Genomic DNA, 72,089 nt, shown 5'->3' on the forward strand with positions numbered 1-72,089 from the left:
AAATTTGCAAACTTACAAGGAAATCCTCACAAGGTAGATTGTTTGCACAATTCTTATAACAAAGAAAAGAACACTCAAGAATGAATACAATTGAGCACAATAAGTGTTCTTGAAAGCAAAATGAATATTGAATGAAAAATAGGCTTGAAATGCTCAAACTTGAGGTTTGATGCTTTCTCTTTGATTCTCTCTTGATTCTAGTTGCTTGATGTTTCTTGTTTTTAATCAATGGCTTCTAAGCTTGCTTAAATACACCTTGAATCACTTCTAAACGTTGGGGATGATTAGTGAAGATAATATAGTTGTTTTAGTGTGAAATCAATTAATAAAACAACTTGGAGCGTGGGGGGAATCGGTACCCCTTAAGGGGAATCGGTTCCCCTTAAGGGGAATCGGTTCCCTAAGTGTAAAATTCAAATATTTCGACCGTTGAACAGTAGGGGGAATCAGTACCCCCTGGGAGGAATCGGTTCCCTCCGAGCATACTGAAATTCTCGGAGCCAAACCATTCAAGGAGGAATCGGTACCCCCTTGGGGGGAATCGATTCCTTCTGAGCAATCTGGAATTTTTGGCTTTGAAATGGTTCAAAATATTTTGTAAAATCGTTTTGAAATTATTTTATGATTAAAACTTAATTTTACACTTGAGTAAGGATTTAAAATGAACTTTGAAATACTTTGAGTAATATTTTGATATTCAATTTAATATATCGAATATGATCTTTTTCAAAATTAAAATTCTTTTAATTTAATTTGCTATATCGAAACATCAAAATGTTTTCAACAATCTCCCCCTTTTTGATATAACAAAACATTTTAAGATTTTCTAATTTCAAAATGAATTTTGATTTTGAAAATACTACTCCCCCTTACTTTAACACTTCCTCTTCAAAAAAAAACTCCCCTTTTAATTTAATAACATTTCTCCCCCTTTTTGTTAAATCAAAAAGATTTGTAAAAGAATTTAAACAAGGTTTTGAAATCATATAGCCAATTGATTATATATAGTTTAAGCTGCTAAGATCACAATCAAGAGAAACATTAGCCATTAGTTTCATGATCAATATTCATAAACAATGTGACATGGCAAAATTGGTCATATATCTAACATGATGTAAATGATGCAAGAATGAAGAAATTTAACCACACAAAATATATAAGTTCAAACATCCATAATCCATCAAATAAGTTCAAATATCCAACTACAAAAGGAAAACAATCCAAAAACATTCATAATGTTTAAACAATAAGCTTTAAGTTCAAAGTACTAAAGCAAAACACAGAATCAAGCATCCGTAGGAGGATCGGGAGGAGGAAAACGAGCTCGTATAGCGGCCATTTCATGAGTGAGTTCATTAATACGAGCGTTGGTTACTTAATTGTTTGCACGCATCTCCTGGAGAATTTCCAATTGTTGAGCTCCCATTGTGGATAAATATGACTCTATAGAAGTAAAGCGCGAATCTATGGTAGCATATCGGAAATCGAATGTCTCCATAAAAGATTAAAAATATGGAGGCATTTGATTCGTTTGTTGTGCTTGCTCATCGGGCTGCTCAGGCTCATCTTCGGCTTCATCGATATCTCGCATTAATTGTTCAAGCTCGGGATCATCATCACCTTCTGGTGGAGCTCGTGAAGAATTAGCTCCCGGAGTATTTTCAGAAGATCGAACCCATTCACCGGTTTCCTTATCCTTTATCCATCCCGCTCTCATTAAGGAAAGAAGATTAATTTGTTTCTTTAAAGGAAAGACGACATCTAGACCTACTCTAAGCCCGGCTTTAGAAAATAGATTACTTAGAATGCAACCATAAACTAGAGAGGAACAAAGTTTCTTATTTGGCACTAAGTTTATGGTTTCAACGATTTCAGCAAAAAAAATCTCAGGAAGATTTATTTTAATACTGTTTTGGAAACAATGTAACCACCAAAGATCTAAAGCACGAAGAGTAGAGTAACAACCTCCGGATGGTCGTAACCACCAAGAAATCATTAGATGAAGAAAACGATCATGAAGGTCTAAGAAACTCGCACTATCTCTTCTTTTATAACGAGAACCTAAAACCTGTTTTTCATTTGATAAACCATCATTATCTAATCCTAATGCTTTGGCTATGTAAGCCAAGTTAATATGTAAGAATTGTCCTAGGAGGTAGGAACGAACTTCTATGGTCTCAGTTTGAGCTCTGTTTTTGACACAAACGGCATTAGAATAAAAGATGCGAACAAGTTGATGGTAAACTATAGGTTCAAGGTCACAAAGTTTATCAAATTTCCACTCTTGTAAAAGAGGAAGATATTTAAAATTGATATCTATCATAGTTTGACGAGAAGGGATACGTTCTTCTCTAATTTTGGAAGAGTCAAATTATTGTTAATACCAAAAACGATGATTTCTAGGACCAGGATGATTGAAGCACGAGTTTTGGATAATCATATTAGGATCAATGGGATTAGGATTAGGAATTGGAATTTCAAGAATAGGAGGTGGATTTGGTTGACAGTGTGAGCGACTAGATGATGACCTAGCACGTTTAGGATTGGACATGGTTTAGGAAGTCGAAATAGAATGGATAACATGCAATTTAGAAAACACATGTATGCAATTCAATCAATCCCAAAACTCAATTGAGTCCTCAATATTTCAAGGTTCTCTAAACCAATCCTAATGGGAAAAGTTTTTGAAAACTATTGAAAAATAAGATTTTGAAAAAACAATATATGTATAGTTTTCATAACAACAACATAATTCAATTAAAACACAATAATTTGAAAAACAAATTTATTTATTTTTTTCGAAAAATTCAAATTTTTTGGAAAAATTCTTGTGTTTTTTTGATGAAATCAGTTGTAATATCTAGTTTCTAATCACTAAACAATCAATGCCCGATCATTATTTCTATCTAGAACTAATTAAAACTAGTCTTATGTTCAAAATCAATGAAAAATAGAGAGTTTAGAAAAATTTACCTTGAAATATGAGATTGAGTGAATTTTGATATTGTTTGCACGATTTTAATGATGCTAGCAGGTTTAGAAGATGGTATTTGAAGTGAATTCCGATTAAAAACGTTGATTTGAGGTAAGAATGGAGATAGGGAGAGTAGAGAGGGGAAACGACGGCAAGGAAGAAGAAGAGGGTTTAGGATTTTTTGGTGTTCTGCCCGTGTTAAAATCCAGAACCCCAGGGGGTATCGATTCCCCTAGGGGAAATCGGTTCCCCTTCAAAGGGGGAATCGGTTCCCTCATGGGGGTATCAATTCCCTCTGCACCAAAATGCTAAAATCCGATTTTAAACACACAAAATGCTAAATTAATTTTCTCTAGTGGTATTGGCAACACATATATTGAAAATTAATCACGTTCAAATAATTAAATTAATCTTTAAACTATATTTGAACATAAAGTTAATTTTCATCAAGAATCATAAACTCCCCTTAACTAATAGCAATGAATGCAATAAAAAATTACTATTCTAAGCATTTTTTATTTAGTCTTAAAAGTGCTAAAATTATTTTAAACACTAAGTGAAGATAGGTTGGTCAAACCTAATTCTCTCCTAAGTGTCCAAAATTTTTCCTTGTCTAAAGGTTTTGTAAAGATATCCGCTAATTGGTGTAAAGTATCAACAAATTCTAGAACTACATCTTCCTTTGTGACATGTTCTCTAATGAAGTGATGTCTTATTTCAATGTGCTTAGTTCTATAGTGTTGGATGGGATTTTTAGTAAGACAAATAGCACTAGTATTGTCACACTTGATAGGAATGGTACCTACTTCAATTCCATAATCAAAAAGTTGTTGTTTCATCCATAAAATTTGTGCACAACAACTACAAGCTGAAATGTATTCGGCTTCAGTAGTAGATAATGCAACACAATTTTGTTTCTTTAAAAACCAAGAAATCAGCATATTTCCAAGGAATTGGCAAGTACCGGAGGTGCTTTTCCTATCTAATTTGCATCCTCCATAATCCGCATCAGAAAATGCATGCAAGCTAAAGCTAGAGTCTCTAGGATACCAAAGTCCTAAACTAGGAGTGGCCTTAAGGTATCTAAAGATTCTCTTAACAACTAGTAAATGTGATTCCTTAGGACATGATTAAAATCTAGCACATAAGCAAACACTAAACATAATGTCCGGTCTACTTGCAGTTAGATAAAGCAAAGAGCCAATCATTAACCTATATAATTTAACATCTACACATTTACCTCCTTCATCTAAGTCAAGCTTTGTTGAAGAGCTCATTGGAGTGTCATGAGGTTTTTCATTTTCTAGTCCAAACTTCTTGAGCATATATTTGACGTACTTAGCTTGATTGATGAAGATGCCATCTTTTCTTTGCATGATTTGGAGTCCCAAGGAAAATGAGAGCTCCCCATCATGCTCATCTCAAACTCACTTTGCATTAGCTTAGAAAATTCTTGGCAAAGAACATCATTAGTAGAACCAAATATTATATCATCAACTTAAATTTGAACTACTAATAAATCTTTACCTTTATGCTTTAAAAACAATGTAGTGTCAAACTTTCCTTTTGAAAAACCTTTTTCAATTAAAAAGTTTGACAATCTTTTATACCAAGCTCTAGGAGCTTGTTTTAAACCATAAAGCGCTTTTGTCAATTTAAGAACATGGTCCGGAAATTTTGAATCTTCAAAACCTGGAGGTTGTTCCACATACACTTATTCCTTTATAAAACCATTTAAAAATGCACTTTTAACATCCATTTGATATAATTTAAATTCATGAAAACATGCAAATGCTAATAACATTCTAATTGCTTCCATCCTAGCTACGGGAGCGTATGTTTCATCATAGTCTATGCCCTCTTCTTGAGTATACCCTTGAGCAACAAGTCTATCCTTGTTTCTCATTATATTACCACTCTCATCAAGCTTATTCTTAAATACCCATGTAGTACCTACAGTAGATTTATTACTAGGCCTTTTAACTAATGTTCATACTTTACTTCTCTCAAATTGATTTAATTCTTCTTTCATAGCCATAATCCAATGTTCATCCTTTAATGCTTCTTTAATATTCTTAGGCTCTATGCATGAAATAAATTCAACATAATTACAAATATTTCTAAGAGAAGATCGAGTTGTTACCCTTTTGGATGGATCACCTATAATCTCACAATCCTTGACATAGTTGTACTCTCTTAGATAAGATACTTCTCTTTCTTCAATTGTTGGATTCTCAAGAGGATCATGAGTTACCTCATCTTTTGTTTCTTCCTTTGATGATGGTTCTTCAACGTCATGTCTAACTTCATTTTTATTTATAATACCTACATCATCATTCACACAAGAATCCTTCCTCGGAAGGGGATTATCATCGAAAACAACGTGTATAGATTCTTCTACAACTAAAGTTCTTTTATTAAATACTCGATAAGCTTTAGAATTTAAGGAATAACCCAGAAAAATTCCTTCATCACTTTTAGCATCAAATTTGCCAAGGTTTTCTTTACCGTTGTTCAAAACAAAACATTTATATCCAAAAGGATGAAAATAGCTAATGTTAGGCTTTTTATTTTTGAAAATTTCTTATGGAGTTTTCTTTAAAATTGGCCTAATCATTACTCGATTTACAACATAACAAGCGGTATTTGTGGCTTCCGCCTAAAAATATTTTGGCAAATTATTTTCACAAAACATGGTTCTAGCCATTTCTTTTAAAGTTCGATTTTTCCTCTCAACAACTCCATTTTGTTGAGGGGTTCTAGGTGTTGAAAAATTATGGCTAATACCATTAGAATTACAAAACTCATTAAATCCAAGATTTTCAAATTCAGTGCCATGATCACTTCTAACACTAGTGATAGAGTAACCTTTTTCGTTTTGGATTACTTTTGAAAATGTGATGAAATTTTCTAATGCTTCATCTTTAGTACTTAAGAATAGAACCCAAGTATATCTAGAATAGTCATCTACCAAGACAAATGCATATTGTTTTCCACACAAGCTAGTAGTCCTAGTTGGCCCAAAAAAATCCATATGGATCAATTGTAATACTCTACTAGTTGATACGTCATTAATGGATTTAAAAGAAACTCGCTTTTGTTTTCCTTTAGCACAAGCATCACATATTTTATCATTATCAAATTTAAGCTTAGGCAACCCTCGAACTAAATCACCTTGAATTAGCCATTGCAAAACACTCATACTAGTATGTCCTAGTCTCCTATGCCATAACCAACTATCATGTTCATCCTTAGCAACTAGGCACAAATTAGTCATATCAATAGAATCTAAATGCACCATGTATATGTTTCCTATTCTATGACCAACAAACATAATCTGATTAGATGCAATGTCAATGACTTTACAACCATTAATATCAAACATGACATTGAATCCTTTATCACAAAATTGACTAATACTCAATAGATTATGCTTTAATCCATTCACATATAAAACATTCTTAATTTGTATGGAAGAGGTATTACCAATAGTACCAATACCTTCAATGTGACCTTTTGAATCATCACCAAAAGTTACTTCTCCTCCATTTTTGGCGTTAAGCTCAATGAACCGGTTTTTTTCTCCGGTCATGTGTCTTGAGCATCCACTATCAAGGTACCATGAATTTGGATTTGTTTCCCGTGCCTTGTAGCAATGCTCCTTTTCCTACAAACATAGATTAATTTCTAATTTTTGGTACCCAAATTCTTTTGGGTCCATATTCATTAGTTTCCAAAATCCTAGTCCCCTTAGGTATCCATTTGTGTAGGATATCCTTATCTTTAGTAGTAATGAGCTCTTTAGGAACTCATATACTTCTAACGATTTTTCCATTAGAGGTTCTTTGGGGACCTCTATGATTGTAGTTTTTAAAACTTTTTCTAACAAAGTTGGATTTTGAATTTTCTCCATTTTCAAAACGTTTTGTTCCAACTTTATCAAAAGAAGCTTTTAAGACCATCAATTTTCTTTTGATGATCATCATTGACCTTTGAAAGTAAATTTTGCAAATCCAAAATTTTCTTTTCAAACTCTTCAAGTTTGATTTGCAAATCTTTGATTTTGCTTTCAAGATCGTTGTTGGTTTTGGATATGAGATTATTTTCATTTTTCAGTTTTGAAACATCATTTTTATATTTTAAAAACAATTTCTCATAATCCGAAGCCAACCCATTATATTTCTCTAATAGCTCATCATAGGATATATCATCAAAATCAGATGAGTTAGAGGTTACCTTAGAATCTTCCCCAAATGCCATCAAGCACAAGTTTGCTACTTCTTGTTCTTCTTCATCGAAACTTTCTTCATCGCTCCATGTAGCCACATGAGCCTTGTGATTAATTTTTTGATTGACCCTTTCTTTTCAATTGTGGGCAATCATATTTGATATGTCCCGGCTTTTTGCATTCATAGCAAATGATTGGGTCATTCTCTTTTGGTTCATTTTTGAGGCCTTCATTTCGTTTGAATTTTCTTCCTCGGTAAGGTCTCATCATTTTTCTGAACCGTTTGGCAAACAATGCCATTTCCTCGTCATCGTCATCTTCATCCGAATCACTCTCATATTTTTTGGATTTGAGAGCAACTCCAATATTTTTTCTTATTCTCATTCTCCTTTGGTGTTTCTTCAATCTTATCGAGGTCCACCTCATCTTCAAGCATCATTTCATGAGTGAAGAGTGAACCAATTAGCTCTTCAAGAGTTAAGGACGTTAAATCCTTAGACTCGATGATTGTCATCTTCTTTGATTGCCTCGATTTTGGAAGGGGAGTAAACTAGCTTCCTCACAAGCTTTTCATTTGAAATGATCTCTCCATATGATTTGAGACCATTGACAATCGTTGAGAATCTATCCGTCATAGCTTTAATATCTTCATTTGGTTTCATCCTGAAATTTTCATAGCTATGCGTTAGAATACTAATTTTAGATTTCTTTACCTCATCGGTACCTTCATGAGTGACTTGAAGTTTGTCCCATATTTCTTTGGCGATTGTACAAGATGAAACTCTTCCGTACTCATCTGGTCCAAGAGCACAAAATATAATATGGATGGCTTTGGAGTTGAGCTGGAACATTTTTGTCTCTCCTGCACTCCATAATCTTGGATGAGTGAGAGGCTTGAAGTATCCTTCTTCTACGACATTCCATGCTCCCATGTCACTTGCTTGAATGAAGTACATCATTCTATTTTTCCAATAGGCATAGTTAGCCCCATTGAAGAAAGGAGGCTTGTTGACAGGCATCGAATCGAGACCGGAGTCGAAGTTTGAAGTAGAGGCCATTGATGACTTTGATTATCGATGTAACTCTTCCCGAATCGACTCAAGAGGTGATTAAACCTTCAAATGAGTTAGACTCTAATGCCAATTGTTGAGTTAATCGATTGACGAATATGGCCAAGAGGGGGTGAATTGGTAATTAAAATTTTGGTGGAAGCTTTTGCAGAAAATTGAAAGAAATTTGCATAGCGATTTAGAGTGATTCGACTTTCTCAACCAAAGTCTACGTCCACTACCTTAGCTATCCACACTAAGGATTTTCCACAAATTCATTAATTTGTCTTTCTTTTGAGGACAAAGAGTAACCTTATAAACCCTCAAGAATTATACCCCCAAATTCTTGAGAACACTCTCTCCCAAAGAGAACAATATAAATTTGCAAACTTACAAAGAAATCCTCACAAGGTAGATTATTTGCACAATTCTTAGAACAAAGAAAAGAACACTCAACAATGAATACAATTGAGCACAATAAGTGTTCATGAAAACAAAATGAATATTGAATGAAAAATAGGCTTGAAATTCTCAAACTTGAGGTTTGATGCTTTCTCTTTGATTCTCTCTTGATTCTAGTTGCTTGATGTTTCTTGTTTTTTTATCAATGGCTTCTAAGCTTGCTTAAATACACCTTGAATCACTTCTGAACGTTGGGGATGATTAGTGAAGATAATATAGTCGTTTTAGTGTGAAATCAATTAATAAAACAGCTTGGAGCGTGGGGGGAATCGGTACCCCTTAAGGGGAATCGATTCCCTAAGTGTAAAATTCAAATATTTTGATCGTTGAACAGTGGGGGGAATCGGTTCCCTCCGAGCATACTGGAATTCTCGGAGCCAAACCATTCAGGGAGGAATCGGTACCCCCTTGGGGGGGAATCGGTTCCCTCTGAGCAATATGGAATTTTTGGCTTTGAAATGGTTCGAAATATTTTGTAAAATCGTTTTGAAATTATTTTAAGATTAAAACTTAATTTTACACTTGAGTAAGGATTTAAAATGAACTTTGAAATACTTTGAGTAATATTTTGATATTCGATTTAATATATCGAATATGCTTAGAAAAAATCTTTTTCAAAATTAAAATTCTTTTAATTTAATTTGTTATATCGAAACATCAAAGTGTTTTCAACAAAACTCCTACTATCAGACACATTCACAACCTTCTTGTATGTTCTGTCATCTCTCACACTTCTTAGTTTCTCCAAATCAACCTGTTGTCTACCATTAGCCTCTCTCTATCTGACTTAAATCCTTCCAACTGAGTTCTTTTTACCTCTGCTTGTAACACCCCCAACCCGTACCCGACCCAGGTACGAGTCCGAGGTGTCACATTGACTTTTCAAACTTTGACTCTTGACAAAATTCAAAGAAAATTTAAAGCTTTCATTTAACTCATCTATTTTCTGATCTGAAATCTTGTAAGGGAGATGCTGACCTGTCACTCAAAATCATTAATCAATCAAATTCCTTATCAATCTTTAATTACCTTGCAGTAATAACTAACCTTTATTCCATCATCGCTTAATTACTTCTTAAACTTCCTTAATATATATAAATTATTCTTTATTCCTCTGACTAAATCTGCTTGACCAAGAAACATAACCTTTATTTATTCAAAATCAAAATCTCCTTATACATAAATCATATTTTCTTTCATGCTCACATACTCTTTTCCTCACTTGTGCTCATCTCGGATTACTAATCTTTATCATCTCTTCACCACTTTGATAATCAACAGTCCTTGCAGATACCTTATTCTTCGTAAAGTTCTTATTCAAATCATAATACACATATACTTGACTTTCTTCAAACATATTAATCCTTTACTCTTTCAAGTCGAAACAAACTCAACATTAATTTATTTGACTCATTCAACTCACATTCTTACTCATTCACAATGCAATTTTCCTGGGTTCAAACTCAGGCATTACAATTTCCTTTATCTTATAAATCAATCATCAATGCACCTATTCTTAAACCCTTGCAAAATAGTACCTATATCACTTGATCCTTTTAAAATAATTTTGCTTTACCTATTTTCTAGCAGAACTTTTAATCAAATCCATTACTTTCCCTTCTAACTTAACTTCATATTCATTCTTAACTCCTTATTTAATCTTCCAGTACCAGACTCTACTATTCAAGCGTATCTGTCTTTCATCAAGTTTTGATCATTTGCTATGGAATACAACTAATTCAAATCGAGTCTGTAATTGACAATCATAATCTCTGTCTCTCTTCGATAATGTCGATTTTTAAGAGATACGAATTCTCTTAATTCTTCTGAGATCTCTCTAGATATTTAATACAATTCATCACTTCTTGAAATGAACAATTTTTAACATCAATAATATTCTTTTCGTCTAGGTACAAACCCTCTATACCTCACTTACATACATCATTTTTCCTTCAAATAACTTAACAACAATTTCTTCGACTTATCAAACTATATTCATATCCCTACACGTTACGATTCCTTTGTTTTCAAAATCAAGCATTCTAACTTTCTCTGTCTTATAAATTGATTGTTGATATATTGATTCTTAAACTTTTCTATTACTTTATAACTTTCCTTAACCATATGAATCCTTATCTCCTTCACTACATCATATTTACATGGTCGAGATACACAACTATATCCATATTCGTTTCATATTCGGTTAACTTATCCTAATAATATCTTCAAATCCTTTAATCTCAATACACTTTTCGTCACATAAACTGGTTAGCCAACGCTAACTCTTTTCATCTAGAATGCAAACCCTTATAATATCCACATTTTTCTTATACACAATACTATCTCTTTGTTTCAAATTCATCACACTGATTGCATTTATCTTATAAACTGGTCACTGATTCACTTATTCTTGAACTCTTCTACAATTCTAGCCACATCCTTAGATCTTTTAACTTTCTTATGGTGACACTTGTTCACCATATTCAATCGTATCCATGAAATAATAAGAATACTTCATATCACTTTTTCGATTCAGACATGTGAAAACTTTCTATCACTATTCTAATATGATTTCAACTTTCTTAAATCAGTCTTTGATCTTATGAGGCATTTCCTGAGGTGTCCGCTCTTCATCCTGCCTGGCCAGGGCAGGTGAATAGCTATCATAGTCAGGAATATCACCTTCACTTACTTCGAAATTATCACGATCGAATTTCTACTATATTAAACTATTCTTATTCTATTAGCAAGACAACATACTTCTTACACTATCAGATCAGAAATTTTTCACCTTAGTTGACATGTACACATTTTATGACACTTTGGACTTCGGTTTATGCCGAGAATCGGCTAAACCTTAGCTCAGATACCATTAAATGTAACACCCCTAACCCGTACCCGACCCAGATACGAGTCCCGAGTGTCACATTGACTTTTCAAACTTTGACTCTTGACAAAATTCAAAGAAAATTTAAAGCTTTCATTAAAGTAAAAGCAGTTTAGTTACATAATTTGACCACAATAATCAAAATCGATCAGAGCATATTTAACTCAATCAATTAGTACATGCCAACTATATTCAAAATAACAAAAATCATTTAACTCATCTATTTTCTGATCTGAAATCTTGTAAGGGAGATGCTGACCTGTATTGCTCCTCACAGCTTCTATATTCACTTTCTGTAACCTGCGTGTGAAACACTCACACGCTAAGTCGATGACTTAGTGAGGCATAAAGAAAAACACATCTAATGGAATTCATACCCACTAATCATGCATGATTGTTTTATGTTATCAAATTATACAACTAATACATCAACATATCATGTATATATGTAACAGATATCATAACCCCTATCACACATATCATATCATGCAATTCATATCACATCATATATATCACATACATTGTTCTCATATCACCAACTGTTTATCCTTACTAATTCCCTTGTCATTACTTCAATTCCGTCATATGAGCATATAATATAAACATATTATATATAGCCACATACATTACTAATTTCTATTATCATATAATAAACGCATGCATCTCATATCACCATGACATATATGCACTTCTACCATGTCATGAGAAATACACATATCATTATATCAAATTATGTTCTCTTTTCAAAGCCCATGTACACATGTGAGAACTATAGATATGTGAGTCTATAGAGGTTGTGCACTATGCTGTCACTATAGCTCGTATAATTGCACCGAAGTGCCACATATAATTGCACCGGAGTGCCACGTAGAATTGCACCGGAGTGCCGCGTAGAATTGCACCATAGTGCCATATAATAATGTCCATAAGGATCACATCATTCCTTAAATCATATACATATACTAGGGATCAAGTATGTGTCTCACCAGACTTCACACATGTTCCAAAGAATACATATATGTCCCGAAGGACCACATATCATTCCTTAAGAATCATATACATGTGCCAAGGATCAAGTATGTGTCTCACCAGACTTCACACATGTTCCAAAGAATACATATATGTCTTGAAGGACCGCGTAGACCCTCTACTCTTGGCATGCCAACTATACCCCTAGCTCTCATGACACATAACATGAGCATTAATATTTATGTTAACATACATTCACATACACATAGTCATGTAGTTCTTTCACATAGCTCATCGTCATAAATCACATATCCCATATACATATGAACCCATGTTTCACTTACGCGTAGAACATTTCCATATAATCGATAGTCAATATTTCATACATATATTTTCTCTTCATATATCTCATATCATGTATCATATCTTGTGATCATATAATCATGTTACCTATAATCACATAACTTACTCATAGAGTTCAACATTAAACTTAGTTCCCTTTTTCATATTATCATACATTATATATTCTTATATGTCTTATCAATAACCTATAAACTTACTCATATTCTCATATATCATATTTTAATATAATTTGTATAGTAATACTCTATAATTGTATCATATAATGATTTTACCCAAGTACTCATTTATAAAGTTATTACAGGTTCAATTAGTCTCATTCTATATTATAAAATTTCCACTTATTTAATATCATTTTCCTTTTCCACTCACATAAACCATCTATTTATTTAGTTCAATTTCTCATGACTTCCATAATACTCTTTAATAAAACTTGTAGCTCTTCACTATAATACATAAACCATAGTTTCCTTTAATTATCAATCTTCCCTATATAACTTATGTATCCATATTTATGCCCTCGAATTTGATTATTCTCTTAGAGTCTAACATTTATCGTATAATCACTTATACCATATTATATGACTTATACTTGATATCTTATTCTCTCGTGTTCATTTCATTTCTTGACTCTATCATATATAACTTATTCCATGTTTTTCCATTATTATAATAAAGTTTACATAAATCATATAGCATATACAAAGCATATCATTATCTTTAGTCATGCATACATAAAATCAATGTAATACAGATAATCACATATAATTATAACAACACATAATCATGTCCATGATTTCATGCATATTACTCTAGGAAATAGACTCATCGCAAGTCTTATTTCCATTAAACTACATATCCTAGTATGCACTCACCTTGGCCTCACTAGTCAATTCTAATCTTATCTTTCCCTTGATCGATCTTACTTGCCAAATGTTCCGGAATTGCTTTACGCGCAGAATCTACATAAATGTACATTTTGAGGCAATCATTAGATACCTACACCTTGTAATTGGATACTAGCAACTTAAACGAACTTATTAAACCAATATTCACTTTTTTCCTTTAGGGGGAATCGATTCCCTCCTATGGGGGAATCGGTTCCCCTATGAGATTCTAGAATTTCTGGTTCGCTTGAGGGGTATCGATTTCCCATTGAATGGGTAACGATTCCCTTGAATGGGTACCGATTCCCCTTGCCCAGAAATCTTATTTTCAGCACGAAATTTACTTCATTTCATCTTAAACACTTCATATTTCAACATCTCCTATATACTAAACTCAAACACACATACTTAAGCCCTTTTGTACTCATTTAATCCATCTTAATTCTATAAATCCTCTCCTCTTAATGAAATTCAAGAATTATACTCAATTTTCAACATGTTCTAAATTCCTTTCTATCACTCCAAATCTCTTAATTCAACTATTGACAAGTCAAATTCAACTTATCAACTTTATTTCAAGATTCATTCAAAAACTCAAAATCTTTATACCTTTCATCTTGTTGTTTTATAACCAATTAAGCTTTCCTTAAGCTTAATTAATATCCAATGAACAACACCCAACCTTTAGTTGAACAAATAATCAACTAATGAAGAACCTACCTTTGCCCTTGAGCTCTTACGGGAGGAGAAAGAAGAAAGGAAGAAGAGATGAAATGTTTTCATCTTCCACGTTTCAATCTCCTATTAAAGGGGATAAAAATATCTTATGTCAAATGACTATTTTGCCCTTAAACTTTGGATAATTACTAAAAACTTCCAGGGGATCTCCACATAAATCATTGAACTTTCCAACTTTTCCACTTTAATCACCAAATTCTGAAATTTTACAATTTAGTCACTAACCTATAATTTGGGATGTTACAGTATTGCTCCTCACAGCTTCTATATTCACTTTCTGTAACCTGCGTGTGAAACACTCACACGCTAAGTCGATGACTTAGTGAGGCATAAAGAAAACACATATAATGGAATTCATACCCACTAATCATGCATGACTGGTTTATGCTATCAAATTATACAACTCATTTATATATACATCAACATATTCATGATATTAGTAACAGATACCATAACCCCTATCACACATATATCATATCATGCAATTCATATCACACATCATATACATATATCACATACATTGTTCTCATATCACCAACCTGTTTATCCTTACTAATTCCTTTGTCATTTCTTCAATTCCGTCATATGAGCATATAATGAATATAAACATATTATATATATTTTAATATGCCACAATACATTACTAATTTCTAATCATATAATACATAAACGCATAGCATCTCATATCACCATGACATATATGCATTTCACCATGTCACGAGAAATACACATATCATTATATCAATTATGTTCTTTTCAAAGCCCATGTACACATCTGAGAACTATAGATATGTGAGTCTATAGAGGTTGTGCACTATGTGTCACCACAACTCGTATAATTGCACCGAAGTGCCACGTAGAATTGCACCGGAATGCCGCGTAGAATTGCACCAGAGCGCCGCGTAGAATTGCACCGTAGTGCCATATAATAATGTCCATAAGGACCACATATCATTCCTTAAGAATCATATACATATACTAGGGATCAAGTATGTGTCTCACCAGACTTTACACATGTTCCAAAGAATACATATGTCCCGAAGGACCATATCATTCCTTAAGAATCATATACATATGCCAAGGATCAAGTATGTGTCTCACCAGACTTCACACATGTTCCAAAGAATACATATAGTCCCGAAAGACGCGTAGACTCGACTCTTGGCATGCCAACTATACCCCTAGCTCTCATGAACATAAGATAGGCATTAATATTATGTTAACATACATTCACATATACACATAGTCATGTAGTTCTTTCACATAGCTCATCGTCATATAAAACATATCCCATATACATATAAAAACATGGTTCACTTACACGCAGAACATTTTCATATAATCGCATAGTCATATAATATTCATATACCATATATTTTCTCTTTCATATATCTCATATGTATCATTGTGATCATATAATCATGTTACTTATAATCACAAAACTTCTACTCATAGGGTTCAACATCATTAAAACTTAGTTCACTTTTTCATATTATCATACATTTATACTTTTATATGTCCTATCAATAACCTATAAACTTACTCATATTCTCATATACACTATTTTAATATAATTTTATAGTAATATTCTATAATTGATATATATGATTACCCAAGTACTCCTTTATAAAGTTTATATTACAGGTTCAATTAGTATCATTCTATCTATAAATAATTTCCACTTATTTTATATCATTTTCCTTTTCACTCACATAAACCATCTATTTATTTAGTTCAATTTCTCATGACTTCCACAATACTCTTTATAAAACTTTGTAGCTCTTCACTTTAATACATAAACCATAGTTTCCTTTAATTTATCAATCTTCCATATATAACTTATGTATCCTTATTTATGCCCTCGAATTTATATTCTCTTAGAGTCTCCTAACATTTTCGTATAATCACTTATACCATATCATATGACTTATAATTGATTATCTTATTCTCTCATGTTCATTTCATTTCTTATGACTCTATCATATACTTATTCCATGTTCTTCCATTACATAATAAAGTTTTACATAAATCATATAGCATATACAAAGCATATCATTATCTTTAGTCATGCATACATACAATCAATGTAATACATATAATCACAATAGTTATAACCAACACATAATCATGTCTATGACTTCATGCATATTACTCTAGGAAATAGACTCATCGCAAGTCTTATTTCCATTAAACACTACATGTCACTAGTATGCACTCACCTTGGTCTCACTAGTCAATTCCAATATCTTATCTTTCCCTTGATCGATCTTACTTGCCAAATGTTCCAGAATTGCTTTACGCGCAGAATCTACATAAATGTACATTTTGAGGCAATCATTAGATACCTACACCTTGTAATTGGATACTAACAACTTAAACGAACTTATTAAACCATATTCACAATTTTCCTTTAGGGGAATCGCCCTCCTGTGGGGGAATCGGTTCCCCTATGAGATTCGGAATTTCTGGTTCGTTTGAGGGGTATCGATTCCCCTTGAATGGGTACCGATTCCCCTAGCCCAGAAATCATATTTTCAACACGAAATTTACTTCATTTCATCTTAAACACTTCATATTTCAACCTCTTTATATACTAAACTCAAAAACACATACTTAAGCCCATTTGTACTCATTTAATACATCTTAATTCTCAAAATCCTCTCCTCTTAATGAAATTCAATAATTATACTCAAATTTCAACATGTTCTAAATTCCTTTCTATCACTCCAAATCTCTTAATTCAACTATTGACAAGTCAAATTCAACTTAAAATTCAACTTATCAACTTTATTTCAAGATTTCATTCAAAAACTCAAAATCTTTAATATCTCCTAATTCCACCATCCTTAGTTTTTAAGATGATTTAAGCTTTCCTTAAGCTTAATTATCATCCAATAATCATAACCAAATCCTAAATTCAGCTAAATATCAACAAACAAGAGATCTTACCTTTGCTTATGGCTTCACGGTGGAAAAGAAGAGAATGAAGAAGAGAAGTCTGGAACTCTCTCATATTTCCCACGTTTTATAATACTCAAAAAGGGAAGATAAAAATCTTTCCCATAAAAAGACCATTTTGCCCCTTTAGTTCATCCATCTTTTCTATTTAATCCAATATTAAAATTCTTTACTTAAATCCCGAGACTTTTAATTTCATTTCTAAATTGAACACAAAACTTTCAAAATTTGCAATTTAGTCACTGACCCTGATTTGGGATGTTACACTACTTCTCTATTCCTGCCCCTCTTGTACTTAGCGACCCCCACTGTGACTCTCTTCCCATCTATCAACGTTCCGTTGACATTCTGAACTGCTTTTCTACAACCTTTCTCCTTCGCATATTGCACAAAAGCAAACGTAGATGACTTATAATTCAGTTTAACCATAAAACTTGGAATAAAGACCCTCACTATTCTTCCATAATGGTTGAAAATTTCTCTTAACTCACTTCTAGTAACTCTTTTACTAAGATTTCCAACAAAAATAGTCCATTCCTCAACGGAGAATGAACATACAAACGCACTCCCTCTCTTTCTCTCTCTATGTTTCTCACTCATTATTCTCTTATAAGGAGATGGATTTGGAATAACAATATGCATTGGACACCGGTATTGGGTACGTGCACTTCAAAAAGGGAAAAAAATAAAACAATTTATCTAATTGGAAACTATTCAATCCCATTGAGTGTAATTATTACATCTGTCGTAACCGGTTTCGCCCGGGCACAAAATTTTTACTTGGCGCGAAAAATAATATGAATAAATGGTTTTAAAATGTTTTGGCAGTCGCCATCGGCCTTTTGGGTCAGGTAGGTCGAATACCTAAAAATTATCTTTTAAAAGAGTTTTTAAGAAAACATCAGTTAAAAGATGAACTGATATGCGTTTATAACCAAAAATTCATTCTTTTTATTAATAAAAAGGGATTCGTGGTCGGATACATTTGGGGAAGGATTAGCACCCCCACAACGCCCAAAATTGGTACTTTTTAATTATAAATTGTCTCTATTATTAGAAATTTAAAAATTCAAAATATATTTAATTCATAATCATGTTATTTCAAATTTAATATAATTTTATGAAAATCTATATATTAATAAAATATTTATTTATTTAGAAATATTAGAAAATAGCTTCTAGGTGCTTTAAGACAACTCTTTTCTTCGATATTAAAAAATAATAAACATTAATAAAACGTTTTTCTAAAAAATAATAATAAAATATATATAATTTATAAAAATAGAATATTTATTTAATATATAAAATAAATAAATATTATTTATTATATGACTTAATAATATTACTTAATAATAATTAAATATATTGCAAATAATAAATTAAATTAAAATAATAAATTAAATAAAAATATAAATAAATAATAACTAAATTAAATAAAATTAAAACTATAATATTAAATTATAAAAATAATAAAACTTGTAATTAATAGAAATATTAGAATTAATGACTAAATTAAAATTATATCGATTCTAATATCAAATTAAAATAAATTAAAACATGCTTTCGGGACTAAAATATTATTTAACAAAATTATAATGATTATTTATGTTATTTTACCTAAAATTATATATAAGTAAGTCAGTGACTAAATCATAAAATAAATAAATGAAGAGGCCGAATTAAAAGGATCATGAATTGAATTCGGTGACTAACATGTAAAGTTGCAAAACTTCAAAGGTCTGCGCGTGTAGTTTAACCAAACATGTATTTACACAAACACCCCTCCCCCAAAATGACGCCGTATGGGGGAGGGTATTTAAACCCAAAAACTGGCCCCCTTGGGCCAGATTTCTTCATTTTCCTTTTCTGGTTCTCTCTCTAACGAGAGAACCTCCCTCTCTTAAAATTTCTCACCAGCCGGCGCCGTCACGTTGCAGATCATCGCCGCCGACTATCGTTCACGGTGGCCGAAAATTTCAAAATCATCCCTATTAAAGCCCTTATTTTTCTAAACCCAGATCTATGTTTTTTCGGCCTAAAACTTTACCAAATATCCTAGATCTACAAATCACCTTCGATGCTTTGGTTCTTCGGTGGTGTGTGGAAGCTCCGATGATGGTAACTCTCTCTTCCCCCTTTCTTTTCTTTTGGTTTTGGGTTCTTGCTTGTTGTCGATATTCCTCGTTCTCCCTTGCTCTCTGTCTTTTTTTCGTTGCTTTCTCTGTTTCTTTCCGTTTCTTGTTGTCTGTGTGTCTTGCTTGCCTCCTTTTCTTCAGTTTTGCAGGATCCGGTGGCTTTTATAGCCACCACGGAGCCATGCTCAGACCGGTCTAGAGGGGGAATTTTAGTGAGTCACCCTTGAACATCGACGCGTGGAGGGGCAGCTGGCCTTCTGGAGACTTGTGTGGGCGTCGTGGAAGATGGTTGAGGCATTTAGCAGCAGTTGGTTGAAGCAGTGGTGTCGGCAGCGGGGTGTTGGACCATCTGGCAGTGTGGAACGATGAAAGCAGAGGTGGTGGATGTTCATCTTTCTCAGCGGCGCGGAAACGTAGAGGGTTAGAAACCCTGATGCATCATGCTGGACCTCCTGTGGACCGTTGGATCTTAGCATGATCCAACGGTTGTGAGCAATGACGGTTGGGTGTTGAGGATGAAAACCCTAGCTTCATTTAGGATTAGTCTTGGGCCATCTAAGTCTGGGCCAAATCTGATTGGGCTTCCAGATTTGTAAAATGATTTGTAATATTTATTAAATAATAATAATATATATAATATATAATTTTAATAATAATAATAATTTTAATAATAATAATAATAATAATAAAACGAAATGAAAAAATTAGTGTTTACAACATCTAGATAACAACTTAATATTTTCATGTATTTCACACCCTAGCTCGTATTTCGCTTCTTTCTAATCTAAACCATTTATGTTCCTTTTCTTTGATTGGTGATGAGATAATCACGCAATTATTGAATATAATTATTTGATTAGGGAAGCTAGATGGACTGCTTATCGTGTCAGTACTTTAAATATTGAGTTCAAGAAGCTGATGTTACTGATGACAACAGTACTTTAAAGTCTGATGAAATGGCCGCTCCGGCGCTTTGCACCCCCTTATAAAATCCACTGTATCTGGAAGCCATCAATATATATATATATATGAACATTGATCAATTTAAACCAAAAGGATGAAAGAAGAAGAGGACGTGGCATTACCTGCTAAGGGTCTGTAAATCATCAGCCAAGGCCCCTATGACCCAATAAACCATGCTTTGAAACATGGCATCCAATAGTCCATAACTGAAGTACAAAACAAAGGGACCCGCAAAAGCAGAGTTCTTGAAATCCAGCTTTTTAGGAGGATGATCATGGGAATAAGGAGCTGATTGGCGAGACCACCGCCCCAGACCGCGCTGCCAAGCAAAGCAACAACGCCGATCCCAACGAAACCTCTCATCCTCCTGCTTTGGAAGCTAAAATCCAATATGTAGCCGATCCCAACAGAGCCTAACATCTGAGCACCCCAATAGAACACGTTGTTCAACCCTCTGGTTCTCAGGTTAAAAAGAAGACCATTAACATTATTGAATTGGTAGCTGTAGAAGAAATTGCTGGCCCAACAGCAGGGACAATAAGCAGCATTTTCCAATTAGCGAACAATTTGAGAACCTCTGTTGGCTCCGTGGCCACACTTGAGTACTTAACATCGGTGCAACGCGTGCCATCATCACGAACGACACGGTTGGGTGGCAAAATGGCGAAGGAAAGCAGAGTTCCCGCCGACATAAAACACATGAAGCCGATATAAGTGGCGTCATTCACAGAAGCCGCCTCGTTTCTATGGTAATTCAGAAGGAAAGGAATAAGCCCGCCGATGACTCCGCCCATGTTGAAAATGCTCCAAAACAGGGAGATATAAGTGCCTTTCCGATTTGGTGGAGGGTAAGCGGTCATAATAGCGCCTTCACCGGCCCAAAGCAGTCCAGCTCCGATGCCGAGTAAAGCACCGGCAGTGATGGCGAAAGCCTGGTGTTGATGGTGGTTGTAGTAGAGGAAAGAACCGGCGTAGAGGACGTAAGTGCTGCAACCGGCGGCGAGGGTGATATGGGGTCCGAGGATGTTATAAATGCCACCACCTAAGACTCCAAACAAAGCGAAAGTGGTGTAAAGGGCGGTGTTGGCGTTGTTGGCGGGGTGGGATCGACTTGGCCCCCTCCTCCCATACCGGAGAGGGCGTTGAACATTCCGGGACAGCAAAAACATACGAGGCCTATCAGGGCGACTTGCACCAGTGGGGAGTTGTATCTGAATCTTGATTTTGCAGGCAATTCGGTGGCTGATTCTTCGTCTTTAACTCCATCTCCGATGCCCATCTTTTTGTAATTGGTCAAAGGATCAGAATGGCAATAAAATTTTGGGGATAGGATTCAGGATTCAGACTGAGAAGTTTGAGCTGGTTTTGTTTTATAGGAGCCTAAGGCTAATCTAATGGCTTGCTTGTTTCAAGGCTAACCAAACTATAGTCTCTATGGGTTTTTCAGATTCTCAATACTCCAAAATTCGCATTCACGTGGATGTCACTCTCACAAACTGTTTTCGAATCCAACTTTTGAAAAAAAAAAAAGAAAGTCGACTTAGTTTAATGAATTAATTAAAATATAAATGTTAAAATTGTATTTGTTTGTTGAATTCTTTTGCTAAATTAGATATTTGATGTTTTAAGGAAGACTTTTATCTAATATATATGATCTAATTTTTATTTTTTAAAAGAATTTAGAATCCTTAATTTTTTAAACTCTTAAACATATAAATTTTATAAGAATTAAAATTTTAAATCTTGTAAATCATCCGCTAGTTCATAGTCAATAATGGAAAGTGCCGTCAAATCAATTATCATCAAGCGTCTCTTTCGTCGTCAAACTTTATTACTCAATTGTCCTATTTTATCATCGCACAAATTCTCTTCTAATGTTTTTCATCATTCACTTGGTTGTTGTTCACTTGATCATCGTCCACTGATTCATTCTTATTAACCCAAAAACAAAATTCAGCCACGTTATGTAAGTTGGGAAAAAATCAATCACCCACCTACTCCACTAAACTTACATGCCACCATAAATCAGGGGTAATGATGGAGGCCTCGCGCACATCGATTATAATTTGTGAGTCCTTTATCCTTCACAGCTAACCAAAGAAAACCCGGAATTCTTTCAGGAACTTGTAATTTCCATATAGCGGGCCAACAGCCAGCAAGGATTTTTAGTGTCCCAGCTGGAGTTGCATAAAGCGTGATAAGTGCTTTTAACCGAAAAACCCGTTTTGCATTCATTGACCGGTAGCAAACATCAGGGTCCGTTTCAGTCGCCGATTCAAGGGTATTCTTTATGTGAAAAAAGCAGTCTGATCAAGAATATTTTGCAGCATTGGTCAGTTCCAAGATCCACCAGCTTGAGTAACTTCTGCTACTTTCAAAGAGACATCCAAAGGACAAGTGGGGGGAAAGAGATAATGAAGAGAGCTAAATAGCAGATCCAGTTAATGGAGGAAATAGTAGATGACTTTGTAGAAAGTGGTCATGATCCTCTCATTGCATCACTCTATCAGATGGACCTGGATAGGGCTCAATTCTTGTTAAGTTCATATCTTCGGGTTCGGTTCAGAAGACCAATGAATCCTTCTGGTTTTGCCACGAGATCCATTTTCTGCATTTCCTGTATGATCTGCATCCTGAAATTCTTATACTTTCGCATTGATTATTTGGGTGATGTAATTAATATAGATTGACAAGTTCATGTTTATATCTGGAAAACGGATACTTATCGGAACGGTCTTTCAATGGAAGAAGAGAAGTTTAGTGTATCCGTGACATTGGGAAACATCTTGAAGATCTGTCAAAGTTGCCTGATAATTATCAGTCTGTATTAAAGCAGCCTGTTATACGTGAAGAATATGATATAGGTAATTCTAATATTTTTCCCTCCTACTTTTACACTTCAATATTAAGAGGCATAATCTTGTTTCTCTGCACGGTCATGTGATTTGAAGTTAGTAGCATCCAGATACCATGTTGTTTTGACGCTTCATTTTTCTTGAATGATCATGTCCAGTATATATGGCGACATGATCTTCAAAATATGTGGAAAAAGATGGAATATACTCATGCCAAAAACTTGTATCATAAGTAGAAAGTGATTGATATATAAACTGTATTTTCTTTATCAGCCTTTCACCTTTACAGGGGTTAATTTGTTTTTCTCAAGTGATTTGGATTCAAATACTCATGGACTGTGTTAACCTGATTTTATTTTTTTTCATTTTTTTAAACCTTTGTTTTAATTTTTTTCTTTTTTAATATTTATTTATTTGTTTTTTATTTTACAATCTAACATTCTTTTTTACTTTCTAGAGGTAATTTCAATTGATCAAAGGTAAGTAATTCGAATCGAGTCTTTAAATATTAATTTTAATTTTCGCAATTAAGATATTTGAGAAATTAAAATGGTACCGAAAGGATAATTCGAGGGTGCTAATCCTTCCTTGTCTGTAACTGACTCTCGAATCCGACATATTTCTGGTAAAACGCAGATTAGGTAAGATAGTGTCCGATCAACCTAATTTTTTTTAAAATGATTGGTGGCGACTCTAAAGTGTTTTATTTAAATCGAGACCTAATTCCGAACCTACCCAAAAGACGGTTGCGACACAATGATAGGAGAGATCACCAATGAAATTCGATGATCAAAGAGGTAAGTGATGGATGTTGATTCAATAATAATATATGTGATTTGGGGATTAGAGATTCATAATTATATATATTTCAGAGATATTTTTTAAAAATAAAATATTTACGTTTATTAACAATTTAAAATAATGAAACAAAATATTAAACATTTGTTTTATAAAAAACTTTATGAATTTAAAATAAGTATAATTAAATTTAAATATTTATTTTTATAGTAAACCCAATTTAATTCTGAATACAACTAAAATATGTAATTATCTAATATTGATTGAGAAAAATCGAAGTTTTACTGATCACAAGTCCCCATCCAACTGACTTCGTATAACAATGTAACAAACTAACAATGGTGCGCGTAAGTGTTATTTATCCTTACATAAGCCATCTTAGCTTTTCAGTTTTAAACATGTCACGTTAATAATTGATTATATACAAAAATACCATGTTAACAATATTTATTGATTGTTAGTTAAGAAAATTTTTATTTAATAAATACTGTTTTAATAAAAATTAAAATGTGAAAGGTAAAATACTCTAAAGTAAAAATATGAGATAAAATAATCATTTAATTCGAAAGTTATAACGTCATTTTATTATTACCAACTTTGCTCATCAATTAAAGGAAGAAGATATATTCCACATGTTAAGTCAACGGTTGCATATCCAATTACTTATTAATAACGCTTTTAATTTATGAAACGTTAAATTATAAAATATTAAAGTATAATTATAAATGAGTTAAAAATCTAAATGTAATTTAATTAAAATATAATTTTTTTTGTAAAACATTAGTTTTTAGGGTAAACTATACAATATACAGTGACACATATCATAATCTGATTGCGGATTAAATTTATTGAATTAATTAAAAGTTAGGACCACATAAGAATGTGTAATTAATGAGGACTAAATGTATAATTATACAAATTTTATTAACTACGTCATCTCCTCCGTTAATATTTAATTAACGGGCTTGATTGACAAGATTTAATAGTTAGGTGACCCGATTGAAAAAATTGAAAAATCGATGGTTAAAGTAAAATGGGTAAATAGTTAGGTGATCAATGTTATAGTTTATCCTAAAAAGTAAAGTTTTATAAATATTATATTTTAATTAAATTACATTTAGATTTTTAACTAATTTATAATTATACGTTTAGTACTTTATAATTTAACATTTTATAAATTAATTTAATGATCATCTTTAATTATGTTCATCCACACTCAACGAGCGTGTAGAATTTTTCTAATTCTTAATACTTTTCAACACTTTTTTCACTAAAATACTATGAATTTATTGCCATTCTTTCTGTGAAAAATTTAAATTAATTGATAATAAATAAAAAGATTCATCTTCAATACAGCTTTTATAATCAGACAAGAGGAATACAATACAATACAATACTGTCTTAAAATTGTAATTATGTGACGAATAACCACAGGATATTATTATTAAATTTATACTTTATGCAACAAATAATCACTATATAGACTCAAAAGCCGATATGGAAAAAAATATAAGGGGTTTATATTTACAACATATTCATAATTTTAAAATTATATCTAATTTACAATATACAAACTTTGTAATAGTCTGAAATGATTATAATATGCATTCAAATTGATAGTATGCGAGACTGTCTTTAACAAAACATTACAAAGAAATTTATATAAAGAAGAGTATGATCAAACGTATTCAGAACTTTAATAAATTTTGTTGAGAGAAATCTACAAAATGTTATCTATCGAACGTCATTGTTCGAGTTCACACAGCTTGTTTGGTTTCGGTATCAAATCTACACATTTTTAATATGTAAAATAAATCTTTATAATCGAACTGTGGATTTATTACATTTCAGTATTGCTCAGTATACAATCTTGATTGAAATATCAATTTACCCTCTGTTACAATTGAACAAATAAACAATCAAAAAGTTCAAATTTCTGAGTTTCTTACCAGTTTCCTTCATGTTGCTGTCGATTATAAGTTTGTTCGCGTTCACGACCAAAAGTAGACTGGATCATAAGTTATCTTCATGCCATTATCATAATCGAGCAGACGAGAGCGGTATGACAGCATGATTCTGGAAATCTAAAGCCAAATGCATTTGTCTCAACCTAAAAAAATGAAGATGGAGAAAGCATTTCATAAGTACGGAACAGCTGAAGCTCTTTAACAATGCGAGCAGCATGAAGCCATGAACGATTAATGTATCATTGTATCTAGATAAACCTTGTACCAAGTCAAAAGTACAACTTAATCTTGTATTAGGAAACGGAGTCATCTAATCCTTGTGCCTCTGGTATTGGTGCAAACAAATATAATTGATAACGGTGTTACAGGAAGCCGTCTAAAGGCTGACATGGACTCCTAAAACATAAAGACAAACAGACGCAGAGAATTAAGTATCAAAAGATTCTTCTATTAAAAACATACGCTTTTTCATATTTCAGATATATATTTCGTCAAATTTCAAAAGTCATGTCTACATTTGGACATTTTCCATTACAATGTTATCAAATTTCAAAAGTCATGTCTGCATTTAGACAGATTTCAGATTAAATACTCAGTTTTAAACAACAGGACTAAATGCATAATTAGCAATGCATACTAATCCGTGAATGCCAATATTAATTCATTTAAAAAGGCATTCTTACCAGAAGTAGAAGCTGCCTTGACCCAAGTACTGCAGATCCCATAATCCTTCACACTACAAAATTAATGACCATGAGAAACAAAAGGAACCACAAATAAAACTGCTTGAGAAACTATATGATAATCGCAAGAATGGTCCTCATATTGCAATAACCTTGGAAAATGTGATCAAATTGAGAAAAATCGAAGTTTTACTGATCACAAGTCCCCACCCAACTGACTTCGTATAACAATGTAACAAACTAACAATGGAGCGCGTAAGTGTGTTATTTATCCTTACATAAGCCATCTTAGCTTTTCAGTTTTAAACATGTCACGTTAATAATTGATTATATACAAAAATACCATGTTAACAATATTTATTGATTGTTAGTTAAGAAAATTTTTATTTAATAAATACTGTTTTAATAAAAATTAAAATGTGAAAGGTAAAATACTCTAAAGTAAAAATATGAGATAAAATAATCATTTAATTCGAAAGTTATAACGTCATTTTATTTATTACCAACTTTGCTCATCAATTAAAGGAAGAAGATATATTCCACATGTTAAGTCAACGGTTGCATATCCAATTACTTATTAATAACGCTTTTAATTTATGAAACGTTAAATTATAAAATATTAAAGTATAATTATAAATGAGTTAAAAATCTAAATGTAATTTAATTAAAATATAATTTTTTTTGTAAAACATTAGTTTTTAGGGTAAACTATACAATATACAGTGACACATATCATAATCTGATTGCGGATTAAATTTATTGAATTAATTAAAAGTTAGGACCACATTAATAGAATGTGTAATTAATGAGGACTAAATGTATAATTATACAAATTTTATTAACTACCACGTCATCTCCTCCGTTAATATTTAATGATAACTGGCTTGATTGACAAGATTTAAATAGTTAGGTGACCCGATTGAAAAAATTGAAAAATCGATGGTTAAAGTAAAATGGGTAAATAGTTAGGTGATCAATGGTATAGTTTATCCTAAAAAGTAAAGTTTTATAAATATTATATTTTAATTAAATTACATTTAGATTTTTAACTAATTTATAATTATACTTTTAGTATTTTATAATTTAACATTTTATAAATTAATTTAATGATGTTCATCTTTAATTATGTTCATCCACACTCAACGAGCGTGTAGAATTTTTCTAATTCTTAATACTTTTCAACACTTTTTTCACTAAAATACTATGAATTTATTGCCAATTCTTTCTGTGAAAGAAATTTAAAATTAATTGATAATAAATAAAAAGATTCATCTTCAATACAGCTTTTATAATCAGACAAGAGGAATACAATACAATACTGTCTTAAAATTGTAATTATGTGACGAATAACCACAGGATATTATTATTAAATTTATACTTTATGCAACAAATAATCACTATATAGACTCAAAAGCCGATATGGAAAAAAATATAAGGGGTTTATATTTACAACATATTCATAATTTTAAAATTATATCTAATTTACAATATACGAACTTTGTAATAGTCTGAAATGATTATAATATGCATTCAAATTGATAGTATGCGAATGCGAGAGTGTCTTTAACAAAACATTACAAAGAAATTTATATAAAGAAGAGTATGATCAAACGTATTCAGAACTTTAATAAATTTTGTTGATAGAAATCTACAAAATGTTATCTATCGAACGTCATTGTTCGAGTTCACACAGCTTGTTTGGTTTCGGTATCAAATCTACACATTTTTAATATGTAAAATAAATCTTTATAATCGAACTGTGGATTTATTACATTTCAGTATTGCTCAGTATACAATCTTGATTGAAATATCAATTTACCCTCTGTTACAATTGAACAAATAAACAATCAAAAAGTTCAAATTTCTGAGTTTCTTACCAGTTTTCCTTCATGTTGCTGTCGGATTATAAGTTGTTCGCGTTCACGACCAAAAGTAGACTGGATCATAAGTTATCTTCATGCCATTATCATAATCGAGCAGACGAGAGCGGTATGACAGCATGATTCTGGAAATCTAAAGCCAAATGCATTTGTCTCAACCTAAAAAAATGAAGATGGAGAAAGCATTTCATAAGTACGGAACAGCTGAAGCTCTTTAACAATGCGAGCAGCATGAAGCCATGAACGATTAATGTATCATTGTATCTAGATAAACCTTGTACCAAGTCAAAAGTACAACTTAATCTTGTATTAGGAAACGGAGTCATCTAATCCTTGTGCCTCTGGTATTGGTGCAAACAAATATAATTGATAACGGTGTTACAGGAAGCCGTCTAAAGGCTGACATGGACTCCTAAAACATAAAGACAAACAGACGCAGAGAATTAAAGTATCAAAAGAATTTCTTCTATTAAAAAACATACGCTTTTTCATATTTCAGATCATATATTTCGTCAAATTTCAAAAGTCATGTCTACATTTGGACAATTTTCCATTAACAATGTTATCAAATTTCAAAAGTCATGTCTGCATTTAGACAGATTTCAGATTAAATTACTCAGTTTTAAACAACAGGACTAAATTGCAATAATTAGCAATATTAATTCATTTAAAAAGGCATTCTTACCAGAAGTAGAAACTGCCTTGACCCAAGTAGTGCAGATCCCATAATCCTTCACACAACAAATTTACCATGAGAAACAAAAGGAATCCACAAATAAAACTGCTTGAGAAACTATATGATAATCGCAAGAATGATCCTCATATTGCAATAACCTTGGAAAATGAATCAATCCTATCATGTTTAAAACTTGGACTATACTGAAGACCATAACATTTAACCAGTTGCATATAGACCATGCCATTTAGCCAAATGCATAACCTCAGGAAATTAATTATCCGGGGAAAAATATGGTAGGAACCCTAATGCATTCTTTAAATGTTCATGCGTAAGCATTGGCCTAACTGATCATTCATGGTAAATTCAGAACTTGATGATCATATTATTAGTTCCAACCATCTTTTATATATTACCATTTAAAACACCTCACGCCTTATTACTTTAGTGAGACAGCCACTCACTAAAACTATAAATACTTCCTCAAGTATGTTGGTAAAAGTTTCTAGCTGTTAATGCTCTCACATTTCTCCATGCTAGTATACCTTCTCAGGAAACAAAGGCACTTGCTGCCATAACTTGTTTGATCCACTACCTTACCAGGTGCTAACCTTACCCATAATGCACACATAAATACCATTTGCCTTCCCACTTAAGATTTAACTCATTAAGCAATGAACATAACATGGATGAACAAATTTTCACTGTTTATGATAGAAAAGTAGAAACATCTTTTGGTAGAAAACAACCGTTTCTGAGACAAATACGGAAGTCACATGGGAAAGTCATTAAATTAATTAGAAGTATATGACTTACAAGTAGATATTACATGGGTCGATTTCAGGAAACAGGTTAATATAAAACCGAAAGCCATCAAGGCTTATATCTCTGCATAGCAAACCTGCCAATATTCAACAGTAATTATTAATGTTGGCTATTAAGTAATATTTAAAGAGAAAGTGAAGCAGAGTTGTACCTTTGCTCTCTGCAGTTAGAAGATGCTCCTTAGCCATGGCAGGAGCAATCCCTGATGTCATTGCAGCATCAGTTGGACTTACGCCATTCCGGAGCACTTCAGTTTTAGTCGCAAGGCTTTTGATTCTAGCAAAAATCTACACATGAAAGGCCAAATAAATTTTCGGGTAATAGGTTCTTGACAAATGATACCTAAATTACAAAAGTTCAAGCGGGGCTTTTTCAAGCAAGTGTTAAACTTGTAATCAATTGCCAAAATCCAAATGTAAACAATACGAGACTTCTTTTTGAAGGTAATATGGGACTCATTTTACAATCATTTAAAATAACTAATGATAGGGTTGGAACAACTACAAGAAAATTCAACAATAACTATAGGAGCAAATATGAAGTTGATTTGTGAGCTCTGGATGTACATCCACTGCCAGCTATGTTTTCACTTTTCTGTCATAGTAGATAAACCTTAGAAATTGCACACCATTATCAGTGCTTCAAGAAAATAAAAGCACAAGGGCAACAGAAAACAGAAGTATCAGGTCTGTTTAGAATTTCTTAGAAATGAGTGATATAAATTATCTTCTGAAATCTTATTTAAGGGCTCATAGCAGAGGACAAACTTTAGAGATTCAGATATATATTAGGCCAAAGAAGACTAACAGAAAAAAGATAAGGAAGCTCTTTTATATAAAACTGAAATAGAATCTTATCAAGAAAGAGAAATTGAAATGGATTACCTCATCATCACTATGGGACTTGTTTTGGATGACCATGACTCCGCTATCAAACTTCCTAAGCATCACTGGACCGTTATACAAAGCATAGCAGATCAAAGTGTTCGAATACCCAAGTATGACTTCGTAATATCATTATGTAACTGTGAGAAAATGAAAATATTATCATACATACACATCAAATTTCTCCCACAAAGAACTTGCTTGCAACATATCATCTGGAGAGATCAATTCTGAAGACAGGTGGAAAGAAGTCACTTATTTTCATTGTACTTTCAAAATACGGAAAGTAGATAAAACCACAGAACATTTTGGAAATTGAAGTGAACTAGAAAAAAAAATAGAATAAAATAAAAAGACATGGTTCTGAGTGGAATGAAATATATTCAGGGACAGAAACATCTAAATCAATTTACACCAGAACGAGGTCATTAATTTGAACGTCCTCTTTCTTATAAAAGGCACAAAAACCATAATAAAATAAACATCAGTATTACAGGACTCAAAAGAACATGCTATAGTCAGTTCTAGACAAAAAAAGTTTTACCAGACAAGACTGTGAGGTCACAGAAATTTTCACAATTGATCTATGCAACATGAACTAGATTAACAAAAAAAAAGAGTTCAATATAGCCAAGTTGAAAATGCCCACGGTTATTAAGAATATCATGCAGGCCAAGTGAAAGAGAAATGCCCCCAATCCAGGATTGATGGTGAAGAAGCAGAATATGTGATGGAGATAATACATATTCTCTTTACTGCAACTTTGAAGGAATTAAACTTTGAAGGTCACAGAATATCCAAAGTTCACAATGTAACTAAACAAACTTAAATATAATAACCAAATTATGCATAAAAACAAGATAAAGTTGGTGTTAAACCAAACCTGTGCCTCGAGCACGATTGAAGAGACATTATGCATCTATAAGGTTGATCATTCCACCTGCTCTCTCGAGTGGGGTTCTCGGAAAATCTGCCAACTGAGGTGACAAGAAATAAACTCAAAACTAGCTCTAAAAAGAAATCAAGTGAAAGTCAACAAAAGCCAGTCTACTAGACATGACAAATCATTTACCAACCCAATAATAAATATTTGGATGATTAATATTATATTCCCAAAGAGAATCCACGGGGTATGAAAGCATAAAGCAGAATAGAAGTAAAATATCTTCCAGGAGCATTTTGTTATCAAAGTCTTGAATCACTTAAAAGGAAACTTTACAACACCCAGGAAAATAGTAATCAACTAATCCTCATATACAAAACCATCTTATTTCTAAGGATTTCTTTAAAGCCAACTAGAAAATCCTAGATTCTGCAAAATGTATTAACAGAACGATAAGTTAAACTCTAAATTATCTCGAGACAAATTATTAAGCAAATAACATCAAAATTGACACCAAATTAAAAAAAAAAGACATGGAGTAGAGAACCTGACGTGACAGTTGTTGATAGTACAGGGGAGGGGTGTGCAAATCCGGGTATCCGGAATTTACGGGTAGACGATTTCTCGGCCTCTATCCCGACCTGAATGTTACAAGTACCCAGTAATCGGGTATCCAAATTTTGTGGGTACCCGGTTTTTTTATTTTTTATTTTTTATTTTTAAATTATTAATTTTTAAAAAATATACATAAATTTAAATGTTCGAAACTTCGAATTACATACTCTAATATCCGAACATAAAATTTAAAAATTCGAAATATAAAATTTAATAATCCATAATATAAATAATTCATTATCTTTTATATAATTATATATAAAAAATAAAAACTAACCGATACCCGGGTAACCGGGTATCCGGAAAAACTAGATTTTGTGACCCGGGCCCGACCTGGGAAATGTAGGGCTGGGTACCCGACCCGGCCGAGTAATTTTTTTTTAGAGAATTACCCGATTTTTTTAGGCCTGGGTCAGCGGGTCAGGTCAACCGGATCGAGTAATTTTGCACACGCACCTACAGACTCCTTAGTGAATGGGGATATTATACCAACACTCAACAACCAATCTTGCATCTCCTCTTTTGAACCCATATCCTCGCCATTAGTTCCACTTGTTTGAGAACTCGTTCCGGACAAAAGCTTTTGCCTCATTTTTTTTTCTGCTGGCATCACCATATCTTTAGCTTTACTCTGAAAATCCAAAAGAATTCTAAATCTTGAACAATCAGAATGTAAGAGAACAAGCAAGAGAGAGAAACCAAAAACACCATAATCATTAACTACAGCTCAGAACCTATCTTTTGAATTAAACAACATAACTAAATAGAACCTAATCAATTCTTTTATGCATGCCATTGACACAAAAGTTCATATGTATTATGTCCTAACTAATGATATAGATATTATGGCTAATTGCTACTTCTTCCACACTCAAGGGCATGTTCCACTTGCATTCACAGATGTAAATCATTTGCACAAACAATCACAACAGAAACCGAATCAAGAAGATGTTGTATATTACGCTTCATCTTTCTTATAAAGAAACCGGACACTTCAATGTAATAAAGAAACCAACGTTATACAATAAATGGCTTTATATTTCAATAAAATGATACAATTTTCACATCAAAACTAAATTCCCTATAATTTGCTTCAATTCATTATCTTCGAACAAAAAAGAATCGCATTACCATGAGAGCATTTAAGTCCTGAAAAGCATCCTGCAAACTCTTATCAGTACTCTTCCACATTTCTTGCTCCTTCCTTAAAATCCCCGCCACCCCTACCATCCTCACCGACCCGTCACTTGAATACAACCCTCCAACGGTTCCTATGCTAGCCCCTGAACCAGACCCCGGCTCGAAAACGCGACCATCGGGTGAGACGAGGACTCGGAAGCGGATCCTGGGGGAGTGGAACACTGACTTGAGATATTTTTTGGAGGAGAAAATGTGGGAAATGGCAGCAAGAGGGACAGCTGAGACGGTAGTAGGGGGGGTGGCGGAAGAAGGGAGCCAGAGGAGGCGGTGGGTGGTGACGATGAGGATACCCGATTTTAAGGGGGGAAGTGGTTGTGGTCTTCAAGTTCGAGGTCGACGCCGGAGAGAAGGTGGCATTCAACTTCGTTGCGGAGGAAGACAGGGCGGCCGCTGCTCGTCACCTCCGCCTTGGAGAAGAAATTCGTCATCGGGTTGTTTTCGGTTGATTGTAAGGGGCTTTTGCTTCGCCTTATTTAACATACCTTGTCCAAAGATTTTTCTGTAACATTCTTAGGCTATACAATTGCTTGAACTGTTCCATTTTTTCTTTTTAGCATGATTGAAGTGTTCAAATTAATTTGACGTAAGTGAAAATTTGAAATGAATTTTAGGTTCCGTTGGATGGCAAAACAGAGTCGTTTTACTTGAATATTATTCTTTTAAAAGTTTTTTTAAAATATTTAGGGTAAACTACATGAGATACCACCGAACTTTAGGCGTTATATTGTTTATACCACTTAACTTTCAAATTTTCCAATTATAGCATTGAAATTTGATTTTCATTTCAATTATATCACTGGGTCGTTAAATCATTAATAGCCAGACCAAAACGACGTCATTTTGGTGATGTGTCTATGTCAGTATCCGTCAACACATCATCATATCGTTAACGATTTAACACTTCAGTGGTATAATTGAAATAAAAATCAAAGTTTAGTGCTACAATTGATAAAATTGAAAGTTTAGTGGTATAAATGATACAATGCCTAAAGTTTGATGGTATCTGATGTAGTTTAACCTTAAATTTATATTCAATTTAGATTAGTTATCCATTCTTTCGTGGAATTTAGATTAAATTATTGTATAAAGTAAAGAAATTCATCCTGGTCGTATTATATGATAAATCAAACTAAATTTATGTGATTTAGAGTTTATAAATTGTAATCAAAAATTAATTTCTTTTTAAATAATTATAATAGAAAAACTTTAAAGCTTTATTAAAAATTAATATTTAATCAAATTAAATTAAAATATTTAAAAACTTTAATTGAACAGAACCAATCACACCTCACATTTTATGCTCGTGGTAGATTAGGCCAAAGAGGACGATTATCTCTTTATAAGCAAGCCCATTATCGTTTTGCCCATGGTAGATCGGTTATCTGATATGTTGATTTGCATGCACCAAATCATTTGTTGAGTGAGAGGGATGGATACTTCTAAATTTTTCAGTCGAGTAATATTTCTAATCCTTTAAATATTTATCAAATAGAACAAAGTAATCTCGAAGATAATAAAATTATTATTATTTTTTGAGTTCTCAAATTCGAACATCATAAATACTAAAAGTGTTGATGTTCAATATCAAATAGTTAAAAATTATCTTTAAACAAATATTACATTGTATTTGTCAAATAATTTTTTTTACCTTTCCTAAATTTTATATTTAATACTTAAATAGATTCTTACCTCTCAAGTTATGATTATAACTCCGTTCCTGCTGTATTAAACCTAGAGGCCTGATGATGAGTCATTTGCCATACTGATATCACCCTCCATTTTCTTTTCTTTTCTTTTTTTGTAAGGAATTCTTCAATTCATTATAGTTTTCAGTATATATTTATTTTTCTTAAGTGATAGAATCTTGTAGTTTCATTGTCTTATTTTTCGAAACCTATTAGTTTTCACTAACAAAACATTATATATTTATTTTCATGTTTCTTCTTTTCCCACCTTCCATAATTCATTCTACCTACCGACCAAAGCCTTTCGCTTCAACTAAAAGCATCACTTGCTGGGCCATGATAGAAAAGTGCAGCTACAAACATAATAGAAAAAGTATTGCAAACATAATCAAATTGGCAACGTGTGCAAGAAAGCCAAAAAGCTAAAGATATTTTAGAAAACAGATCCAGACTACAAAGAGAGGTTAAAATGCTATAGAAGTAGTTACTAGCCGCTACCGCCTAATAGTTACTCTGTTATTGTGTCTGTATATAAGTATATAAACTAGAAGCCGAAGTAGCAACCCTTCTTTTGTCCCTTAAGCAGTCACGAGATGCGGACCAGATCGTGGAAGTCCACAAGAATACGTAACATACTTGACACTGTCTAAAAGCACAACAATAAAGATCCGAGAAAGAGATTTCGGTACAATCACGTCATCCATATCCCCATCACTGGCCTCTCTGGGATCAATAAGCACGGATACTACCATAGAAGAAGCAGTTTTGTTACCTTGAAAATTTTGCTTTCCGGAATTTCTGCTAGCATGCTGCTGGGTTATGTTCAGATCAGAACTAGAGAGAGGAACAGGATGACCATGGAGAATCCTTCTGTTTCTTCCCTTGTTATGCATGGTAGTATTTTGACGTTGTTTGGAAGATTCATTGGTAACGGAGGAAGCTGGAACGATAGCTCCTGGAGCAGAGATGTCAAACTGGAACACTTCTGTGCACATGCCCGAACTCAACATTGGTCCTACAGAAAAGGACAAGAAACTGCCAAATCAGTACATGAAATATACACCAAAAGTAGAGTTGGGAGCATCATGACTATAATCACTTCTGTTATAATCCTGCAATTTTTTAACCATGATGAAGAATAATATTAAGGGTGCATCATTAAGTGTGAGATAGCTATAATATTCTGATGAACCTTACGGGTTACGGCTGACTCAATTATGAACAGTATCCCAACATATGCTCCATTGAATCTCTGTGCAAATTTATTTTACTTCAAGTTTAAGGCAAGAATGCTAAAATTATAATGCCAGACTTCAAACACCAGCAAAATGACATGGGAAACTAATTTTTAAATCCATGCTGTGAGAACCAACGAGTAATAAACCAGATCGAAGGTCAAATAGGTGAGACTTCTAGTCATCGATCAAACCAATTGAAGTGAATGGTTCAACTGAAAAATAAATTTAATATTATTTCCCATGATTTAGATAATTAAGTATTAAACATAGTAAATAGTTAAAACCAAGACTTTGAATAGAAAAAGTTTCTATGCAGCACCCCAAACTGTCAAATTCAAAGAAAACGATAGACAGAAAAAGAAAAGAATAGCATAGACAATTTTTGTGCCACAACCATATAATGATACCAATCCATACTACTGACTGCAGTAAAGCTACCTAACCTCAACCTGAAATTAGTAAACCAGTCAAGTTACATCCAATTTTACAACATTGACGTCCAGAAAAGCCCCAATTTGCATACTAAAAAACATAAGAGCAAAATAATTACCTGCCACTCCTTCCCGGAACCACTGCTGCATCTTACCATCGGCGGCAGTCGACTTGAAATGGTCCTTCAAAGCATCAGCAGAACCTGAAGAAAGAGCCATATGTCTTTCTGCATGATTTCTGTATTCACGTGAATGCTTTCCTCCATGCTCTATGGCATCAGGAATGGCAAGAGCTGGAGGGAAGTTCTTAGGGATGGCCAAACCTGTCTCTTTATTCTTTATTTCAGAAGCCTTATGAGAAGCTACAGCTTTCTCACTGGCCAGAACTGAATGAATTATCAGGTTGCCATCAATTTTCACAAGCTTATCATTTCTCGGTACATACAAGGAAGCAGTGAGAGGCTCACTAGCGTTTTGCACCCCAGTTTCTTTTTCTCAACACTGGGCTCTGAGCTTCTACAATTAACTCTATTGCTAATGTCAAAATTCCTACCATAGTTAGACCCATTTAAATGACTATCAACTCTCAAAACTTTCCCACCATGCACCTTGTAAAATCCATCTCCAACAAAACCAGACCCAACAGGTATATTTTCATATCTTAGGTTCAAAATTGGGACCAAACCACTGAATAATAACACGAAAAACAACATTCCTAATAAACTAACACTTGCAACCTTCTTAGTTTTGCTGTCACCCTTTTTAGATTTAGAAGCCGGTTTCGATTGCTGCTGTGGTTTCAGCCTAGGGATAGGTACCAATGGCACTTGAGACCCTGGAGTCTTCATCATATACTGCGGAGCACATGGCATCCAAGGGTATGCCATTGGTGGATACATTGGAATAGGCATTGGCTGTGGAGGGCACATTCCAGCAGCACCACCACCACCGGTACTTAATTGCTGTCTCAAGGTAGCATTTTCCGCCATAAAATAAGCTATCTTATTATTCATATCAGAAATCGTGGAATGCATTGTCCTAACCTTATCTTCCAGCTCTTCCACGTAATGCTTCTTCCGCTGCCTTGATAGCTGCGCACTCTCTCTGTTCCTCATGAGCCTCGCCCACCTTTTCTCCTCCTCTTCGCTCAGAGAATTTGACTTATTATCAGAACTGGTGCTAGAATTGTTCACAGTCAGCAGCGATGATTTTCTACACTTGACGGAATCAGCTTCTTCATGAACCATCCTCCTTTTAGACGTTCGCCTTTTACCCAATTCTTCAACATCAATCTTTTGATCGACATCGGTTCCAGAATCCGCCGACGCAACGTTAATGTTCCCAGAAACGGCCGAACCGCAATTTCAGAGCCTAAAGACGAGACAGGAGAGTGTGAATTACCGGTCTGGCCGCAGCAACTATCAAATTCCGGGGAGGAAGAATTAAGGTACCCTTCCACGTAAGATTCGGGTGTAGCTCCGGAAGAATCGGGCACGATCACGTCCGGAAAGTACAATTCGTCTAAGTCGTCGAAGGTAAGCTGGAAATCATGGTTGTCGTCGAGAAGAAACTCTAGATCTGAGGAGAGATACAACGGATCCATAGGGGGAATGGCCAGCAATTCCAATTCGGCGCTCAGTTGGGGTTCAACCGGCGCTTCCGCCATTGAATTTCGGATTCGGGTGGCGGGAGCTAGTAAATCCGGCGGGTTTTAGAAGGTAGAATGAAGGATTTCGATCGACTTTGTAGTAAGTCTTAGAATGGAGAAAACCAGGGGTTTGGGTTTTAGTATTAATTTGTGATCCTCTTTATGGAAAGGTCCGAAGACTTTCCTTCTACGTTTGGGCTTTGCCGCGTGGGCGTTGGTTCTCGCCTTTATCAACCCCTAAAAAAACCATTAAATTCTTAGATCTGATACATTTTGGATAATTCACGGACCCGGTGTATGCGCTCGGTTTAATAAATACAAGATCCCATATTTGATTGTCCAAATACTTAATTTTTTTTAATTAAGATCTTTCAAGTTTTAAAATCTTAAACAATTTAATTTAGGTTTTAAGACAGATACGTTGTCGATTTAAAAATTACTATTGTATGATCACTCCCATCAATACAGTAAGATTTTTAACCTATAATCTTAAAGTTCTTAGCATTGATTCTAATTAATATATTAAGATCTGGATTTAAATGGTTAGTCTGGTATTAAGCTAACATACACAAATGTACAAACTTAAAACATGAATGCACGATAGTTTTATCAATCATGCATAAGAAGGATCCAACAATTTATTTTACACAATTCAATGAAATTATTATTTTTAAAGTATGAAACATTAGTTCACTTATGATGTATATTTGCATTAGAGTTTTTCAAATTTGATGTGACATAAGTTAATTAAAAAATATTAGAGAAATTTAAAAAATCTGGCTTGATCATACGAAGTAAGTGTATTTTCTTTTACGTATAAAACATACTTAGCTCTCTCATTTTCTTGAAATCCTCTCAAAACTTGAATTCATCCCTTCACTATTTTTGAAGCTATTGAGCTTTTCTTAAAGCTCTTGAATTGGTGATGAAGAAGCTGCCCTAGAAATGTCTTGAAGGTTTAATTTAAGTCGTCACTCTTTTAATCGAAGGTTAAAGCTTGAGAAATAAAAAGGAAAAAGAAGTCGAGGGAAATAAAAATTATGAAGAAGATGGCAACAATGAAAAAGCCCCAAGATCCCATGCCAAATTCATATAATTGGGACCATTTGGGTGCAAACCCTTTTTCCCTCAATTGGGTAATTTGCATCCTTGGTCCTCTGACTACCCAAACCTTGATAAATCTCACCCTGTTATACTTTAATACTTCAATTGAACATCGGTTTTAGTTCAATTCAAACTTCAATTCAATTTGGCCTCCAACGAACATGTCTATTAACGAACGATTCAATGAAGACGTGTAATTAATAGCAATATTGAATCCCACCTCATATTTGTATCTTATAAAAGTTATTGGAATCCAAATTTGATTCAAAGCTCAAATTTCGACCTTGGAAATTTAGAGTGTCACATATAAAATGAGAAATTTAAATGTATGAAAAATTATATTGTGTATTTATAAGAAATTTTCATTATCATATTTTGAGGAAATATAATTTTAACGTGTTAAAATATTAAATTTGACATCATTTTTTTAGTCTCGTTTTATAAAATCAATCAATAACTTTAATAACTAAATCTTAGACAGAACATAATGTTTGACTCGTTACTGTGACATAATAATAATAAAGACCAAATCACTTCAAAGTTCTCGCAAATCACTTCAATGGCAATAATTCCGGTATTATACAATAAGACATGAATTTTGTCATATACTTAATTTAATTATTTTTAATTTTTATATTTTGTTTGAAATTTAAATTCAAACAATAATATTTGAGAAATGGAGACCGGATCTTAAGCCCGATGCATTAAAATAAAAATAGCCTAACCCCAAAGATAAGACGGAGGCAGTTGGCAACAGATAGAAGGGAAAATCAAAGTCAAAAAAGCAAAGGAAGGCTCAAACGAACCTATATATACCACCCACAAAGGACGCATGAAACTCGAGAAACAACAATCAGAGAGGGGAGTAGCGGTGAGGTCTTCAGGAAATACTATTTTCCGGCGACTGTTTGATTCTCTCCCGCTCTTGATGCTGTTCTTCCCTGGATGCCTTAATCAGTGTTCGGGATCTCTCTTTCTCTCTCATTTCACCGAATTAAATTATTTTAATCGAAGAGCTTTCAATATTTTACAGAGAGATTGTTTGTGATATTTTTTACTCTCTAAATTTGTACAGAGCATTGAGGCGATTTATAATTGGAGGAGCGAGGGGCTGATTTACAGGTCTGATTTTATTTGGTTTTATGTTTCGATTCTTTCTTCGCATTTTCCTTCTTTTTTTGTTTCTAATTTGACTGGGTTTTTCATCAATAGGGAAACGAAAAAGTCCCAGGTTTGATGGATTCAAGAAATATATAGATAAATGTCAATCAGGTATCTATCGGGTGTATGCAATTGAATCCGACACCACATTAATTCGAATAGGTACGTGCTTTGATATATATTATTGATAGCGTCGTCTTCTGTTACATTGATCACATTTTTGGAGGAAAAAAAAAAGATATTTACAGAAAAAATGCTTTGAATTTGTAGATGCGTGATGATTAGTCTCATACGAAAGACTAATAATCCTCTCTGGGAATAGCTAGCTCTAACCTTGGTATGATTGACTGCCGTGTATGAGTTTCTTCAAAATGGCGGTAGGCGTTGGTCAACATCATGGATTCAAACCGTTCAGCCAATCTCAAAGATGCAGACTCCAGTCCTTCACCGAACTTGAGTACAACATTCTTGAAGTTGGCTACAAAGACCTTGCTCACTCTTCGAACAAGTATTTGAAGTTGCAATTTCCATCGTAGTTTCTCAACCCCCTGCCTTTCATTATCCATTAATGTGGAGGAAGAGTTTGACACCCCTCCCCGGGTTCAGATAATTGGGGGCCAAAGCGCCCCGAGAAACGGTGCTCTTGTGGTTGAGGTGGCCATGGCCATCGCTTCCGGAGAAGTGCCTGTATCGGTGTCCAATGGGCTTGGTGGCGCCTACCTCTTACATAACCCGAGTGGTGACACTATAGCTGTAGCAAAGCCCATTGACGAAGAACCCTTGGGTTTGAATAACCCAAAAAGGTTGTGCGGGATCAATGTTTGGACAACCAGGAATAAAACGTTCCATACGTGTAGGTGAAACTGGCATTCGTGAGTTGGCAGCTTATCTCCTCGACCATGGTGGGTTCGCTGGTGTTCCTGCGACAGCTCTTGTGAAAATCTCTCATGTTGCATTTAATGTCAATGAAGCAACCGCTATCTCTGCCACACCTTATAAGATTGCCTCCCTACAAAATTTCGTCTCTCATGACTTTGATGCAGGGGAGTTAGGGCCTGCTGGTTTCTCGGTGGCTTCAGTTCATAGAATCGGGATATTTGACTTAAGAATCCTGAATGTAGACCGGCATGCGGGAAATATTCTTGTCAAGATAAAGGGCCAACATGAAAATTATGCTGTCGGGGCAGCTGAGCTTGTGCCCATAGATCATGGTCTTTGCCTACCAGAGTGCCTTGATGATCTATACTTTGGATGGTTGCATTGGCCTCAAGAATTGGTTCCTTTTACGGAGTCAGAAACCGAGTACATTCTAAATCTCGATCCAAATAAAGATGCAGAATTTTTGCGGATGGAGCTTCCGTTGCTAAGGGAGTCCTCCATACGAGTCATGATCCTTTGCACCATTTTCTTGAAGCAAGCTGCTATTGCTGGCCTTTGTCTTGCGGACATAGGTGCAATGATGACTCGGGAGTTTCGAGGCGATGAAGAAAAACCGAGCATGCTAGAGAAACTTTGCACACAACCTAAGACAAATGTATTTATCAATACTTCAGAAGTTGAAGAAGATATGGATAATAACTATGATAAAGTTGAGGTTGACACTGGAATCTTTCTATTAGCCAACGAAATTGAAGATATCTTCAATGAGGTTGCAGCAGATCTTCCCAAGCTCTTCCATCGCCCTTTGAATTTCGCTAAGCCGCCGAAAACTTTGAAACTTTCATCTGTAAGATCGATGCCAGGATTGTGTGGTAACAGTAGCTACCGCGACAACATGAGTTTCTCGATGCAAAAGAATAACCAGGAGAGTGGAGATATGTATTTGGGGGATATACCTGAATGGGAGATGTTCCTGGAGAGTTTTGAGAAGCTATTGCCTCAAGCATTTGAGGACTCCAACAAACGGAAGTTGGGAACTTCTTGCAATTTTTGAACAATTTCAGAAAGGTAGTACAAAAGAGTATCCTACTAACTCACATGTACAAATTATTGTACATTAATATTTGTTCCTGTGTATGAGTTGTAGTGTAGGGATATAATCATGTATTGTATTTGTACGTGTAAGTACATATAGTTAATTAGGGTACATATGGGTCGTAAAATAAAGTGATGGCCACACAGCCGTCCTTTAAACTTTTACTTGTTCTTTTCTTCCCTTTTGCATTGTACTGCATATTTATTTTGCAATGCAGACGCAAAGCATTTTCTATTTACTTGTATTTTATTATTTGGGTAAAATATGTAAATAATCTCTTAATTGTAGTACTTTTTTCTTTAATCTCTCTACTATGAAAAATTATAAAATGGTCATCCAATTTTAAAAACCGTAAATTACACCCAATGTCACTTAATTATGGGTTTGGTAATAAACATGTCATTTTTTTTCTAAAAGTTACAAACATATCACACAATTAAAATATTATTATAAACATATCACTTCGTCATTTAAATTGAAACATATATCTAATATGCCATGGTTTAATAATATTTTGTCTCTAAAACTTATATATCTAAAACTTATATATTCTATTAATTTTGTCTTGAGTTAAAGCAATTTACTACATTAACCTTTCATATTTAAAAAATCTATCAATTTAGTCTCTTTTGAGATACTATCAAAACAAGCGAGTTCCATTAGATTAAAGGAATAATTGGATAATTTACCCTGTCATAAAGTAACAACAAAATATTATTAAACTGTTATTATACTAGAAAATTAACAAGTAATATAACATTTATGAGAGAAAAATAAAGATAAATGATAAGAATTTTAAGTATGATGAGTTAGATTAATTGAATTGCTTCGACCAAATTGATAGATTATATAAATTTTAAGGACTAAAATTAACGTTATATCAGACCACAACACTATATGTAATATGTATTGATCATTGGCATGTTTGTAATAATATTTTAATTGAGTGACTTGTTTATATATATTTTTAAAAAATCATTTATTATCAAATACATAAGGAAGTGATCTAGAGTTTAATTTACCCATTAAAGAAAAATAAAATGATATGTAACCACTAATAATATGGGTATAATAACAAATTCAACTTTTAACCTTTACACTTTATCATAATTTCATTCCAATCCTCATTAAATTCTCCTCCTTAGCATTTTCTTCATTGCCCCACCCTTTATCTAAAATTTATTAGTTAGATTAAAAATTAATTATTTTTAACATGTCATGATATAAAAATAACATGAATTAATGATTCAATGACTAAATTATAACAAATTAATAATATAAATGACAAAAAAATTAATAATCAGAATTAAATAAAAATGACCTTTATATAAAATTTATTCCCGGGAGTAAGCTGTCGGGCATAAAACCAAAAAAAAAAAAAAAAAACTAGGGTTAGTTATTGTATTTAAAGATGAGCGATGAGATAAAGAAGAGCCGACTGTCAGTTTTGAGTTCTCATTTGACCCATTTGCCTCCGGAATCTTCCGTCATGGCTTCGGAGAAAGAAGCCGCCCTCGCTGCTGCCCCCTCTGATTCTCCTACCATGTCTGTCCAACCTTACTTTTCCCCTTCTACTTCTTCTTCTCATCATTTTCTTCTCATCTAATTATTATTATTTTTTCAGATTTGACAAAATCATCAACAAGGAAATCCCAGCAACAGTTGTGTATGAAGACGATAAGGTGCTGATCATTTTTATACTTCTATTTTTAAGTATTGTGTTTATCATTCACTGCTTGTTGCTACGCTGGAAGGTTCCTTTAGAAATCATGCCCAATTTTTCTTCTTGAAACTATGGCTTGATGGGATAGAAACCGCCATTTTTTTCTTGTAATTCATACAACGGGTGACTCCTTCTGATTGTATATATTTTCTTTTGTTTCTTAAAACAATTTTCCCTGGCCCAATTGTCCATCCTTCGCCTTCCATACGTATTGCTGAAAAAGGACCTTACCTAACTTTATGATATTCAAGGTATCGCATATTAATCAGTGTTTTACTCATTGACCTAGTATTAAGGTTTAGTAAGTATATTAAAAGATCAATAAATTTTAGTTTCTAACAGCTGTTGGACCACTGAGAAATTATGAAAAGGGATTTACCTGGATACTAGTTTGTCATTTGCTATGTCCTCTCCTTTCTACGTCACTGTTTCCCCGCTTACAAGTTTTAAAAGCTAGTGTTGAAACATGTATAATGTACCGAAATTCAGTGTTTTGAACGCAGAATTCCTGTATCCCCAACTTTATCATTCGTAACAAAGAAATCTGGGGACTTACTGTTGCATTGAAGAAAATCATTAATTAGTTTTGCATTCTCTGCTTTCATTAGCCAAAAGCTTTAAACTATCATTATTGGTGACGGTTCTACAATCAGCCTTTTATCTTATTGTCAAAACACTTTCTTCATTTTTAATGGTGACCAACCTTTTATCTTATGATCCATCCGTTCATCCATCAGTTGCATGTGTGAATTGCCAAGTCTCCTCTATGTTTTCTGTTTGGGGGCAGGTTCATGTAAAATTCACTTTCTTTTTCTTCAGTTTGATATGTTAGCTCCTTTCTGCTAGCTTAAAGTTTATTTTCCATTTATTTCCACTGACAACATGTTTATTTACCTTTTCTTTTGTTTGTAGGTCTTAGCTTTTAGGGACATAGATCCCCAAGCTCCTACACACATCTTAATTATTCCAAAAAAAAGGGATGGCCTAACTGGATTGTCTAAGGTACAATTGTTTTTTTTTCTCACATCTGAGTAGTACGCATTTATGCCGTCTTGTACAGTGGAAATAACAATTATGACAATAAAAATTATTTTTTGGGGTTTGTATTCTTTTGAGTTTGAGGATTTTAGGTGTTGGCTGGATTTGAGTTCAGGTTAATCTGGTTTTCTATTTAGATTTTGTAAAAGATCCTTCCTTTTAACATGGTTTTCATTTCTGGTTTGGGATTTTTGTAATTTTTTAACCAGTTTTAAAGAAGTCTGGGTTAGGTTTTTTGGTATTGAGGTCTAGGCATTGCTCTTTAGTGTCAGATTACAAATGTGCCTCAGACCCCTTTAGGCCAGGCAAATTTTATCACGCATAAGATTAGCGCATGTTGGCGTGTTTCTTTTGGTGTGGGTAAGATGATAGGCTAAAAATTTTGCCTGATTGAATTTCTGTTCAATTTATTTTATTATTAATGTTTTCTTCATTAGATTTAGCTTTTTCTAGTAAGATGGAGGATAATATCAAACTCCAATTAACAATAGACATGGAACCTTAAGGAAAAATGCATATCGGCCAGCAAAATTAAAAAAGAGTCTATTGAAATGCATGAAGACAAATTTTGTTGCAACTTTGGTGCGATCTACCACTATGCATAATTTTAACAGCCACTTATTTTAAGATTTGTGAATAATATTCCAGCCTTAATTGTGACAATAACAATTTCAGCAGCATGCTATTTAAAACTCAAAGCATATCAGGTTTTAGAATTTTTGTCCAAACTGCACTACCTGCTTCTGGTGAAGTATGTGTGATTGTTTGATTAGCTGCTTCAGAAACTGTCTTGTACTGAAGCTACATCCAACCTATTGTTGAATGAGGAGTACACTGTTTTGTTCCTTGATCCATCGCTGGTCTTATGGTAGTGAATTCTGTGTTTTAGGCTGAAGAGAGGCACACTGAAATCCTTGGCCGCCTTCTTTATACTGCAAAGATTGTTGCAAAACAGGAGGGACTGAATGATGGCTTCAGGATCGTGATCAATGATGGCCCTCAAGGATGTCTGTATTCTTTCCCCTATTTTATTTACGATTAACATTCAGTTTTTTATTATTATTATTCATATGGTAGGTGATGTTGTGTTGCAGGTCAATCTGTGTATCACATTCATGTCCACCTCCTTGGAGGGCGCCAAATGAACTGGCCTCCAGGCTAAATGAAGATATTAATTGTTAGACACCTTATTTTGTGCTAGTGTGCACTGGTTGTTGTTATAAATAATGAAAACAGACATGTTAAACATTGCTTGTGTCGATGATTTGAGTACTCCAACGAGGCTCTTGAACTTGGGGAAAACTAATGAGCCATGTGTGAAATACTTGGATTCCTAATTATGTGGTTAATTATTCGCCTCTTTAACTTTTCATTAACAGCTTCTCAGTGCATCAGAAGCATAAAGTCTCGTGTCTTAGGCCTCAACCTAGATTTTCATATTCTTAGAGAAACTGAAACATCATAGTTAGCTTCGTTTTATTGGCGTAATAAATTGGCGGAACTTTAAAATTCTTATTAGGGTACTTGTTTCCTGCAATGTGTTGATATTTTAGTATTGCTATTACTAGTTCAGCGGGGGTAAATTAAGCCATATGTGATGAGCTGGTTCACTAGGTCCGATCTGCTTTGTAAAGTTCGAGCCAGTCTGTTTTGTAAGGTCTGAATGGATCTGTTGCATAAGATTTGAACCACTTCATTGTTCAAATTTGGACCCAGTTGGCAAAGCTAATAGTGTAGACATTCGCCATAAAGATGATGCCCGATGAGTATTTATTATGATTAATTCCGATGCATATATTAATGATTTAATTTAAATTCATGAAAAGTTATAACTTCAAAAATAAATAAATAATGTTAATAATTAAAGAAAACACCTTTTTCATTTAAAATATGTAGAACAAGTTTCGCCCTATTAACATTGCAAAAACAAATTCATAATTTGAGGCACACTATAACAACCCGTGTATTTTGTATTATAAATTATTACTTTGGAATAAAGTTGTAAGAACATCTAATTGAACCAAACAATATATTTAAATGTAATGATTTGATTATAAAATATATACATTGAATCCAAATCGACCACGATAGGAACTATCCAGTAAACACATTCATTATAAACCACAGAGTGATCTAAATCAAAAGCAACCTTAACTCGAAACAATCTAAGTTTCAAACTATGAAACCTAAATTGGAGTAAAAAATTTCAAGATCCAAGTGGACAGCACCAAAAGACAGTTCTATAATTGGCGCCAGCGCCAGGAAACCATGACAAAGGTATCTCTAAAACGTGATTACCAAATCTATATTCGTGCTTTCAATCAAAGATTCAAATTCTAGTAAGTAGTGCCACCAGAAAAAGTAGAGAGATAAATGTGCCATTCGAATCTTTGCTATTCAAACAACAAATTGTATAATTCAAATGCCAGACCAACACAAACAACCACGGAAAAGATCACAGGACAACACATTATCATCTAATTCTGAACAAATACAACTATTTCTCAATGCAGATAAGTATCAGCATTCAGGAGCAATCGCCTTTTCCAATTGTTCCTGCAATTGCCCATTTTTAAATGCCTCTGTAGGTAAATAGGAAAAAAGCTTCATCAAAATTCTTGCAGAACCCAATGTTAGAAAGTATTCTTAAAAATGTGGTCCAACCACGAGCGGAATAATGAACACAAACGGAGAAGCAATCATTGATGCTATAAATGACAAACATCTTTTCATTTAAGCCAGAACCATAAGCTACATGGTCAAGATCCGGTGCCATATTGAACAAATAGAAACAGATTGATGCTTAAAAACACATTTTTCTCACTATTTCAAACCATTACAGTTTAAACTGTTTGAAGCACACATGGATGAGACTTCTGCAACACAAGGACGACAAACCCGATTTCAAAAAGATCACTTGTATTTTCTTCACATAGAGTTATATATACCTAAAAGACAAAGCAAGCCTGTATTCAGGTACAAAACAATATTATTCTACAACGATGGAAGCAGACTTCTTGAAGAGCATAGAGTTCAGAAATAAAAAGTACAATAGTAAATTGTGTCTCCTTATTTGTTGAGAAGCGCTATTGTGTATATATATCTGACTCAAAGTAGAGGAAGGCTATCCTATTCCCATTAAAAGGGCCAGAAGGGTAGCTTCTCATTCTCATTCTAAATCCCACCCTTATTAAGTTCCCCTGCCTGGCACACGTTTCTCAATTTTTTCTTTACTACCTTCACGCTGGAAAGATGTTGCACAAGACCATAATAAACTACAGAGAACAACTTCAACTAATCATTTCTCCTTATATGAATGTTCATGAGCACATGCAATTTTAATGCACATGTTAACTCATGCATATTTGTGTATGATAATGCATGAGCTATAAAGATAGAAGATGAGCAGAAAACAAAAAGATGTTACTCGGAACATGAGGCACACAATAGACCAAAGAAAGATTAATGTATAGAAATAAACCCCTAAAATATACATTCGAAGTGGAAAGGAGGGAATCAATAGATCAAGTCCTCTGCTATCTGTATTTCCATAGTGGTTCTATGAGTTTTAGTTCTTTGTAACAGAGATTTTCAGTTGCTTAAAACAAGAATATTTGCGTATCAAAGTGAATTTTTGTTCTACTAAAAGTTAGCAAAGTGAAATCAACAGAAAGCTTACCGACTGTGATATCGCAACCACCGAAAAACTCTCCTTCAATATAAAGTTGAGGGAAGGTAGGCCAGCTGGAATACTCCTTCAAAGCCTGACGTAGAAGTTCATTCTCGAGTATGTTTATCGTTTCAAAAGGAACATTCAAAGAGTTTAAAATTTGCACCACAGTATTGGAAAAACCACACTGTGGGAAGTCCTTCGTTCCTTTCATGAAAAGAACAACCTTGTTCGATGTCACCACTTTATCCAATGTATTCTTTAGCTGAGGAGTTAAAGCTGCACACAAACCAACAATATGAGTATACTCAAATATAACTAATCACAATTTTATCCAAAAAAAAATGAGAAAACACACACACACACACAAGAAGCATAGTGATATATGTATTCAATGGATATCCACAACAAAAGAAAAATAAATTAGAATTCCTATGAAGAGATCGGTTTCTAATTTTAAAGGGGAATTGGGCAACATGAAAGGATAGAGGTTAAATACCAGAAGCAAAGCAGCGAAAGGGGGAAATCCTAGCAGTAGAGCTGAAGGTGTTGCGAGGTAACGAGAAATGATTTGTTGAACAAAGTGGCGAGGTGAAGGTGCGGTGCGATTGGTGGAGGGTTTCCGAGCAGGAAAACTGTGGAAGCACCGCATATGGTGTTGGATACGATTGCGAAGAACAAGAGGAGGACACCGTGATCACCCACCGCAGAGCCATCTCATCCACTCAACACGCGTTTGTTTTCCCTTTCCTTCCTTCCTTTGTCTTCTGCCACTATACATCACATGCACATCAGAGTAAATCCGTTTACAAATTTTATTGGGTAAACTAATTATTTTACCATTTACTTATTACGTAATTTCTGTTTTGGTCATATATCTATTATTGTTTTTAAATTCATACATAACTTTAGGTTTATGACAAAACATTTTTTTTTCATTTTTAAATACCGACACGGAGTTATTGTATGATCAGGGACGAACCCACATTATAATTGGGAGGTAACGGTCCTCAATTTTGATGGTCTAATTATCATCTAAGTTATTGGTAGTTCTAAAATCATTGTAATTAAATCTTTGCCCATTTTAAAATTTTTTGGTATAATTATTTTTTAAGATACTATCAGTTTTAAAATTATTGAAATTAAGCCTTTACTTCAAATTTGTCTGATTTAATTACTTTTTAAAACTTTTGAATTTTAAAATAGTGAAATTAAAGCTTTAATCTCTTAAGTTTATGATTTAATTATTTTTAAGACCCTATTTGTTTTAAAGTTAAAGACTTTGCCCCTTTTATAGTTCAATCTTGTATACGTCTCTGCACATGATTATATGTCAACATCACCGTTCATTTTTTAAAGGCATGTAACCAAAATAAAATCAAAACGTAATATTAAGTATTATTTTAAAAAAATTAATAGTTGGGTGACCAAAAAAGAAACTGAAAAATAGGTAGTTGACCCAATAAGTAGTTTCCCCTATATTAGTTTGTTAAACGTAAAATAGTATGGCCCAGTAACCCAAAACAGATGTAATCGAAAAGCATAAAATGTAATAAATCCAGCCCAAGCCCATACACGGAAAACCAAGACAGGCCAAGACAGGAGTCATAAAGGGTAAAATACACTCCAGATTACACAATTATTTGTTTAGTAACTAATGGGTCATTGTTTTTCTAAATTTTATTAACAGGTCAATCAATTAAAATATTATTACAAATTGATCACTCCATCGTTAAAAATAAAACAGACGGTCTAATTCGATTGATATAATAGCGTTTTGAATCTCAAAATTTATATTTTCTATCAATTTCATCTTAATTTGAAATAATTCAAAATTTTAACCCTTCATATTTTAAAATTTTATTAATTTAATCTTTTTCGTGATACTATCAACTTAAGTGAACCTACTGGATCAAAACAACAGATGGATAACTGAATTTTGTCACAAAATAACAGCAAGTTACCATTAAACTATTATTATACTAGCAAAATAATATAACATTTATGTTAGAAGAACAAATACTAAGATAATAGAATTTTTAAATATGAAGGGTTTAATTTATTGAAAAATTTCTAATTAGGAAACAAATTATTATTATATCATATCATGTCACGATTTCATCTAATATTTTAACTAACAATGATATATTTATAATAATTAAATTATCCGACATGTATTTTACGCTATTATCAAAATACCTTTAACTCTTTCAATCATCTTTCCCTGGTTTTGCTACTGAAATTCACAACTAAAATCATAGAATTCAACACAATAGTTAACTGATGTGTTAGAATCTGTTGTCAATGTTACTTTGACAAAGCAACACAATAATTGACATGGGGACATGTTCCTCTCTTAACATATTGATCTATTATCATATCTAAGATTGATGTATCATTTGCAAATATGTAGGGATGGACACAAGATCTTATATTAGGGGACCAATTTCAAAAATTCTAGGTGGAGGTGAACCTATAAAATTCTAGGATGAGAAAACCAGATTATTGGTTGATAATACAAAGAAAATATCTAAAATATATACTAAATTAAAATTTTTAAGCACCGACTGTCCCCATCCGCCCTCTCTTCAATCCATCATTGTGAATATGTGTACAAAGATTTTTACAAAATTAAAAATTGATTAACTGAACCGACATATTATGAGTATGAAGTCGACAGTTTTTTGTTCAACGTGTTGAAAGTAAAAAAAAAATCACGTGAGGCGGCTGGCAAGGAAATTCAATGGGGCTGCTAATTTTTCAAAGTTAGGCAGCCCATTTTTTTGAATTTAAGAAATGATTAATTACATTTTAGTCATTACACTCTAGGGTATTTTCAAAGATTAGTCCTTAAGCTTCAACTATAAATACCATAGCTCATTTAGCTTCAAAATCATCCTAAAAAACATTTCTTTATCCTAATACTAGAGAGTTTTCTTGTGAGTAGTGAGTGTTTTGTAAACACCTGTAAATTTCTCTCTCAGTAAAAGATCTGCAGCAGTCCGGAGACGTATGCACAATTGGCTGAACTCCGTTATCAATTTTTCGGGTATTATTTTTCCGCTTTTATTTCGCATTCTCACTAATCTTGTTATAGGGAAATTACTCGTTTACTCGTTTATTTCCCAACAACTGGTAATCAGAGCTTTTGGTTGTAAATTGTGTCAATTTTTGCGAGATTACTATTCATTACTATTCACGTGAATAGTGAATTTCGTGAATAGTAAACTTTTATAGGCTATACGAATTTGTCGACGGAGGTGTTCTAATACACGGTGGTTCGCAAAAATTGTCAGAAACGATCCAAACGAAGCTAGATTCGAGTGGGAGCGATGGCTGTAGACGAAGGGAATGTGAAAATTGAGAAGTTCGATGTGCGAACTTTAGCTTTTGGAAGATGCAGATTGAAGATTTTCTGTACCAGAAAAATATTTATCAACCTCTCTCAGGAAAGCAACCAGAGGGCATGAAAAATGAAGACTGGGCTCTTCTCGACAGACAAGCCCTCGGAGTTATCCGACTGACGTCCCGAAATGTTGCTTTCAACATAGCAAAAGAAAAGACCACGGCGGGTCTTATGGCGGCTCTCTCCAGTATGTATGAGAAGCCATCGGCCTCAAACAAAGTTCATTTGATGAGGCGGTTATTCAATTTGCGGATGGCGGAAGGGGCATCAATGGCTGAACACCTAAATGAACTCAACACAATCACAACCCAGTTGAGTTAAGTGGAAATTGAATTCGATGATGAAGTTCGAGCTTTAATTCTCTTATCATCTCTACCAGGCAGTTGGAATGCTACTGTTACAGTAGTCAGCAGCTCGTCGGGAAACAGCAAATTAAAATTTGATGATGTTCGGGATCTAGTATTGAGTCAAGAAATTCGACGGAGAGAATCGGGTGAAACATCAACCTCCTTAGCCTTGCACATGGAGTCCAGAGGGAGAACTTCAGAAAGAAATTCAAATCGTGGCAGATCCAAGTCCAGAACGGGAAAATGAACTGGAAAGAAAGATTTTACCTGTTATAACTGCGGCAAGAAGGGTCACTTTAAAAGAGATTGTCGAGCACCGAAGAAAAATAACGGCGCACAGGAATCTGCCAACGTGACAGAGGAGACATGTGATGTCATGATTCTAAGCGTCAACAGTCCGATTAAATCATGGATCTTGGATTCAGAGGCATCTTTCCACTCCACCCCATGCCGAGAAATCATGGAGAACTATGTCAATAGTGATTTTGGAAGGGTTCATCTAGCTAATGATGAAACTTTGAAGATCGTCGGAAAAGGAGACATCCGATTAAAATTGTCAAACTAGACCACCTGGACGTTGAAAGGAGTGAGACATATTCCTGGCCTCAAAAGAAATTTGATTTCTGTAGGACAGCTTGATGGAGAATGATATAGTACAACCTTTTCAGGCTGTGAATGGAAGATTACCAAAGGAGCACTCGTCATTGCTCGTGGTAAGAAGACTGGTACTCTCTATGTAACCTCAAATTTAGAGAAAATCATTGATGCAGCAGATGCTGATGGAAAATCAAACCTATGGCACCAAAGGCTTGGCCATATGAGCGAGAAGAGGATGAAGACACTTTTGTCAAAAGGGAAGCTGCCGGATCTAAAGAATGTAGATGTCAGACTATGCGAATATTGCATCTTTGGCAAACAAAAGAAAGTCAGTTTTGCAAAGATTGTCAAGACACCCAAGGCAGAAAAGTTAGAGTTGGTTCATACTGATGTATGGGGACCATCTTCAGTTCCATCTCTTGCAGGCTCACTATATTATGTCACCTTCATCGATGATTCTACAAGGAAGGTGTGGTTTATTTTCTGAAGAAGAAATCAGAAGTCTTTTATACATTCAGAAAATGGAAGGTCATGGTGGAAAACGAGACTGGTTTGAAAATCAAGCGGTTGAGGTCTGATAATAGAGGAGAGTACAAAAATAGAAGATTCAGAGAATTTTGCGCAAATAATGGGATCAAGATGGAGACAACAGTTCCCATGACACCGCAACAGAATGGCGTAGCAGAGCGCATGAACAGAACTCTGAATGAACGTGTTAGAAGTATGAGGATACATGCCGACTTGCCCAAAATGCTATGGGTTGAAGCTATCAACACTGCAGCTTACCTGATCAACCGTGGGCCCTCAGTTCCCTTGGATGGTGGAATACCAGAGGAATTTTGGAGCAAGAAAGAAATAAACCTTTCACACTTAAGAGTGTTTGGTTGTATTTCTTATGTACACATAAACTCTGCTGAAAGAAGTAAATTTGATGCCAAGTCCAACAAATGCGTCTTTGTTGGTTATGGTGGCGATGAGTTCGGTTACCGGTTTTGGGACTATGAAAATCGAAAGATCATCAGAAGCAGAGACGTCATTTTCAATGAGAATATGATGTACAAAGACAGGTCAACCATAGAATCAAGTAGCTCAAATATCGAAGCTAAAATAAAGGAATGTGCTGAGTTTGAGGTGATTTCTGGAAATGATGTTCAGATCAATCCTGAAGCAGTTCAAGAAGAACCAGGGACACCAGAACTGAGACAATCTTCTAGAATTCCTAAACCAACCCAACGTTATTCGCTTTCTTTGCACTACTTGTTGCCGTCTGACAATGGTGAACCAGAGTGCTATGATGAAGCAATGCAAGTGGAGGATTCAATTAAGTAGGAGTCTTTCATGAAAGATGAGATGGACTCACTTATGTCAAATCATACGTGGGAATTAGCTGAATTACCACCAGACAAGAAAACACTCCACAACAAGTGGATTTACAAGATCAAAGAAGAGCACGATAGGAGCAAACGTTACAAAGCGAGATTGGTTGTCAAAGGTTTTCAGCAAAAGGAATGTATTGACTACAATGAAATTTTCTCTCAGTTGTAAAATTGTCTACAATCAACTGATGTTGAAAATTGTAGCTGCATAAAATTTACATCTTGAGCAGTTAGATGTAAAGACAACTTTCCTTCATGGTGATTTGGAGGAAGAAATCTATATGAGGCAGCCAGAAGGCTTCATAGAGGCAGACAAGAAAAACCTAATATGCAGGTTAAGAAGAGCTAGTATGGTTTAAAACAAGCTCCTAGACAGTGATACAAGAAGTTCGATAATTTCATGAGTAGCAGTGGTTTTACCAGATGCCAAGCAGATCATTGTTGTTACATCAAGAGGTTCGACAACAACTTCATTATTTTATTATTGTACGTTAATGACATGTTCGTTGCAGGCTCAAACATGCAAGAGATTATAAACTTGAAGCAAAAATTATTGAAGCAATTTGCTATGAAGGATCTGGGCGCTGCAAAGCAGATTCTTGGGATGAGGATCAAGAGAGACACAAAGTCGGGGACTTTGATGTTATCACAGGCTGAGTACATCAACAAAGTACTCTCCAGGTTCAACATACAAGATGTTAAACCAGTAAGTACACCTTTAGGTGTTCATTTTAGACTCTCAAAGAACAGTTACCAAAGACTGAGAAAGAACGTGCACACATGGTGAAGGTGTCGTATGCCTCAGCAATTGGAAGTCTGACGTATGCTATGGTTTGTACCAGACCAGATATTGCTCATGCAGTGGGAGCTGTTAGCAGGTACATGAATAATCCAGGCAAGGTACACTGGGAAGCAGCCAAATGGATCCTCAGATATCTGCGGGGTACTACAAACAAAGCACTTTGTTTCAAAGGTGGAGATACGATACTGACAGGCTATGTAGATGTTGACTTAGCCGAAAATGTTGACATCAGAAGGAGTACTACATGGTATGTCTATACTCTAGGAGGTACTGTAGTGAGTTGGGTTTCTCAACTACAGAAGATAGTTGCTCTCTTCACAACTGAAGCAGAATATGTCACTGTTACGGAAGCCAGCAAAGAGATGGTCTGGCTCTTAAGTTTCTTGGAAGAGTTAGGCAAGAAACAACAAAATAATGTTTTGTACTGCGATAGTCAAAGTGCTATCCATCTAGCAAAGAATCCGTCTTTTCATTCCAGGACGAAGCACATACAATTGCGATATCATTTTATTCAGTCTCTTCTGGAAGATGAGATTTTGAAACTTGAAAAGATTAGTGGATCTCAAAATCCAGCAGACATATTGACAAAGACGGTGACTACGGACAAACTGAAGTTGCGTTCAGCTTCAGTTGGCATGCTAGAATAACAAGACCAGAAATGTTGATGCATCGATCAAGGTGTGAAGACAGATTAAAATCAGTCTTCAAGTGGGAGATTGTTGAAAGTAAAAAAAAATCACATGGGGCGGCTGGCAAGGAAATTCAATGGGGCTGCTAATTTATCAAAGTTAGGCAGCCCATTTTTTTGAATTTAAGAAATGATTAATTACATTTTAGTCATTGCACTTTAGGGTATTTTCAAAGATTAGTCCCTAAGCTTCAACTATAAATACCCTAGCTCATTTAGCTTCAAAATCATCCCAAAAATCATTTATTTCTCCCAATACTAGAGAGTTTTCTTGTGAGTAGTGAGTGTTTTGTAAACACCTGTAAATTTCTCTCTTTGTAAAAGATCTGCAGCAGTCCGGAGACGTAGGCACAATTGGCTGAACTCCGTTATCAATTTTTTGGGTATTATTTTCCGCTTTTATTTCGCATTCTTACTAATCTGGTTATAGGGAAATTACTCGTTTACTCGTTTATTTCTTAACACAACAAGATTCAATGTTAATTAAAAAGTGATCTAGTTTAAAAAGTGACATGTATAATAGTTATGTCTAATAAAATTCTATATTTAATGATTTGATGGAGTACGAAACTGTGATGTGTATGTATACGTGATAGATGCCATACTATATTATATATGTTACTCTTGAATTTTGGTGAATATATTGAATCATACGAAATAGATTGTGGTATATATTTTAAGCTGACAACTCGTAGTATTCAAATAGGAAGCATGCAAACAGATCTTTGGCACTTTATGTTAAGCAAAAGAAGCATAATTTTACTTAGCATGTTATATTCTTTCCAATTGATCTGATGCATATTGCAGACAGTATTTAAAGTTGAAATCGTTTCTAAATCAATTATATTACATTTAGATTTCGGTATGTTATATTTTGAAACATTTAAAGTTTTATTTCTACATTATGTCTGTAGTGGTCAATACTTAACTTTAGAGTATCAATGATATCCCTATTTTTGGAACTTAGAAACTTATGTGATTGAAGTTTGCCCTATTTCTCTCTCTTATTTTTAGTTGGTGTTAGATTTTTTTTCTTTTTCATTTTTTTGATTGGCGGGGATATCAACTTTGGTGTTGGATGCCTATCACCGGTATTTATTGTTTTTCATTTACTTTATTATAGTGTATCATTATTTTTTCTTGTTTTATTTATAATAATTATGTATTTATAACACGTTTTCTTATGCTTATATGACACATTTTCGGTTGTTTGACCATTGTTTTTTTCTTTCTTTTTTCAGTGTTGAATTTGACATCGTCACGACTGATCAAGATGACACTTATTTATTATCATGTTGATCTTCCATGCTTTGGATCCTTGGATTGAATTTGGATACACGATTTGCGTTTATGGATAGTATTTTTCATTTTGCTCGATTATGATTTACAATTTGTCAGTGATCTTTCAATAGTTTCATTTCCTTTTTATGGTTCGTTTACCGATGCAGTCAGATTTGTTCATGCCTAACTTTTGTTTGAGTTTATTTGGTTAGAATTTTTAACCTTTTCCATGTATGGTCCTAGCGTGAACTTAAGTGGCTTGTTTTGTTTGTGCTTAGGAAAATGTTTTTATTATGTGTTTAGTTTACAATTTTAGCCGTAAACCTTAATTGTATAAAATTAGTGACTTATATATATATATATATAAAGAAGAAATTTATGTGAGTGAAAATTATATTGGTACTTAAAATTAAGTATTGATTTTCTTAGACATCATCTTTTATTGACTCTACATTTGATATTACTACTAAAGATTGTGATAGATAAAAAAATGGTTTTCTCTATGTATTATTCATTTTATTCTTCTAGAACTCTTTAATATATTTTCGATTTGATGAACTAGATGCTTAAATTGTCTGTAATTCTATCATCTTCTACCGACTAATCACCGTATAATAATTAATTATAACTCTCCATCTAAAAAAAAAGTAAACCATCAATGATCAACTCAACTAATTTATTATCATAAATAACTTAAAATATTATTTTAAGGGATAAAATTCAATTACATAATGTTAAATTTCTTAATTTTACAGAGATTTAAGATCTTTTGATGAGTGAAAAAACGATTTAGAATAACAATAAAAAAATATGAAAAATTATACTGAAAAATAATAATAAATTAATTTCAATCGTCTATTTTACTCATCAAACGATCTTAAATTTATATAAAATTAGGAAAAAAATTACATGAATAGATCTTAAACTTTATTTTAATGTTAACCGAACAAATCAATAGATGCTAATATTCTATGATTCACCTATTACGCGAAAGCATGTCCCACGTTAAATTTTAGTTTGTCTATATTTCTTCTTTAATCATTTGGATAACAATCAAATTATCTTCTACTCAAAGTTACAAATCAAAATTATTATTAATCTTTCCACCGGTGTAACTTTATCAGTTATATTTTTATTATATAAATATTTTTATAATTCTTTTATTTACATTTAAAATATCTCGAATTCCAAATTTGAATCAATTTACATTGAATCTGTGATATCGATAAACTAACACTCGTGTAACAACGTGTAGATCAAATGCGCTGTCCAATCCGTGAGAAATTACAAGAAAACCTTAATGAGCACGAGTAGGGATGGCAATGGGTCGGGTCGGGTCGGGTTTTTGGGTGATTCGACCCAACCCGAGAAGAAAGGGTTTTTCACCCGTGACCCGACCCGACCCATTGCCATCCCTACCCATTGCCGTCGGATTCGGGTTGAGTTGCCATCCCTAAACACGAGATGCACAAAACAATACAAGACGCTTCACAAGCATCATAATCTATTCCAAGTTTGAGGGTAAAATTACTTTAATGTGTTTGATTTTTTTTCACATATAACAGGTATGGACCATTTTTAAATTTTTTAATATTTTAGATTTTTTAATATTTTTATTAAATATTTATTTTCGTTTCTTCGAAAATTTTATAAATTTATATTATTTTTAAAATTTTAAGTTTTATAATGCATATAGTGTAAAATATATATTTTTTTCAAACAATATGTTAATTACAAATTCATAAAAGTTATTCGGATCATACGATGATTTTCGGAAAACATCTAAATAACATTACAACTATTAGAAATTTTATACATGTATCATAATATGTATAATTAACGATGCTCTAGAAGTTACCATGTGATCCAGACAACTTTCACGACTACTGTAGCAAACATTGTATTTAAAGAAATGATTTTTCATACATGATAAATTTTTAACATATTATTCAAATAATTTTATTCAATTTTGTGTTTGATAAATAAATATAATACTTTCTTTTTTGAATTAATCACTGATATATGATTTATTGACCGACTAATTCAGATCAGGTACTACAAAGGTAAGGATGAACCCTCCCAATCTAGTTTACTCCATTCACAAACGTCAGAGTTCGAATCTATGACATTACTTAAAGAACCTAGTGTCTCATCCCACTAGACCAACTGATCGTTGGTTGTAATACTCCCTTTTTTACTTTCATGATAATCATTTATATTTATTATTTTATTTTAAGACCTAATTTTAATAGTTATTTTTACTAATTTTTTAGAAGTAAAATGTTTAATACAATATTTAATAATATTAATGAATATATTTATGCTTTTTTATATATATGAAAATCAATAAAAGCAATTATTTTACCCCCAAAGGAATTAAAGAAATGAATATGAAATAGAAAATGAAAATAAATAACCAGAATATTTATTTTGACAAATAATAATATTTGTTTGAAGTTATAAGAATCAGATGAAAATATATTTTAAAACAAATTATATATTATAAAATAAAAATAAAATTTATATATAATTTACATAGAATAAGAATCGAAGTTCAACGTTTACCAGCACAGATATATGTCAAAGATATTAATTTACAGGAGATACTTATTTCACACAAATCCATGTCATTATATGTGAGTTATTACAGAAATCTGTTCATTAATTATTAAAATAAATGTATTAAATATTTGATTATTACGTAATTATTTGTTAGAAATCGTGTGGGTATGGAAGAGGAACATAAAACTGACAAAAGAAGGGAACTAATCTAAATCTTAATTTCCAAGTGGGTAGCTTAGTAGCAGTTGTCTCCTTATAAATAGCGATTTACAAATATCAAAGTACTTGGGGCAGAGGAGAAATACAAGGAAAATGGTAGTAAGTGAATCGTTGTTTTATGCCGTTGCGGTGGCGGCGCTAGTGTTGGGCAATACGTTAGCCGTGAGCAGCGCGAGTGAGAATAGTAAGGTGAAGATATGGCCAATGCCGGCGTCGGTGAGTTACGGCAACGCCCACCTTTACTTGGCCACCGATTTCGGGCTCTCCTCGAACTACAAGTCTCAAATACTCGAAGACGGATTCGATAGGATGCTTGCTGTCATCAAACTGGATCACGTTATCGATGCCAATTTCTCTGCTTTCAACCATTCATCTCTTCTCCAGGGTCTGCATATCGTGGTTTCCTCTCCAAACGAGCAGGTTCCTCTTTTACTCTCTCAATCTGTGTGTGTGTGTGTGTGGTTTTTTTAATTATTGTTCTCACTTTCCCCCAGAAAATGACAGAAAAAGAAAAAAGAAAGCTTTGAGATTGACATATGTTCAAAAGCAAAAAGAAAATCAAAGTCGTTTGGTTGTCCGGGGATGTGGAGTGTCGAAAATAAATATTTACACTTCATTCTAAAATTTCGGATAGAGAAGTTTAATGTGGAATTTCATTTGTGATTTGATTGCAGCTACAATACGGCACCGATGAGTCCTACAAATTAATGGTTCCATCGCCGGAAAAACCGGGTTATGCCCATCTTGAGGTACACCGCGCAAATCCTATTCCTTGATTAAATTATACATTTTTCTTGTTTAAGTATATTTGTATCCGATCTATTAATTAATTATTTTATATTGAATTTTGCGGAGACTAAGATTAAATTATACATTAAACTTTATTCTTGTCTTGAAATTTTAAAACTTTCATGATAGGACTCTAATTCTTCTTAGGTTGATCAATGTACATTAAAATTATTCTTTTAATTGAAATTTATATTTTAATTAAGAAAGGTAAATTTTTGACCGTATATTTATTCATATGTGCCTCTCTATCTATAGTGAACTTTGACTTATGTTTTGGCAAATAAAAAGAACTGAAATAAGCGTCAACCAAACCAACAAAGTTGTTTCCTTCAAAATCATTCATTATGCATGTTAAGTTGGGTGACCAATAATCTGAAAGTTTAAGCTGTCAAGAAATGCCTGCTTTTATATTATATTTTATTTTACTTCCATGTTCCAAGTAATGTAGTTGTTGAATTTTAGTTTGATCTTCTAAGGACTTTCATTGACCTACCTCACACAAATTTGAATTTTGTGGGATTGCTAGTTCATCAGTCCATATAAAATTACCTAACCTAACTTAAACTTATAGATCCAAAGATGGACCGAGGGGGGAGCGGTTGGAGGCGATCGCCCCTCCTAAAATTTTCAAATTCTCTTACATTTTAGAATTTTTTTTTATATTTTCTAATGATAATATGCACTCACCTCCTAAAATTTTATAAGTTTGCCCGTCTAACATAAAATCCTGGGTCTGCCCCTATAATAGACCGATTTCATGGTCTATTTTTGGAATATATATCCCTTTGAGTTCCTTTTCTTTCATTCTTCTTTCATTTTTCTTTCAAGAGTGGCAAATTGGAAAAAAATATACTGATGGATGTTGTCTGTTGGAGTTGGAGCAAAATTTCCTCACATTATATTATACTAGTTTATTCTGACTTGAACTGTTAATCTTATAACCAATTTATGTAGGCGAAGACAGTTTATGGTGCTTTACATGGGCTTCAGGTTTGTACCAGTATAATTCTTGTTTCCAAGTTGTCATTATACTTTATTGTAAATTACAAAATTCTTAGAATTTGTATCTTGTTGTACAATGGTGCAGACATTCAGCCAATTATGTTATTTTAGCATTACAAGGAGGGTCCTTGAAGTTCACATGTCACCATGGACTATTATTGATCAGCCAAGGTTTCCTTATCGAGGCCTCTTAATTGGTGAGGCTTTTAGCTTCTAAGACATGTAACGATGTTGGTTTCCTTTGAAAATACAATGTTTAGAGATCAATCTTTGACTTGCATTGAAAATTAGGGACTTCATGTTGCTATTGCTTTAGCTGTTAGGTATTATCAAAATATATTGTTTTATTGCCCATTTTGGCCATTCTACATTCTCAGTAACCAAAATGAAAGGGGGATTGACAGGTAAACTGCCAATGTTCATAGTTCTGAGAAAATTAAAAGATGATAGAATAATATTCTTATCTCTGTTTTCTGCCTTCTGTTTCAAAACAATGATAAAGACTTTTTGATATCATTGGTGCAGACACGTCTCGTCACTATTTACCAATGACAGTTATTAAGAAGGTCATTGATTCTATGTCCTATGCAAAGTTGGTAAGTAGTGTATTAATATTCTTTTCTCCTCATTGTTCTGACCTTGTGGATTGATATGTTTAATGCAACACCAGAAGACTTAGCCTATAAATGGCAACTCTTTCTTGCTTTCATACAGAATGTATTGCATTGGCACATTGTAGATACACAATCTTTTCCTTTGGAGATACCTTCATACCCTAAACTGTGGGATGGTGCTTATTCACCTTCAGAGCGATATTCAGCAGCCGATGCTGCTGAAGTTGTGAGGCATGTCGTTCTCCTTTTTTTCTTTCACATGTATTCAATGATAATTACTATTTTGAGTACTCCAATTCTTTCTGATCTGTTTACTTTTACTCTATGCAGTTATGCCCAAAAAAGAGGAATAAGTGTATTAGCCGAAATTGATGTTCCAGGACATGCTCTCTCATGGTACAATATGCTTTCTCCATTCTTATAGTAGTTAATTTTTTATTGTTATTAGTATCATGCATTCTTTTGCAAATTGCTATATTTTATGATAGATAAAGATGCTAATTTTTTGCCTGTCATGAATCTTATCTGGAAATTGCAGCTACTGCTCTTTAAGTTGATGATGGGAGTATCTGAGTGTATTTTTATATTTAGCGACTGAATTTTGTAAAAAGTAAAATTAAGCTTAATGATAATTAGTCACCTCTAGGCTGATACTTCTAACAATGATCATCTCAACATAGGTCTATTGGGGTTTAAGAAATTTCGGGGACAAATTGACAAAATTCTGGGCAATAGCTAAATTGCATTGTTTCTTCTTTTCTAGAAGAAAAAGATAGAAGGTTGTGGTGCAGCCTTAACATTGAAGGAGATTCTAAAACCAGGACATGCCGCATGAGAGAAAATTGTGTGCAATAACTGACTATCTATGTGGTTTTAAGGACCTAAATTATCATAACTAGGTCTTTCATGCTTAACTTATACAAAAATGCTCATTATAGTAAACACACAACAAGCACAGATATTAATGCAACTTGAAGTCAGGATGTGCGTCAAAAACTTTAGATGCAATTTATTCGCCTTTTCCTAAAATGTTTCTGAGGAACTGTGTTTTAATTCTTTAAGAGAAACGGTTATCCTTCTCTATGGCCATTAAAGGACTGTTTGCTAGCAGAAAGACCCAAATTATCATAAATAACCAGTCTTGCATATTTAATATATACTATAGTACCTGTGATCAAATGCACACAACAAATGCAGATAGATATTGCAGAATTGAACTCAAGATGCATGCATGCCGAAACTTATATGCTTTTGACCTTGTCCTAAATTTTTGAGTAAACACGCTATTAATTCTTTAGGGGGGTTGGGTATCCATCTTTATGGCCATCTAAGGACTGTCAACAGCCACTTGATGTCAGCAATGAATTTACTTCAAAGTAGTAGATGGAATTTTTCAGGTGATCTCCTTACCCCTTGATGTCATTATCTCTATCAAGAAATGACTGCAATTTTTTCTTTCCTTTATATAAAAAAATGAAAATGGAATTCTTGTTTCAGATTTCAGCAAGATCTTTAACTTCAAAGTAGTTCACTTGGGAGGTGATGAAGTTAATACAAGTAAGTTAAAACCATACCATCTTATATTCCTACTTGTATATTATTATAGATATATCATGTTGTAAAATATTAGGAAGAGAACGTTTTCTTTTATTTTATTCATCAACATTATGGGTATATATACAAGTATAAAAGTCATATAATATTTAAAGTAATATCCTACATTAACTATGTAATATCATACATTAAAAAAAATATATCAACCCAAATATTTAGTGACTCGTTCTGTTGCATGCACCAAACTCTCGTCTTTTAAGCATTTGTATTAGCATTGAAGCTGGTTCAGTGCTGATGATCCATTTATCCAAAACTCTCCAATAATATATGACATCAGGAATTTTATTTTCCCCTCAATCTCTCACTTGTCCAGTAATGCTCCCCAGAAGAGAAAAAGTGAAGAAGATGCAAAACAAATAAAGATGGTGAAATGAAGAGGGTTTTGTCATGGATGTTGTGGGTTTTCATATCTCAGGGATGTTTTCTATTTGAACTTTCTAAAGAACCTAACTTTTTTATGTAGGTTGATCGATATTGGCTTCTCTACCTTTACTGATTAACTTTAAAATTAACCGAAATTCTAAATTTATTTTAGCCTGCACTTGAAGTGTATCTCCTAAGAGGTAAAATAGTTTCCAAGGCTTCTTGTATTTGTAGAATGATCTCTGATTCATCGTATCAATATCAAACAAGTTGCCTCTAAAACATAGCTTATGAAAGAGGGCAAGAGTCACGTATTAATTAGACCTATTCAGTATTTCTAAACATTATTCTTCAGGATATGTTCTGTATAGTTTGGAGTTTAAGTTTATATATTATCAATCTGAGTTTAGTATTTGACCCAACCTCTTGATTTTCTAATTCAGCTTGTTGGACCACAACTCCTCATATAAGCAAATGGTAAGAAGTTTTTATATTTTGATTTGCTACACCATTGAATGAAAACGAATGTCTATTCGGTGTATTGGCTTATCCCTTGTTATGAACTTTATGGAAATGTCACAGGCCACTTGATTGAGTGAGACTAGAAATGCATGACCATGCTCGAATAAGTTGATATAAGATATCACAAATTATTTTGTTAATTATAGTCTACTCTAGATATCAAGAAACAATAGTTGGGCTATAAAAGTGTGACTAATCCAAGACTTGTGCCTATTCTAGATATAAAGGACAAAAGAATGCAATGCATAATAGGAAATATATCACAGGCCACTTGATTGAGTGAGACTAGAAATGCATGGCCATGCTCGAATAAGTTGATGTGAGATATCACAAATTATTTTGTTAATTATAGTCTGCTCTAGATATCAAGAAACAATAGATGGGCTATAAAAGTGTGACTAATGCAAGACTTGTGCCTATTCTAGATATACTATTGGCTTATCCCTTGTTATGAACTTTATGGAAATGTTACTATTGTTCTTTTTTAAATACCTTTCCTGCTTATTGTTATTCGGAGTAACAACCATGTCCTATTCTTAGAGAAGAGGAAGCATTAGTTTGTCGCCTAGGAAAGTTTACGATGACATTGATTGGTTGAAAGAGAAGCTTCTGTGTTCCCTTGCTTTTAGTGGGTTTTTATGAAACATTATCTTAGTTGCCTTCAGCTAGTTGGAAGAGATTTAGTTTGCTGTTCATATAAAATTATCTATTTCATCAATTTCCTTTGTCATTCCTTTGATGCTCTCAGCACCACTTAATACTGCCACTGCTGAAAATTACTTACTGTTCTGCTATTTCATGTAAACAGTACATGAACGTCATGCTTCTTTACTTGTTCTGTTCCTTTTGATCAACATGGTATGATATTATTGTGTTCCTGAAATCTATATCTACCACACCTCTTTACTTTCTTTCTGCTTGGTTTGCAGGTTAAAAGGCATCGTATGAATGAATCTCAAGCATATGAGTACTTTGTCTTGCGAGCACAAAATATAGCTTTATCCCATGGATATGAAATTGTTAACTGGTATTCATCTTATACAAGAGCTATTTAGTCAAACAACAATATTATACATCCTATTCACATAAGAGTATCACAGGGAGGAGACTTTCAATGACTTTGGCAGTAAATTGAGCCGGAAGACTGTCGTTCACAATTGGTACCTCCTATTCTCTGTCACTCAAACCTAGAAAATTTATGCATTATGTTATTCTGTAGGCATGATGCTCTGCTTCCTTTTGCAAAGCGAGCTTTTTTCCTCCTCTGTTGCGGGGAAGTAACCTATAATTCTACACTTGAATATTAAAGTAGGTTAAGGGCTGCGAAGGTGTTGAAAACAAAATACCCTCCTAAATTTAGAATATATTCTAATGGAATTTATCACTTCATAATTCATAATTTAGAATAGCAAGTATTATTCTTACTCTTAAAGGACATGAAAAAAGATAAATTGTAATGTCTACCTTTCTAGTCATTAAAGTTCTATTGCCTTGTTTGCAAGGACAGGGTCTTTGAAAACATAATCTTTAGGTGTGATCCCAATCCCCATCCCTTGACATTAAAAAGGTTCAAGCATATGGTAGAGCCTTTGTGCTGGTATTCTTAGAAACTGCTGTTTAGAAAGATGGATTGAATCTGCAGTTCTATTACAGTTTTAATTGAAGTCTGTTGAATGTTTTTTCTTAGGCTAAAGACCATAATGTCAGCTTGGATCTAGAGATCTAGAAATGTTCTTGCAAACTATTATTAGTCTGATCAGGTTCTGAAAATGTTGGTGATAAAATTTTATATTCCTTATATATACTGTCTGAGTTCACTCAATGCTGTATCTATTGCCTGATTCATGATTTTATGTGGTTGAACTCCTGCTTAAGATTTCTTTGGCAGGCTTGGTGGTGGTGTCGCTCAACGAGTGGTTGAATCTGGATTAAGGTGTATTGTAAGCAACCAGACAATGGTACTTGGACCACTTGGACACCCCATGGCAGGAATTCTACATAAATGAGCCGCTCACAAATATTACAAACTCAAAGCAACAGAAATTAGTTATTGGAGGGGAGGTATGCATGTGGGGTGAAACCGTTGATGGTTCCGATATTGAACAAACCATATGGCCGCGTGCAGCGGCAGCTGCAGGTATTTAATATATATATTAATATTAGATTCATGCATATTATGGTGTTCTTGTTATATAAAAAGTACTAATATCAAAAAGTACTGAAGTTGGAATTATTAGGTCATAACCTCGAGCTCCCATATACGACATGAAAGTAAAATCACGGAACACATTCATCCTACTATTTTTGTTTGTCCATAAACAGGTTGTGAAGTTTACTAGATTAGAGAAATGCATGGTATTAATACTATGTAACATTAAGGTTTACATGAATAAACTGTGTTTCAACCTCACTGATGGCAATATTCTCTTGATATTGAGTTTTCATCCCATTAATCACATTCTTCTTTCTCCTTCGGATTTCAATCTTAATTGCAGAGCGACTATGGACACCCTATGACAAGCTGGCTAACAATCCAAGAGAAGTAACTGGGAGATTGGCAAACTTTAGGTGTTTACTGAATCAAAGAGGAGTTGCTGCTGCTCCATTAGCCGGAAGTGGCCGCGCCGCTCCATTAGATCCAGGTTCTTGCTATACGCAATAATTTGTTGAATCACTTCTGGTGATGATTTCCAAGTCATTTAAACCATTTTTATACCTCTTACATAATAGATGCTTCTAGTAAAAGGCTATATAATTTCATCAACACATCAGATTGCAAGTGCTGTTTTCTTATATGCCCATTGAACCTTGGGTGGAGCGGAAAAGGATTTAATATATCAAGTTTTCACTTAACACCAATTCCCTGGATAACCCCTACTCCATTTCCTTCACAAACCATGTTTAATATAATATTTTATATTTTTAAACTAAATTTGATATTTTTCACTTTTTATTTTTACAATTATATATATAATCATTGAATTTTTTAATCTAGTTAATAATTTTAAAATTTTATATTTGTATATAAACATACTTCAACACACACATATATGAACATTTAATTTCTAATTTTAAATAAAATATACTTCAATTACATGGTAGAAGTATATCTATATATAAATATAAAACCAGATCAAATTGATATAATGTGTAAGTAATGATGATCAAATGTGATATTATCTTAATTTAATTTATTGAAGGATTAAATTTATTGTATTATTAATAATTAAAATTAGGACCAAGTCGATATAATGTAAAGTAATGAGAATCAAATATGATATTATCCCAATTAAATTTATTGCATTATTTCTAATTAAAATTATGATCAAATGCATTATTATTTTATTTTGATTAAATTGACATAATGTATAATGTATAAGTAGTGAGGACTAGGGCTGTAAATGAGACGAGACAGATCACGAGCTACTCGAGATCGACTCGGTCAAGGCTCGATTAATACTCGATCGAATGGACTCGACTCGAGTTCTTAACGAGTCGAAACGAGTTACTTGATACTCGACTCGAAAAGCTCGTGAACAACTCGAAAATATAATATATTAAGATTTTATCTTTAAAAAAAGCAAATTATTAATAATATATTATTTATGTGTTGATTTTTTGTTTTAAAATACAATAAGGTTTCATGTATTTAAGGTTTAGTTTCAAGTATGAGGCTTCATTCAAGTTAAGTTTAATTTTTTTTCTTCATTTTGAGTCTTTTTGAGCTTTTACGAGCTTCAGTTCATGAGTTCGAATCGAGCTTGAAAATTTTAAGCTCGCGAGTTTTCGAGTCGAGCTCTATTTCAGAGTTTTCGAGTCAAGTCGAACTCAGCAATACTCGAGCTCGACTCGGCTCGTTTACACCCTAGTGAGGACTAAATGTATTATTATACAAATTTGTTTAAATGTTATGTGAACAATTCTATTAACAATTCGATCACTTAGTTAATAAAAATTTTAATTCATTGATCAAAATAAAACTCGATGACTAAATAACGCACGAGATGAATGACCAGTTACTTAGAGATTACACAATATAAGAAATGACAGCAGCTGTGAAGTTGATGAGCCCTTTAAAAGCCTCGGGAGAAGATGGGCTGGGTGCTTTGTTCTATAAAAAATTCTAGCATATCCTTGGTGCAGAGGTGGCAGATTGTTGTATTGACCTCATCCATGGCCGATTGGATTTTAGAGAGATTAACCATGCTCACATAGTCCTTATCCCAAAAATTGAAAATCCATGCAAACTCAGTCACTTTCGGCCCATAAGTCTTTGCAACGTTCTAGCAAATTGTCACAAAAATGCTAGTTCTCCGACTCCAGCACTGCTTACATCTATGTATCGATGAAGCACAGAGTGCTTTTGTTCCTGGAAGGTTAATTACGAATAATATTATTACTGCACATGAGTTGCTGCAGTCGTAACGAACAAAACAGAAGGTTGGTGGGGATTTTTCGTTTTGAAGTTAGACATGAGCAAGGCTTACGATAGAGTGGAATAAATTTTATATAGTCGATAATGCTTCGAATGGGTTTTCCCCCACAGTGGGTGGAGATTATAAAGCGATGTGTGTGCACGGTTTCTTATTCGGTTATTATGAATGGGTTGGCAGGACAATACTTCGAACCACAGTGTGGACTCAGACAGAGAGATCCTCTAAGCCCTTATCTTTTCCTAATCTGCAGTGAAGGGTTATCAACTTTACTTTGGCAAGCAGAAGATAATGGAACCTTGAAAGGGGTACAAATCAACAGATAGCGCCAACAATCTCACCTCTCCTTTTTGCAGATGATTGCTTAATTTTTGGAGAGGCTAAAGCTTCAGTGGCACTCCATCTTAAGTCCCTATTAGGAGTGTATGAGGAAAGCTCGGGTCAAGCAATTAACTTTGATAAGTCGGGGTTTTTCTTTTGTTCGAATGTAATTGACGAAAATCGAAGTGATGTTAGACGTATACTGGAAGTTGGAAGTTCATCTAACCCGGAGAAGTACCTAGGGTTACCGGCGATAGTTGGAAGGAACAAGACAGGTGCCTTTTCGTACTTTAGAGATAAATTCCATTTCCGAATTCATAATTGGTGTAACCGAGTACTGTCCCAAGGCGGTAGGAGGTGTTCATCAAATCTGTCTTACAGGTTATTCCCCTCTATGCCATGAATGTCTTTATACTCCCATAAAGTCTTTGCTCAGAGTTAGAAGGAATTATGGCTAGATTCTGGTGGTAAAAATCAGAGAAAAAAAAGGGAAATTCATTGGTGTTCTTGGAATGCGTTATGTGAGTTAAAGGAGGCAGAAGGCTTGGGCTTCAGGAACTTCGCAAAGTTCAACATAGCTTTGCTAGTGAAACAAGGATGGCGGCTAATCACTAACCCATCATCTCTAGTAAGTCGAATACTCAGTGCAAAGTACTATCACGATGGAAACTTTATGAACTCCAGACTGGGTTCTCGGCCATCGTATATTTGGCGAAGTTCTGGAGTGCGAAAGGGTTACTTGAGAAAGGTACACGCTAGAAGGTGGGGACTGGGAATTCCATATCAATATGGAACGTTTGGTTGCCTGGAGCTAGGCCGCACCAGATTGCCTCCCTGTAGATGGATCGGTACAACACATTTTTGATCTCATTGATGCGAATTCAAGACAATGGAGGGAGGAGTTAATTTCTGCTGTTTTCTCAGAGGAAGAAGCTGAGGCAATCTTAATAATCCCATTATCGAGTTTTGCATAGGAAGATTGCCGAGTGTGGTTAAAAAACGGGTTTATATAGCGTAAGGAGTGGATACATGTTACTCCCAGGTTTCAAAAGTTTTCTTTAACAGATTGTGGGGAAGTGCTTGCCAAAGGAAAATAAAGCTCCAGGTTTGAAATTTTTTCACAACTTTGTTCCTACAAAACAGAACCTCTATGTTAAAAGACTTGTTAATGAGCCGTTCTGCCAGCATTGCACCAATACTGTCGAATCAATTACGCATGTATTAAGGGACTGTGTATTAGCTACTGCAGTTTGGAGGGGATTAGAAATCCAATAGCCACCTCAGATTAATTTACTTGATTTTAGAGGCTGGTTTGAGTGGATTATTTCTCATTATCCTATAGACAACCCCGACTATCCTTGTGTGTGTGGGCATTGTGGTATGCTCGAAACAAACAGTATCATGAGCGCTCGGGGGAAGTAATTACCTTTATACATGGCCAATGTATGGATTTCGTCACTACAAATGCCCGATTACAACCACCTCCGATGAATAGCCCTGTAGGTGGAAGGCTCCACAATCACCCTCGGTGAAAGTCAATTTCGATGCCCGTTTTATGCAAGGACAACATGTAGCTTGGTCAGGAATAATCATTCGAAACAGTG

At 33.8% G+C, this 72,089-nt stretch overlaps 3 protein-coding genes and 4 pseudogenes across 3 annotated transcripts; 3 read left to right on the forward strand and 4 right to left on the reverse strand.

Moving 5' to 3' along the window:
- Positions 1-20,554: 20,554 nt before the first annotated feature.
- Positions 20,555-21,927, reverse strand: LOC120162703 (annotated as a pseudogene).
- Positions 21,928-26,250: 4,323 nt separating this feature from the next.
- LOC120162698 lies at positions 26,251-34,395 on the reverse strand (annotated as a pseudogene).
- A 1,540-nt stretch (positions 34,396-35,935) lies between these two features.
- LOC120162693 (bZIP transcription factor 17-like) lies at positions 35,936-38,980 on the reverse strand. The gene is given in 4 exon segments (XM_039172800.1): positions 35,936-36,576; positions 37,350-37,709; positions 37,712-38,596; positions 38,599-38,980. Coding segments are annotated over 4 exon segments (1,980 nt in total). The 5' UTR covers positions 38,897-38,980; the 3' UTR covers positions 35,936-36,139.
- A 2,085-nt stretch (positions 38,981-41,065) lies between these two features.
- On the forward strand, positions 41,066-43,318 carry LOC120162694 (annotated as a pseudogene).
- A 1,169-nt stretch (positions 43,319-44,487) lies between these two features.
- LOC120162697 (14 kDa zinc-binding protein-like) lies at positions 44,488-47,248 on the forward strand. The gene is made up of 5 exons (XM_039172802.1): positions 44,488-44,663; positions 44,743-44,800; positions 45,754-45,843; positions 46,769-46,886; positions 46,974-47,248. Exons 1-5 carry the CDS (start codon positions 44,530-44,532, stop codon positions 47,039-47,041), a joined length of 468 nt encoding a protein of 155 aa, XP_039028733.1. The 5' UTR covers positions 44,488-44,529; the 3' UTR covers positions 47,042-47,248.
- A 993-nt stretch (positions 47,249-48,241) lies between these two features.
- LOC120162695 (monothiol glutaredoxin-S14, chloroplastic-like) lies at positions 48,242-50,304 on the reverse strand. The gene is made up of 3 exons (XM_039172801.1): positions 50,049-50,304; positions 49,559-49,828; positions 48,242-48,461 (listed from the first exon to the last, which is right to left on the reverse strand). The coding sequence occupies exons 1-3, from the start codon at positions 50,263-50,265 to the stop codon at positions 48,400-48,402; spliced, it is 549 nt and encodes a 182-aa protein (XP_039028732.1). The 5' UTR covers positions 50,266-50,304; the 3' UTR covers positions 48,242-48,399.
- Positions 50,305-60,873: 10,569 nt separating this feature from the next.
- On the forward strand, positions 60,874-68,408 carry LOC120162702 (annotated as a pseudogene).
- Positions 68,409-72,089: the final 3,681 nt, after the last annotated feature.

This window comes from Hibiscus syriacus, unplaced genomic scaffold, assembly GCF_006381635.1.
Source record: "Hibiscus syriacus cultivar Baekdansim isolate YM2019G1 unplaced genomic scaffold, ASM638163v2 tig00111403_pilon, whole genome shotgun sequence".
Lineage (NCBI taxonomy): Eukaryota > Viridiplantae > Streptophyta > Magnoliopsida > Malvales > Malvaceae > Hibiscus > Hibiscus syriacus.

What these genes read in the sequence shown, in the direction of transcription:
- LOC120162697 (XM_039172802.1), top strand. Translation starts at nt 44,530, where the DNA reads ATGAGCGATGAGATAAAGAAGAGCCGACTGTCAGTTTTGAGTTCTCAT. An exon ending in CCCTCTGATTCTCCTACCAT is followed by an intron (nt 44,664 to 44,742) that starts GTCTGTCCAACC and finishes TTATTTTTTCAG; the next exon opens with ATTTGACAAAATCATCAACA. An exon ending in TTGTGTATGAAGACGATAAG is followed by an intron (nt 44,801 to 45,753) that starts GTGCTGATCATT and finishes TTTTGTTTGTAG; the next exon opens with GTCTTAGCTTTTAGGGACAT.
- LOC120162695 (XM_039172801.1), bottom strand. Translation starts at nt 50,265, where the DNA reads ATGGCTCTGCGGTGGGTGATCACGGTGTCCTCCTCTTGTTCTTCGCAA. An exon ending in CTTTCGCTGCTTTGCTTCTG is followed by an intron (nt 49,829 to 50,048) that starts GTATTTAACCTC and finishes GTTTGTGTGCAG; the next exon opens with CTTTAACTCCTCAGCTAAAG. An exon ending in TGGTTGCGATATCACAGTCG is followed by an intron (nt 48,462 to 49,558) that starts GTAAGCTTTCTG and finishes ATTTACCTACAG; the next exon opens with AGGCATTTAAAAATGGGCAA.